The sequence below is a fragment of the Ipomoea nil genome, unplaced genomic scaffold, assembly GCF_001879475.1.
Source record: "Ipomoea nil cultivar Tokyo-kokei standard unplaced genomic scaffold, Asagao_1.1 scaffold1474, whole genome shotgun sequence".
NCBI classification, from domain to species: Eukaryota; Viridiplantae; Streptophyta; class Magnoliopsida; order Solanales; family Convolvulaceae; genus Ipomoea; species Ipomoea nil.
Genome location: NW_017617902.1, coordinates 1,258,899 through 1,310,779, shown reverse-complemented (window position 1 = coordinate 1,310,779; position 51,881 = coordinate 1,258,899). Strand labels below are relative to the sequence as shown.

Here is a 51,881-nt window from a genome sequence, read left to right as displayed (position 1 = left end):
AAATTGTTTGAAAACATCACATGCTTCAGACTTTTGCTTCAGAAAGTAAACCCATGATTTTCTACTGAAATCATCAATGAAAGTAATAAAGTACTTACAACCTCCATGTGAGGGAACCTCCAACGAACACAGGTCTGAGTGAACAATCTCCAACTGTTTTGTAGCTCTCCTTGACTTGCCTACAGGGAAGGGATCTCTATGCTTCTTCCCAATCACACAAATCTCACATATACGATCAGGGACATTCACAACAGGTAAATCAGAAACAAGTTCCTTTCTCGCAAGATAGTTTAGTCCAGAGAAATGAAAATGCCCAAACCGCATATGTCATAACCAATTATCATCACAAACTTCAGAATTAAAGCAATCAAGGAGAGTATGCTTAATTTTCAAAGGAAATAGTCGATTTTGGGACATATTTACCTTTGCAATCAAAACTCCTTTAGCATCTTCAATGGTACAACACCCCTGAGCAATATGTATCTTATATCCTTTTTCTGACAGCTGACCCATACTCAACAAATTTTGGTCTAGTTCAGGAACATAGAACACATCGGATATAAAATTTTGAGTACCATCCTTCAACTGAATAGAGATTTTACCTTTTCCCAAAATTGGCACCTTTGACTTATTGCCAAATGTCACTTCAGACCGGATTGATTCATCCAGTTCAGAAAACAATTCTTTCTTACCACACATATGGTTACTACACCCAGTATCCAAGAACCATAGGTTTTTATCTGCAGAAAAACTATCACTGGCCAAAAGTAAGGTTTCAGAATTCTCACCAGACTTTTTAGCAGTATTTTCAGCAATGTTTGCTTGATTTCCACAATTGTTGTCCTTATTATACCAACAATCTGCAATCTTGTGCCCATACTTGCCACAATTGTAGCAATGAAATGGAAATTTACCTTGTTTGGTATTACCTCCACCTCTTCCTTGGTTGGAGTTACCACGACCTCTTCCACTAGAACCTCCTCTTCCTCTTCCACGACCTCTACCAGATCCTCCACTTCTTTGATTAGTGCCAGTCACATTAAGGGTGACTTGACTCTTCAAAGCTTTTTCTGCTAGTGGTTCCGATTTTGACGCAATCCTGTCAATATGACTTTCTACCATACCTTTCAGCTCTGCAATTGATAAGAGCTCGGTTTTGTGTGACTCTGTTATTGAAGCCACCACATGGTCATACTTCATCGGCATAGTTCGAAGAACTGTTCAACCACTGCACCATCTTCAATCGCATCTCCATATAGCCTCATCTTATTCACCATATCAATAAGACGAGTGAAATACGCATCTACTGTTTCTGTAGAGGTCATCTCACAATTATCGTACAACCTTCTCAACGACTGCAACTTAGACTTCTGTGCCCGATCGACTCCTTTGTCTGACACCTTTAAGATGTCCCAAGCTTGTTTTGATGTTTGAGCACGAGCTAATTGCCCAAAAACGGAATAATGAACACCTTGGTGAATCTGACCCAAGGCCAATTTATCTCGCCGTATAGCGGCTGCATCAGCTCCTTCGGGTAGACCGGGATCAACAAAGCTCCAAAGATTTTGAGCTTGCAAATGTGTGGACATCATAATTTGCCAATAATTGTAATCGAGTTTCCCGTCCAATTTGGGACCCGACCATACAATATTGAAATTTGTTGCCATATTTCACTACGGGAAATATTTCGGGGTTGAAAGGTTGAATTGACTGGCTCTGATACCAAACCCTAATTGCATAATTAAACTTAATATTATGCACTTAATGTGATCGAATGCATAAAACAATTTAAGGAGTATGAACCAACTAAAGAATATGAATTTAAACAAAATATTCATTTATTCATACTTAACCAAATATGGGCAGTCATAATTCAAAGAACTAAATGAATTATGGAATTAATGACAATAGTCAATTGCCTAGCAAATATGTTTTTCCAAAATTACTAAATTGATTCAAAATCACTCTCCATAATACAGATAATAATATTATTATTATGAATGACAAAATTGCAAATAACCAAAATAGCAATAAATAGTCATAATAATATTATCACATTATGTAGGAGACTAAATATGAAAAAACAATGGTTAAAACCGCTATTTATAAACGTTTTCAGATAAAATTTTGAAAACTTAATAAAAATTTGAAGTCCGAAAAACATTAATGTCCAGAAAATTATTTTCTACACTGGAATATTGTTACATAAATTTATTTAGAAACAGTTTAAGATACATATCTGAATACCATAACAATATTAATGTTATCATTAATTAATTATTAATAGCAATAAGTAACATTATAATCACTATTAACATTAATAATAACGACAAACTAAAGTATGGTAGTGCACCTTTAAATGTTTTCATTTTTCTAAAGAATAAAATATATGACTAGTCCAGATTAGCGGTTTAACTGTAATTGTAGCACTAATTATCAATAATAACCGTAAAAGATAATTAATGACTAACCTTAATGATGCAAACCGCATCTCCCCATTGCGCTAACAACGATGATGATCCACAAGAGAAGAAAAAAAACTCCAGAGTTCCCTCATCTTCACTGTCGGTGTCAGTAGCCTTGATGCAGGGTCCAATGGTACATTTAGAAAATTTATTGGTAGGACTTAATTACCAACATTAATAGTCATGTAAAATGAAGTGGTAATCATGCCAATGTACCAAATATAGCAGATTACCATGAAATAATAATTATTATGGAAGGCAATAAACGGGATTAGCCCCTAAACTTAATAACAGTAATTAATAATGCCGAATTTAACTTAATAAATGGCAAAACTGTAATTAAGGGATGCCAAATATTAATCTCAATTTTACCACATAATAATTAACCATGACTATTATGATACTTAGGGAGACTGATGTTAAGGGACAATATACCAACTATATTGTTTTTGCCATAAATTAAAGACTTAATATTATTATTAAGGCCCTAAAAACTATTGATAGATTAAAAATTAATCAACTTAAATAATAGTTTGTAATTCTTAATGGCCAAAATAACAATTAAATCCTTAAATCCTTAATGTCTCAAAACAGACCAAGACAATAATTATAGAACTTAATCACTCAAATTAGGATCATAAACCTCAATAGACCAAGTGAATTATAACATGAATGATAAATGGTCTAGTACTGTAATAGACCCAAAACTTAATATTATTACCAACAATAAATACCAAAATATGGTAGTTAGTAATAATTAGAACTGAATAAACATGTTATAATCAAAAGGAACTATAATTATTATTTAAATATCAATCAAATGGTGGAATCCATACTTTAATGACCCAAGATAGGTCCCAAATAGCTTATTCAAAATAGGTTCTAAAGTCCCAAAGACACATAAAACTAAAATATGTCAAATTAAAGGGAAACCAAACAAGTTGTTTTAGTAGGTCATAAGACCTAAAATTGACCTAAGGATCCAAAATTGAATGATATTTAATAATGAATTTATGAGTTAATAATATGCTAAACCCAACCCTAATACATGCTATTATGAATGTATAATTATAACAATAATTTATGAATATGCGTAACATGCTTGGATTTGCATATTAATATACTATTAACCCATATATCTTAAATAAATTGCAATACTTAAAGACAATTTAATATGCACCTTAACATTAAATTAAAATTCACACTGCAAATTAAAACTTATTTGCCCCAAATTGAATAATAATTTAATAATTACTTAAGAATGAATTAATTGAACAATTGACTAGAAGAAGTCCAAATATGATGAATGAAAGCTAAAGCAAGCCCAAAAATACTAAATAAGCCCAGGATTTCTTTATTATTTCACACTAGACCAGGTCTGCCCAAAGTGGGTCTGACCTGGCCCAATCCATTGCTTGGATTTGCATATTAATATATTATTAACCCATATATCTTAAATAAATTGCAATACTTAAAGACAATTTAATATGCACCTTAACATTAAATTAAAATTCACACTGCAAATTAAAACTTATTTGCCCCAAATTGAATAATAATTTAATAATTACTTAAGAATGAATTAATTGAACAATTGACTAGAAGAAGTCCAAATATGATGAATGAAAGCTAAAGCAAGCCCAAAATACTAAATAAGCCCAGGATTTCTTTATTATTTCACACTAGACCAGGTCTGCCCAAAGTGGGCCTGACCTGGCCCAATCCATAATCATCATCTTCTCCTTCACGTTAATCAGCCCTAGCTGCCATGGTTACGAGCAGCGTCGATTGAAACAGAGAGCTGCAGCAGCTAGATGTCGACTGCTTCTCCTCTGTTCGCGATGCTTCCGACTGACAACCTTAACAGCTGCACGGAGTTGGAGTAGCGGCAGTCAGTCGCCGGCGTCACCTGAAGAAGAGGAACAAGCGGCGATGTCGCCGGAAAAAACCAGTTTCTCCTCCGCCGTCCATCCTCTGCGCAACACCAACAACCACCGCCTGCAAACCAAAGTCGCGCCGCCGTCACCTGCAGAACCAGCGTCGTCGTTTAGCATCGCTTAAAGGAGGAGAGGGAGACGCGATGCCCACCACCGCAGTCCGTTACCCTCCTCGCACCCAGTTGCGCCGCCGGAAAATTAGTAAATCCGGTGAAAAACACTTAGGTAGAAGGTGTTTACCAAATTCAATAATGATTTCCAGATTCCAGATTCAATAATTTCCAGATTTCCAGATTCAATAATTTTGAAAAATAAATCAAAAATATGCTTAAAGCCCGTAAAATTAATTACAGCAAAATCAATTGCAATTAATTTACTGAAAATATACACACTAAATTACTTAATTATATCCTGCCCGAATAGATATATTTTGTATGTATATTTCAAAGAATTAATACATGAAACATATACAAAGACTTGATGTATATGGAACTTAACTTAATATTGTTTTAGGCAAAACAATCAACCAGGCAGAGATTATAAAAGACTCTGATACCAATGTTAGATCTAAATAGTCTAACTATACTGAATATTAGTATACGAGTGATCTGACCTCGTATAAGAGCGGAAGCATAGCCGTGTTGATCTCCAGCCATAGTTGATGTTCCTGTCTCTTAACGGTAGACCGTTAGCCATATTTTGCCTCAGACCTGACTCAGAACCCTAGATGGCGTATTTGGTGTCTACTGAGCAGTCTGAGTACCATAACTTCCCATCAATCCAGGATTATATTAGGCACAGAGTCTGGTTGACTAACAACTTCTAGTTATTCAGTCCAACCAGACCACTTAATAAGCCTAGTCAACTTGCATCACTTAATTAAGGCCTAATATATATATATATATATATATATATATATATATATATATATATATATATATATATATATATATATATATCATATGTCTTCTTAAAAACCAGAGTAATGAAGGATGAACCTAAGACTCAGTTATGAAAATTCTAAAAACTTTTGTAACTTTTAAAAACGATTATTAACTAAACTACTGCATATGAAAAAATTTTACATACTAAAAATCTCAAGTTATTCCATTGGTGAATTTCTCATAAAAGCAACCTGAGAAATTTCACATCATTTTGTATCTCAAATGTTCTGGTTTGATTACCTTTGTTGCTTAGTAAAAAAAATTAAAAATTGATAGGATAGTGCGTTTCACGCGTCTGAAGACAATGATCAAGTGTTTCTTTGTTTGTGCTAAGTCTTAAGTTTGTTATACGAGAGCTCATACTAAAATTATTGAATTCATTGTCATGGTCTCCACGAGCCATGGTGTTTATCTGTTTGACATGATAAAAGTTCCAACAACATTTCCAATCTGTTCGATGATCATATCGCTTCAGTTGTGTAACCATAGGGCAAATCAAAGATTGATATGGAGTCCATTCAAGTTTGCATCCTCCGGTTATTGGGAGCCATCCTCTAATGGCGTACAAACTAAAGAAAATTGTTTTCAAACAGCTAGACTCCATCTTCAAGAACTTTTTAGCGTCCTTTTGGTTGGGGAATTCAAACAAGAATCTGACGGCCCCAGCTTCAGAGATACCAACTCCCATGACAGGTCTCCAGGAATGATCTCAGGCCTATCAGTCAGAAACCGACCTACAAGATCCATATATGAACTTCCAGTCAATCGTTGGGAATCTTGATTTTCCGAATCTTGGTTGGCGAAGGATATGTCTGTATTTTCCTCTTCAAGGGACACCGTAGCACAACGATCAGTTAGAAGGTTAACCTCCATACTGGTTGAACAGGGCACAAGAAAGGGAAAAGACGAAGGGAGATAACCAGTAGAGGAAAAAAAATTCAAGACAAAGCAGTAGAGAACTCTAAAGGAAAATATTTTCCATAAAGTGAGGAAAATGTTGTTTTTTTTTATGTTTGGTTCATGGAATTCATTTTCTAATTCCTCAAATTTGAGGAAAACAAAATTCTTGATTGGATCAAGGATTTTATTTTCCATGGAAGATGGGAAGAAAAATTGATATTGTTTAACTGTTTTACCTTTGTTTTCTTTCTTAATTATATTACTCTTATTAATTTGTTGGGACATATAAGTTTTAATACTCGTTATTCTTTACAATTTCAAATCTAACCAAACAATAGAATTAGCGTTCCCGTAATACATTTTTCACCAACCAAACAATGAAACTCATCTTCCTAGTAATTATTTTTCCATGTAATTTCAATTCCACTTCCTTTCAAATATTTTCTGCGAACCAAACGAGCCCTAAAGAAAATCCTAGAGAGAGAAAGTTCTTTTCATCTTACTACTATGTATTAATTAATTAACTCAGTCTATAATCTGTATACGTTCTTATTACATCCCTTTATGGAGAAAACGATACGCTACACAATGGATTGTGGAGTGGTACTTAAGTTGGGGTTAAACCTCCACTGATGAGTTAACTTTTGTGATGGATTTAGAGTCTTGACTTGAGTACCGTATCACCTTATTGCAATTTTATAAGGGAAAAATAGTGTAGGAATAAAGTAATAATTTAAATTTCAGTGTTTAATTGGCAAGAATAAAATTACTAGAAATTTCAATTTGTATCCATGAGAATTGGAAAGGAATAAGTAATATAAAGACAAAATGCACATGCTTATTATTATTGATCTTAAATAATAAGTAAATTTGTATCAAAACTATAATGCAATGCAGTTGCTATTTGGACACTTTAGATATAAACTTGCACCACTATAACATATTTAATAGGTCCCAAATTTTACCTAACCATGCAACGTTGAGTTTCATATGCTCACATCCAAAAAGTTTCATAAAACTAAAAGTACACAACTCAATTAAACATAATAAAATGTTAAGCATTTTAAATGCTTGCATCCAAAAAAATATCATAGAAGGGTAAATTTGTCTCAATAATATCTATTTTTATGTTAGAAAATGGGAGGGCAATTTTGTCTCAATGATATTTTTTTTTTCCCAACTAATGCATAATTGAAATGCCAAAGGGAGCATGAGATTCTAATTTCATGAAAATGAATGAATTGCAATTCCGCCTAATTGCAATTCTCTCCAATCAAACGAAGAGATTTGTTAGAATCATGTGAGGATTAGGTGAAAGCAGAATTCTAATTCCCTCCAATTAAATCGGTTGTAAGATTTATTAAACATCTACATCTACAAATCTAATAAGAACCAATAAAGTTAGGTCTTTAATGGGAACAAAAAAAATGTTGGTGTATTTATTTGTTAAAATGAATGGTTCATAGTATTTTAATTTTAGTATTTTTTTTTAATGATTTTCCTTATTTAACATCTATTATATTATTTTTCTTTTCTTAAATAACCCTACATTTCGTTAGTAGAAACTTTAGTAACGGAATATTCTGTTAACTATTTATTATTATTCTTAACTTACTCATTAATTGATATAAGAAATGTCTTAGGTTCGAACCCCAGTTGGTATAATTGTTAAATATATACTACGAATATGTTAAAATGTATTAAGAACACAATATAAAATTTAACATAAACTTTGGTCAAATAATTAGCCTGGCTAAATACATACCATTCAAAGTTGAGCATCAAAGATTATAAATCAGGAACATTGAAAATCATTTTCTTGCATTAAAAAAAAAAAAAATTAGGTTAACTTTTTTTTTCCTTTTTTTTTTTTTTGAAAGCCAACAAACTTATATTGCATTAGCCATTCCAGGCTCAAGAAAAGGAGGAACATCCCTCCAAAGAGAACGTGCCAAAGAGACAGTTACATGCTTAGTCATTACATGGGCAACCTGTATAGCATCCCTACGAACATGAATTACTACTGATCTAGTCATAGCAGATAACAAATGATTACAAGAATGCAAAACGTAACCAAAATAAGTACGAAACGAACTAGCATGATTAAGACTAGAAACTAAGACAAGACTATCAGTGTAAACTGAAACCATTGAGAAGCCATTATTCCTTAGCCACGATAAAGCCTCACACAAAGCCATCGCTTCCGCCAAGAGGGGGTCATATGGGCAAATAAGAGGTCCATTCCCTGCCGCCACAAAAGCTCCATCCATCTCCTGTACAACAAAACCAAAAGCTGGTGCATGATTAGGACCATGGAAGCCCGCATCTACTCGACAAATCACTCCATCATCTAGTACCGAAGCCGGTCCCAGGGGTGCATGTGATACTCGTGTGGTGCTACGATGCTGTTCGGTTGCAGTCCAAGAAGCCCAACTAGCCGTGAACCTCCTAACTACCACAAATGGCACCGGCAAACAACCATCCCAAACCGCCTCATTCCTGACAGTCCAAATATCATATAACAAACCACAAATCCTCCCCTGAGCCTCTGAATTATAAGTAGCCGAGATGCCAAGCCATTGCTCCGTCCATTGCCTAAAACTCCTGCCGTCAAAAGAAGAGATAAGCAGTTGAGATAAGTTCCACACTTGTGAAGCAAAAGAACAAGTACATAAAACATGCATAACATCTTCCTCCTCCAAGCCACATGCTGGGCAAATATTAACCAACTCAACCCTTCTATTAATTAAATTATTGAGAGTAGGCAAGATATCAGACGGAGCCAATATTTCAATATGTGTTTTTGCATTATTGGAATGATTTAGGTCATTATAGTATTAATATTTTTTGTATATATTTCAATAATGGTACAATTGTACATTACTTTACAAATATTGTACTATTATTTTTTTTATCTGACAAAATTATTCTTACATCATTGTCAAACATGCGCGACATAACTACAAAGTTGTTTATCAGAACTACACCTGGACTCTGAAACGGTAGGACCATATTACAAAGAATTGACAATGTCGACATTCCATTAGCTCCAATTGAACAAGTTTACACATCATTCTCAGAATTTTATCAATGCATGAAACTTCTAAAGAAATTGTAAGTTAATTTTTACTATGAACTCAAAACAATATCTATTGTAACCATATATTTCGAATTATTTATTATTATCCTGTATTGATAGCAATTGTAGCAATTATCATTGACAAACTCTAAAAATAATTTGTCTCAACAACGAATGAAAATAATAAAAAAAAAAATTCAATTACTTCATTGTTGTGGATGAAAAGTAAGTAACCACTTTATTACTCTTATTAAATTAAATAAATTAGTAGCTACAACCAAAAATAATATATATGCATTTAATTAATTTAGAATTAAATGTCTATAATGCCTTTATTAAAAAAAAAATATTCATTATAAAAAAATTAAAAAAGAAATATAATTTATTAGATTTGTATATTCATTTATTTTGTACAATTTAAAGATTCCTTACCTTCAAATTCTTTAATTATTTATATTCACTACATTGTCCATTGTTTTCTTTTTACACTATCTTATAATTAAATATCAAAGTTATAATACAAAATATGTTATATATTTATTTACCAATGTATTTTATACAAATATATACAAATATAATAAATATTAATATTTTGTTCAATACTTTCACATGATAATCTACGGCACACATCTCACAACACATGAAACATGTAGGGGAAAAAAGTATCCCACTACCAAATATCAACATGCGCACCAAATATCGACATGCGCTTGCAAGATAAAGAATTCCTAGTACAACTAAGATCTCAGTCATATACATAACAAGGAAAATCTAAAACTTCCTACAACATAATCTATTGCATGACGTTGCCCTCTATGCTACCACCAGTATGACAGTAACCCACATAACACACTACCAATAAAAAAGAAGAAGACATGCACTGAAGATGAATACAATGACAATACTACCCAAAAGAGAATTAAGAAGACTTAGAAAAATTTAAATTAAAAATAGTATTTATTTAGGCTATCGTTTTTAGACTAAGTATTTAGACTAGCGTTATTTCAAAACATAGGTAAGGCAATAACATGAGACACTCAGTTAATCAACTAGGCATAAGTAATGTGGCTCTAGTGTCACGTGTTAGATATAAATATAATCTAACATAAACTTAAACATGTAAACATGTAAGACTAATCTAATAACAATGATGTGATTAGGGAAAAAAAAAAAAAAAAATCAAGATTCCAGCCACAAAGGATATTTTAATCATTAGCAGAATTCTCACTATTGCTAGGCATGTAGTACCTTTCCTTAATAATAATCGTGCCTGACAAATGCAATTTATATATGTATGCCAGTATGTGTTGAAAATCAAAATTAATCAAGGAAGCTATGGATATGACATATTCAATTCAATGTCATATTTTCATGCTATCTCAAATTAAATACTTGGATTATGGAAAAAATCATTTATCAGAGATAAGAGGCATATGTCACATGGATGAATAATGTAATAATGACGATAATATTAAAAACGTCATAATAAAATAAAATAAACAGAATGTACATAGTCATCATGAATTAAAATATATTCATGTCCGAAAGGGATTAGAAAACTACTAATAAAATGGATAAATAAATAGATAATTGCCCATCAAACAATCATATAGTGATCACTCACGATCACCATAATGTTCAAGTTCATACCGCAATAGATCATCATTATCATCATTCAGTATCGCCTTTGCTTCAGGCAAATTGAGTTTTTGTACCTTCCGGGCATCAGTACTCTGTGATGGAGATTCACGCCTGGGAAATTATACGCATGCATTCAGATTGCAAATCATACCCATGCATAAGTACTTTGTGTTTGTGCCTTCCGGGCAACCGGGCAAATTATACACATGCATTCAAATTGCAAAATTTTCTGGGAAAAAGATAAGACATTTTAATACAAAATTTTGCAAATATGAAGCTCAGCAAGTCTAGAAAGTACATAAAAGTTTTCATGTCGATCCAAAGTTTGGAAGTATTTTTCCCGAAATTTTTCCCAACACTGCGCCTGACAGAAAAATAACTGACAGCACACTACTAAAACTTTACAAAAAAATTTTGGAACATCCAAAGCATATTTTTAACAATCTTTTTACAGATATTAAATATAACAAGGCTAGGTTCTCCAAAAAAAAAAAAAAAAAAAAAAAAAAAAAAAAAAAAAAAAGTCAGGCCAAAAGGAGTTCAACAGGTATTTTTCTGAATTTAATTTTCAAACTGTATCGATCAAAATTTTTCAATCATGCCTCAAAATTTATGCAAATAAATTTAACACTCAAGAGGTACATTCTAACCAAGTACTTATAAAATCTTTGTGGGCATGTAGCGCAAGACATTAAACATACATGGAGGCCATTGAGAATTTGATCCATCACCACACTTCATATGTAATAGAACATGGATGAAACATCATTCAAAAGCTATCTTTGGAAATAGTGGTGCAGCAAAGAAGAATACAATATACTCGTAGTGTGGTCCATTAGGAACATAATTCATTGCAGGTTCGTAAGCAAAAGAAGCATCACAAATAGGTCAATGCTGAGGCAAATTCTTATCATACCATCATACATTATTTGCCCTTTTTTTCACAAAGAAATGCTTGTTGTTGTTCTGAAAATCAAGTAAGCAATTCATTTGTTCTACCATGCCAGAAAACATAATTGGCTTATTATTTCACCGAAAAAGAATGGATAGAGGTATACAGTAAAAGTAAAAGCAATTAAAAGCTTCAGATACTTAATTAGTATCAATAAGTGATTCTTTTGGTTTAGCTTACTTTGAAGCTGAACTTGTGCCAAAAGGACTTTCAAGGCTACATAAGAGGCAAAAGCCTATTTTTCATAGAGCTCTGGAATTGAAGCATCTTGCTTTAAAAAGCTCAAGTTGTGCCAAGTTACATGGATATTCTCATCCTCAGTGCAAATGTGCAATCATTGAAGTAACATTTTAACTTCTCAAATTCCGCAATCCACATGAACAAGCAAGCAAATAACCACAACAATAAATGTAAATTCACGTCGCAATACAGCAGCAACTAACGCAGCATATAGTAATGTCACGAATGACAAATCTTATGCTTCCACCAACATTTTGTAATCAAAATTTTAAATATTTGGGAAACATACCGTTCACCAATGGTGGCACATACAATTTAAGCTCTATAACGACCAGCAACAATTGACTGCTCTCAGGTTCACCAACAGGTTGGGTTAAAGGAGAAGGGTCGGCAAACGAGCAAGAGGTCACAGCCATACCATGGCCAAGCCACCAGCAACTCCTTGGTCAGAAACGTCCTATTGCCGGAAATTCATCGGGCCCAGGAGGAACCCCGAAATCGCCCCCGGGCAGTCGCGGATCCACAAACTGAGATTGGCCCCAATCATGATTGTCTATGCATTCAACACTGAATGAATTGCGGCTTGCGGCTAGAGAGTTGCAGAAGGTTGGCGATCCACAAATTCATGATAGCGATCAGTATCCCCACCATCGACGAAGAAGTCAAGGATTGAACCATTGACCTTTGGTTAAGGATGCATGAGTCTCTTTCATTCAACCACACCCTCCATTTAATAAAATGTCATGCTCTTTACAAAAAAAATAAAAAAAATTAAAAAAAAAATGTCATGCTCTTGATGAATAGCCATGGATTTCTCACCATAGACTGCATTCATGGTACAATCGAAGTTGTTCTATAGGGTTACTACCAACACTAAAAATAAAACTAATTAAAAACTCTGTAATAATAAAAGCCATAATAAAATCAGGTCCAAGTGGTTACTTCTCATCTAGGTGGTAAACAAATACTCGTAATAATAAAACCTGGAAAAAAAAAAAAAAAACACAGATCCATCACAATACCATCTACAAAAACATCAATCACAAAAAAAAAAAAAATGAAATTAAAAAAGTATACATAATATCAAGTTTTAAGGTAAAGATAAATACCTTCTGTGCTTCAAAACAAATGGATTAACACAATGATTCTCTATAGGACTACACAACCAAAAGAAAAATCATTATATACAGAGATTAATCAAACAATGTACATAATACGACATCAAAGCAAGAGTTTCAACAAAGTAACTTCAAAAGAATTACCATTACCATTTTGGTTCCCTTGATCTCTCTGGTAACCTCCGACAGCATTCACCATGATCTCGGATGCTGAATATTTTGTAGTTGAAATTTTCAGATACATACATTGTTGATATTTATACTGAAGTAGGTGTAAAAAGTGTGTTTCAAAGCTATAAACAATTAATACATTTTGATGCCCAAGATCTCAAATACTGCTACCAACGTTCCAAGTTCTGCATCCACGATATGTTCATTGCAGTAGCCACAAGCAATGTATTGAAAATTGAAAGAAATTAATTCCTTTAAATTTAAAGAAATTAATTCCTTTCACGCCAATCACGCGTCCATTGCATGCATTTGGACAGAAAATTACTTCTTTTTAATATTTTATTTTTATTAAATGCATTCTCAAAAATGAATACAAAATTACCTAATTTTCAATGGGCATGAAAAAATTAAAAATTTTATTTTTCAAAAGTTATGGGTTGTTTATGGTAAGGATTAGGGTGTAGATTATACAATTCTATTTGTAACATATTTTGTATTATTTGAATTAATTTCACTTTTGGTCCCACGACTTATGATGTTCTATCACTTTTGGTGCACAACTTTAAAATTTTTTAATTTTGGTGCCTAACTTTGTTATTTTTATCAATTTTGGTCCTTTCGGCCAAATTGACAGTTAAATGTTGTTGGATTTTATATTGTTAGGGGTAAAATCGTCATCCCAAGGAAACATCTTCAATATCTAAACAAAATCACCGTAAAATCATATCTATAGGTGTTTGATGATGAGAATAATGGGGAAGATGGGCAGAAACCAGACAGATCTATGGGATTTATAGTTTCGACCATTGACAAACTCTTCTTTTCCTCTTAATATGATTTTTCTTTTGTTTAAATATTGAAGATCTTTCCATGGGATGACGATTTTGCCCCTAAAATATAAAATCTAGAAATATTTTACCGTCAATTTGGCTAGAAGGACCTAAACTGATAAAAATAACAAAGTTAGGCACCAAAATTGAAAAAATTTAAAAAATTTTAAAGTTGTGCACCAAAAGTGATAGAACATCATAAGTCGTGGGACCAAAAGTGAAATTAATTCTATTTTGTATACTAAATCATTTATATATTCCAAGTTGACTAAATATGTCACATATAGAAGTAAAATTTTAATATACTCCCTAGTATTTAATACATTATATATATATATATATATATATATATATATATATATATATATATATATATATATATATATATATATATATATAGTAATAATTAACCAGGACTATGTGGTCTAATGGTATCCGGGTTGGACTTCCATTTGGAAGATTATGAGTTCAAGCCTCAGTGGAGGCGTTATTGGTTCTTTGTGTTTCAGTAGGTTGAGAAAGTATATGAACAGATACTACAATGTAATAGAGCCAGTAACTTTATATTAATTATTAGGCTATCATTATTCCTGTAATACTCTCTCACTTTTAAATGCCACTCTTTCACTTTCAAAAGTGGTTTCACTTGCATTTTATATTATAAACATAATAGACATAATAATAAAGTAATAATAAAATAACAAATAAACAAAGAAATAAAAAAAGAAATAAATGTCAATTGCAAACTTGTTATTATAGCAAGCTTGCAAGCCACATAAGCTAACAAAATAAAAAAAAAAAAAAATCACATTACCTTCCCATCATCTTGAAAGGGGTTCACTTGCTGAGATGAGAATAATCTTAGTATAGTAATATACACATTATGTAATTAATACATTGTAAATATACATATATATTTTTTAAAGGTTGTGGATTGCCAATTAAGATTTTCAATATTCAAAAACCTTAACCAAAAACTTTAGAGGTGTTTTGGTTCAATGAATGTTTTAAGATGATGTAATACTCTCAAAAATCTTACATAACTAATAATAATTTACAAAAAAAATTGAATTTTTGTTTATAAAGAATGAACTAAAATAAAGTTTAAGAACTTTATATTTTTTTGCAGTAACTTCACATTCTCTATAACTAAATAGGAACATACGATATATATATATATATATATATATATATATATATATATATATATATATATATATATATATATATATATATATATATATATATATATATATATATATATATATATATATATATAGGCTCCGGATCCCATGAGGTCACTTAGATGGATGAGATCATGGGATCTCATCTCATCCATTAAATCATTACAAATTGAAGGGTGAGATTGAAAGAGATTTGTTATACATTTAAGATAGCAGATTGGGCATAAGGGTGAATAAGTAATTATTATATTGGAGCTATTTTTTGTTACAAATAAATTGGAATATATTCCATGTGAAGGGGTACGTGATTATCTTATTAGCTTATATAATAATGGTAACAAATATTCTTAATAATGGGGTGAGAGCTGTAGCAAAGCATTCGCATAGCAGACACCAAGTGAAGTCGTTGTTTCTCTCGGCCACGTTGATGTCAAATTCGGCCAGAGGTATGTGCAACCGTACTAGTTTTGCATGGTAGAATGTTTTTACGTGTGTGCAGACATTATGACGAGCGTGTGCGGTTGTAAGACATGGCGGGTGTTTAGTAAGTGCATGTGGATGGAGTTTTGTAGAATTAGCATTACGTTAAATATGTGCGACACGGGTTTCAAAAAGTTAAAGATGCAACGAAACATGTGTGTGTATACGAAATGTTAATGGAAATTTTTCTTGGATGTTTGTGCGAAGCTAGTTCATAGATTTTCAATTATGCGGTAATCATAGAGTTTTAAAGCATGAGAGAGTTATTTTCTAAGCCTGTACGAGTTAGTGTTTTAGAATGTGCAAGTTACGTTATAAAGCCTGTGCAAGTTAGTTTGTAAGGATGTGGTAGGTAGTTCCTGAGCCTGTGCAAGTCAATTGTTGATCCTGTGGTAGTTTTTGTTTTTTACGGATGTGCAAGTTCGTTCTGAGCCTGTGCAAGTTATTTTCTTAGCCTGTGCAACTTACGACGTAGTGGGAATAAATGTCCGATGTTTTAATTTCCTGACATTAAGTACGCTTTTAAGCCTTTGCAAGGTATTTTTATGTCTGTGCAATATGCATGAATGATTGAGGTTAGCCTGTGCAAGTGAGGTATTTAGATTGTGCAATTAAGTTTTAAAGCGTGTGGGAGTTATTTTCTAAGCCTGTGCGAGTTAGTTTTTAAGAATGTGCAAGTTACGTTTTTAAGCCTGTGAAAGTTAATTTGTAAGGATGTGATAGGTAGTTCCTGAGCTTGTGCAAGTTAAATGTTGATCCTGTGCTAGTTTCTTTTAAGCAGATGTGCAAGTTTGTTATGAGCCTGTGCAAGTTATTTTCTTAGCGTGTGCAAGTTACGACGTAGTCGTAATAAATGACCGATGTTTTAATTTCCAGACAGTAAGTAAGGAACTTAAATTTAACGAAAGCAAATGCACGTATTTCGACGTTTCGAATGTAACATATTTACATGATTCGGTGTTAGCCGAGACACTATATATAAACAAATTTAATTATTAAATCAGATGAAGATTAATGAGTGTGTTGAATAAATGATTCCATGAGCTGGAAAACCTACATGAAGAATCACAAAGAAAAAAAAAACGAAAATGCAGTTTTATATATATATATATATATATATATATATATATATATATATTTATATTTGGAATTAACAACTCTACCACCAAAAACTTAAAAAAAAAAAAAAACAAAAAACAAAAACAAAAACAAAAACAAAATAAGAGTGACATACTACATAGACAAAACACCACAATAATACAAAATTAAACAACGGATTAAACGCACAAACCATAACAGTGCAATGCACACAAAACTAACAAATTACATGCCAACAATAACCCAGAAACCCCTACACGAAAGAATCCCCAAAGATATACATGTTTTTTTAAAAGCACCCTAATGTCCAAAGGGAAAGTGAAAATCAAAATTGCATTTATAACGAAAAAGAATTAATACCAAACATGATAACATACACATGGCATTTCCGTACCAAGTGCACCAATTAAATCCCACGCCAAACACTTTAACCCACCGTCGCAACGTACCAAAATACACAGAAGATACAAATGAGACAAAAAAAACCAAAATAGATTACGTCGCACGCACCATACAGTGAAATGCACACACCAATAATAAATGGCATGTAACCAAACACCAGAAAAAAATGGAGATTATGAAAATGAATGCGTACTTATAGCTGGTTTTTTAAAAAACAAATCCAATGACCAAAATGAAATTATACATGTCCAATGATGGCAGCCTTTACATTGTCAACAGAAGTAGTATTAAGTGCATTGAAAATCAAATGCTGAGGAGGATATTTCACTCTCCACAAATTTACACAAGTTTTTGGCATACGGCTTTTCAAACTCCCCCGGCAATGCTTGCAACCACGACTCCTCTACCAACAATTCCTTCAACTTCACATACTAAGCCCCCTCACCTACCACACATGTACTCCCTTGAAATCCCTCATCGATTAAAATAATTTTTTTAACTAATTTTTTTAAATTTTGTTACTTACAAATATTTTAATATTGGGCATAAGTTTTCGCGCATCGCCCGAACAAAATGCTAGTGTATATATATATATATATATATATATATATATATATATATATGAATGAATTGGAATATAATTGTACCAAAAGTCCCAAAAAATCAAAATCAAAAGAGATGTTTGGTTCAAATTATCTCACACACACACACACACACACACACACACACACACACACACACACACACACACACACACACACACACACACACACACACACACACACACACACACACACATATATATATATATATATATATATATATATAAGCTTCAAATCTGGTGCAACTCCTATACTAGATGAGATCATGAGATCTCATGATATTCATTGATTCATTTTCCATAAATGGTTGAGATTGTAAGAGATTGTGAAATTAATTAAGGATATATTTAAATAAAAAGGATTAAATAGTAATTGTAGATATATGTTTAATTATGGATATAATTCAATTGGAATCTTAAGCATTATATTAGGGAGATTATGAATGGAAATTGATATTTTCAATTATTAGGAACCATATCAATGGTAATAATTAATTATATTTTGTACATCTGAAATTTTAAATTATGAGAAATTTTACGGCGGTGTGTGTGTGGGTGTGGAATTGTGTGTGCGTTTTATAGTTTGTCATGGTGTACACCTCCTGTTACAGAAAACTGCATACGCCATTCCACACCCGCGCACACACCATCGTAAAATTCCCCACAATTAAAAAAAAAAACAAAAAAACACAACAAGCCCAATACTATATCTACTACGCATTGATTATCTACTCGAAATTCAAACGCCGATACCCAAATTAGATTCGTATATTTTTGTTTTCTTTTGGATACGTTTCGCACACGCCCGAAACTAGTAAAACACAAACAAAAATGTACATGCCCGTATCACGAAACGCACATACCAAAACGCATAATTTTATGAAAAAAAAACCAGCACGCCATGGTGTACGAGCCCTGTTACAATAAAACGCACACACCATTCCACACCCACGCACACACCGTTCCAAAGAAAATCACTAAGAGAGAGAGAAATATTGATTAAGGAGAGCTGAAATAACGCTACAAATCTTTATAAACATGGAAATAAATGAAATGGAAAGTAATAAATATAGTGCTTAAGGACAAAAAGACCATGCTTCATCTAAAATCAGTATAGCATAGGATTCAAGTGGTAATCAATCTGAATCGTCAAAAAATTAAAATCAACGATCAGGGAGTGTGCTCACGGGCTCAGCTGACTAGGGGGTGTGCACCGGATTCAATATATATATATATATATATATATATATATATATATATATATATTGTATCTGGTGAGGTTACTTTTGGCAGGTAAGGTGGTGAGGCTTGATCTTGTGCGTCTATCTGGGGTGTTGGATGGATGAGATGGATGAGACATTATGGGCACGTGCGCCTCATTGTTGGTGTGTGGGGGGGTTTTATTGTCTTTTTAGTTGTGTCTTTATTAGGTTATATTTATTTACATTAATTTAATTGCAGATTTTATGGACTTGTACGTTGATAATTATGGTCGTAATCGGATTTTATTATGTGTGCCGTCTCTTTCCATTCCACCCGTCGCTTCTTCTTCTTTTCTTTTTCTTCTCCCTGACTGCTCATCTTCTTCGTTTCTTCCTTCTTTTCCTAGCATATTCAATAACACAAATATTCAATGATGTTAATGGTTTGTTCCCGCCACAAAAGAGTGACTTTCCCCTTCTAGGCGCCATTTTGCTATCACAATAAACTACCCTACAGCCGTACTACAGAGCAAAGATATGGAATCTTGTGTAAAGGAAATGGCTTCTTCTTCTGGGAAAACCATTTTGGATTTTTTCAAGCAACCGGCAGCGAAGCGCCTCAAACGGATCTCTTCGCCACCGTCGTCTCCCCCCTCCACTGTTCTCGTCGCCAACAGCTTCTCTTCTACTGCCTCGTCGTCGCCGACGGACGGCGATGCCGACCAAAACGACGTCGTGCTGCCAACCACAACGGTGCTCACTCCTGACCAGAAATCGAGAATCGAATTCAACAAATCCCTAGCCAAAGCGAAACGCAATCTCAAGCTCTGTGCTGAGATGTCTCTAGTTCTGTTGTTAAAGGTCAGTCTGCATGATTACACCTGATCTTTTATGTACACTTGGTTTATTTTAATCGATGAGGGATTTCAAGGGAGTACATGTGTGGTAGGTGAGGGGGCTTAGTATGTGAAGTTGAAGGAATTGTTGGTAGAGGAGTCGTGGTTGCAAGCATTGCCGGGGGAGTTTGAAAAGCCGTATGCCAAAAACTTATGTAAATTTGTGGAGAGTGAAATATCCTCCTCAGCATTTGATTTTCAATGCACTTAATACTACTTCTGTTGACAATGTAAAGGCTGCCATCATTGGACATGTATAATTTCATTTTGGTCATTGGATTTGTTTTTTTAAAAAACCAGCTATAAGTACGCATTCATTTTCATAATCTCCATTTTTTTCTGGTGTTTGGTTACATGCCATTTATTATTGGTGTGTGCATTTCACTGTATGGTGCGTGCGACGTAATCTATTTTGGTTTTTTTTGTCTCATTTGTGTCTTCTGTGTATTTTGGTACGTTGCGACGGTGGGTTAAAGTGTTTGGCGTGGGATTTAATTGGTGCACTTGGTACGGAAATGCCATGTGTATGTTATCATGTTTGGTATTAATTCTTTTTCGTTATAAATGCAATTTTGATTTTCACTTTCCCTTTGGACATTAGGGTGCTTTTAAAAAAACATGTATATCTTTGGGGATTCTTTCGTGTAGGGGTTTCTGGGTTATTGTTGGCATGTAATTTGTTAGTTTTGTGTGCATTGCACTGTTATGGTTTGTGCGTTTAATCCGTTGTTTAATTTTGTATTATTGTGGTGTTTTGTCTATGTAGTATGTCACTCTTATTTTGTTTTTGTTTTTGTTTTTGTTTTTTGTTTTTTTTTTTTAAGTTTTTGGTGGTAGAGTTGTTAATTCCAAATATAAATATATATATATATATATATATATATATATATATATATATATATATATATATATAAAACTGCATTTTCGTTTTTTTTTTTCTTTGTGATTCTTCATGTAGGTTTTCCAGCTCATGGAATCATTTATTCAACACACTCATTAATCTTCATCTGATTTAATAATTAAATTTGTTTATATATAGTGTCTCGGCTAACACCGAATCATGTAAATATGTTACATTCGAAACGTTGAAATACGTGCATTTGCTTTCGTTAAATTTAAGTTCCTTACTTACTGTCTGGAAATTAAAACATCGGTCATTTATTACGACTACGTCGTAACTTGCACACGCTAAGAAAATAACTTGCACAGGCTCATAACAAACTTGCACATCTGCTTAAAAGAAACTAGCACAGGATCAACATTTAACTTGCACAAGCTCAGGAACTACCTATCACATCCTTACAAATTAACTTTCACAGGCTTAAAAACGTAACTTGCACATTCTTAAAAACTAACTCGCACAGGCTTAGAAAATAACTCCCACACGCTTTAAAACTTAATTGCACAGTCTAAATACCTCACTTGCACAGGCTAACCTCAATCATTCATGCATATTGCACAGACATAAAAATACCTTGCAAAGGCTTAAAAGCGTACTTAATGTCAGGAAATTAAAACATCGGACATTTATTCCCACTACGTCGTAAGTTGCACAGGCTAAGAAAATAACTTGCACAGGCTCAGAACGAACTTGCACATCCGTAAAAAACAAAAACTACCACAGGATCAACAATTGACTTGCACAGGCTCAGGAACTACCTACCACATCCTTACAAACTAACTTGCACAGGCTTTATAACGTAACTTGCACATTCTAAAACACTAACTCGTACAGGCTTAGAAAATAACTCTCTCATGCTTTAAAACTCTATGATTACCGCATAATTGAAAATCTATGAACTAGCTTCGCACAAACATCCAAGAAAAATTTCCATTAACATTTCGTATACACACACATGTTTCGTTGCATCTTTAACTTTTTGAAACCCGTGTCGCACATATTTAACGTAATGCTAATTCTACAAAACTCCATCCACATGCACTTACTAAACACCCGCCATGTCTTACAACCGCACACGCTCGTCATAATGTCTGCACACACGTAAAAACATTCTACCATGCAAAACTAGTACGGTTGCACATACCTCTGGCCGAATTTGACATCAACGTGGCCGAGAGAAACAACGACTTCACTTGGTGTCTGCTATGCGAATGCTTTGCTACAGCTCTCACCCCATTATTAAGAATATTTGTTACCATTATTATATAAGCTAATAAGATAATCACGTACCCCTTCACATGGAATATATTCCAATTTATTTGTAACCAAAAATAGCTCCAATATAATAATTACTTATTCACCCTTATGCCCAATCTGCTATCTTAAATGTATAACAAATCTCTTTCAATCTCACCCTTCAATTTGTAATGATTTAATGGATGAGATGAGATCCCATGATCTCATCCATCTAAGTGACCTCATGCGATCCGGAGCCTATATATATATTGAATCCGGTGCACACCCCCTAGTCAGCTGAGCCCGTGAGCACACTCCCTGATCGTTGATTTTAATTTTTTGACGATTCAGATTGATTACCACTTGAATCCTATGCTATACTGATTTTAGATGAAGCATGGTCTTTTTGTCCTTAAGCACTATATTTATTACTTTCCATTTCATTTATTTCCATGTTTATAAAGATTTGTAGCGTTATTTCAGCTCTCCTTAATCAATATTTCTCTCTCTCTTAGTGATTTTCTTTGGAACGGTGTGTGCGTGGGTGTGGAATGGTGTGTGCGTTTTATTGTAACAGGGCTCGTACACCATGGCGTGCTGGTTTTTTTTTCATAAAATTATGCGTTTTGGTATGTGCGTTTCGTGATACGGGCATGTACATTTTTGTTTGTGTTTTACTAGTTTCGGGCGTGTGCGAAACGTATCCAAAAGAAAACAAAAATATACGAATCTAATTTGGGTATCGGCGTTTGAATTTCGAGTAGATAATCAATGCGTAGTAGATATAGTATTGGGCTTGTTGTGTTTTTTTGTTTTTTTTTTTTAATTGTGGGGAATTTTACGATGGTGTGTGCGCGGGTGTGGAATGGCGTATGCAGTTTTCTGTAACAGGAGGTGTACACCATGACAAACTATAAAACGCACACACAATTCCACACCCACGCACACACCGCCGTAAAATTTCCCATAATTTAAAATTTTAGATGTACAAAATATAATTAATTATTACCATTGATATGGTTCCTAATAATTGAAAATATCAATTTCCATTCATAATCTCCATAATATAATGCTTAAGATTCCAATTGAATTATATCCATAATTAAACATATATCTACAATTACTATTTAATCCTTTTTTATTTAAATATATCCTTAATTACTTTCACAATCTCTTATAATCTCAACCATTTATGGAAAATGAATCAATGGATATCATGAGATCTCATGATCTCATCTAGTATAGGAGTTGCACCAGATTTGAAGCTTATATATATATATATATATATATATATATATGTGTGTGTGTGTGTGTGTGTGTGTGTGTGTGTGTGTGAGAGAGATAATTTGAACCAAACATCTCTTTTGATTTTGATTTTTTGGGACTTTTGGTACAATTATATTCCAATTCATTCATATATATATATATATATATATATATATATATATATATATATATACACTAGCATTTTGTTCGGGCGATGCGCGAAAACTTATGCCCAATATTAAAATATTTGTAAGTAACAAAATTTAGAAAAATTAGTTAAAATCATGTTTTGCAATTTCTTAAAGTGATGATACTTTTGAATTATCATATATTTGAATAATATAGTGATCAAAACAAAAAAAAAAAAAAATTATATTTTTATATAATAATAATTCACAAATAATACTAAGCTAACACTCACATATATATATATATATATATATATGTGAGTGTTAGCTTAGTATTATTTGTAAATTATTATTATATAAAAATATAATTTAGCATTCATATAAATATTTAATTAAAATATAATTTATAATTAAATTAATTGTTATATGATAATTTTAATAAAATGATAATTAAAAATAAGAAAAAGATATGATAGATGTAGGTGTATGGTAAGATTGGTAAATATATTAAAAACTAACGGTGTAAGGGTGATTTTGTCAAATGCAAATGAATGTACAACAATTAAAGCAAAATGTATATATTTATTAGCATATAAAAAAAGGGACAAAAATCAAGGACATAACTTGTATTGACACTTATTATGTTTTTAGATTTAGATTTTAGATTAGATATGGTTAGGTCGAATTATGATCACATCTATACTAAAAAGGAAAACGAAAAAGATATGATTAATTGTGTTGTGTAATTAAGTAATTAATTAATCAAATCAATTAATTTTATCATATTGTCTTTCTTTTTCTTTTTCTTTTTTATTTTTTCAAGTAAAACTCAAATCCGTGATAAATAAAATAAGGAATATGATATTTGTGATCATTCAATTATACCAGTTGCCACTTTTCACTTATTCCAAAATTAGTTGTTGGTCTTTGAATTCTATTACGGGCGTTTGATTGGTGGGAATTACAATTTCATTTCCACTTAATTTTTACATAATTCTGAAGGCCAATAAATTCCTTCATTTTGTTGAAGGGAATTTAAATTCCGCGAACTGAAATTCCTTCATATCCATGGAATTAGAATCTCATGCCTTTTTGGTATTTCAATTCCATGGATAAAGAAAGAAAAAATATAACTTTGAGACAAAATTACCTATCTCTTTTTTTTTTTTTGAAAACAAATTACCTATCTCTTTTTTTAACCTAGAATTGATGTTTGACATCTCTCTTTCGATTATAGTGAGTCTTTTTCTTCTACTTTCAAGACAAAAAGACAATCAATAGGTCAACCTCAATCAAATATATGTTCTCAAAACTCTCTTATTTATTTAATTGCTTTCGTTATGCAATTTTAGAGTTTATTTATATGCGTTGCATAAATTTTGAAAAACAAAATTTGAATTTAGTCATTTAGGATTAATAATAATAATAATAATAATAATAATAATAATAATAATAATAATAATAATAATAATAATAATAATAATAATAATAATAATAATAATAATAATAATAATAATAATAATAAGTATTGGCATTTTAGACTTTATACTACTTATTTCCTTTCAATTCCCATGTATACCAAATATTAGAATTGGAATTCTCATTAATTGTATTTCTATAAACCAAACACTGGAATTTAAATTTTCAATTTATTCTCATAATTCATCTCGCATGAAATTGCAATTCCTTTCTCACATAATTTCCTCCTGCCAATCAAACGCCCCGTTAGGGTTGAGTTCATATTTAAAAGTCACTTCATAAATAATTGAGAGATTAAAAAAAAAACTTATTTACAGACAATTATTAAGGGGTAAAAAATCACCATCACCATAATATAATTAAATGATATGAATATTATTTATTATAATTCAAAAAATGTTTTTTTTTTCAGTAAAAAATATTTCAAGCTAAAAATAAAATATTTTTAAAAATCAATGCTAAAATAAAACAAATCAGGATCGAGTTAGGAGTCCATTATAATTCAAATACGGAGTACTATTAAACTTTGATACTACACCAAACAAAGCGCAGTATAATGTCGTTTGGCACAGACTCCGACGACCTCCAAGCTCTCGCCGCCGCGCAACGCCGTGAACTCCTGGCGGCGGAAGCCATGGAGTCCGACTTCGAATTCGCATTCCACCTCCAACTCCAGGAAGCCTTAAACGCCTCCCTCTCCCTGCAGCCTTCCACCTCCACTGATCCCCCGGCGACACCGCCCGGCCACAAACCGTCATCATCCGCCGCCGCCGCCGACGGTGAAAGTCTGAGTTACACCGCCGCCCAGTCGCAGGAGCTTCTGAAATTCCAGCAAGAACTCGATGACCAGAAGCTTTCGGTAACGGAGTTCAAGAAAATCCGAGACGATCTTCACCGTCGGATTCACGACCAGAAGTTCGCCGAGGAGATCATGCGGATTCCGGAGGATGAGTGGGAAGATTGGGGCGGCGACTTTGAGCGGCCGTTTGGGGAAGGGAGTTCTAAGAGTGTAAACGCGGAGGTTTTTAGGGTTTATTTTAAAGGTTTGATCGAAAAATGTGGCACTAAACACGTTTTGGGTGGGATTGGCGTTGCAATTTGCAATTCCAGTGATCAGTTGCTATTTGAATTGAGTAAACCGTTGCTTGGAAGTGAATTCAATCGACATTGCGTCGAGTTTAAGGCCTTAATAGAGGGTTTGAACGCTGCAATCTCCTTGGAATTGAAGAGAGTTGTGTTCTATTGTGATTACCGGCCCATATACCGTTTTGTGAGTCTTCTATTCTCTATGCTTCCAATTATTGTATAGTTATCAGTAATATTCCTTATAAATTGTTGATATCCCCATTCATGCATATTTTTTGCAATCATCTTGCATATAATGTGCTTGTATTGTCATGGTAATGGAGTACAAAGTGTCTAAGTCGAAAATGTTTTGCTGCAATTCATCTCAAGTAATGTAGGAAACCTTTTTTCAGTTAAGAGAACAGTTTGCTGAAAAACAGGTATGGAAGTGCAGGTTACAGGCCATTGGTCACCTAAACAGCGAAAGGTTGCAGCTTTAGTGAATCAAGTGAATGCATTACGGGGGAAATTTGTAGTGTGCAACCCATCTTTTGTGGCTCGAAACGAAATTAAGTATGTTTTTAAATCTGCACGGGAAGCGTTGGATTCTCAAGTTAAGAAACAGGCAGAGTCTACTGCTTCTAGGGTCGTGCACGAGACTTGTGTGATTTGCTTAGAGGATGTGGAAGCTGTCGAGATTTTCTCGGTTGATGGTTGCATGCATCGATATTGCATATCTTGCATGAAGCAACATATAGAAGTGAAATTGCTTCATGGGGTGGTGCCTGTGTGTCCTCATGAGGGCTGTAATTCGGAACTGAGGATTGATAGCTGTAAGAAAATTTTGACACCTAAGCTTATTAATATTTTGTACCAACGCATCAAGGAAGCTTCGATTCCCGATGGAGAGAAAGTCTATTGTCCTTATCCCAAGTGCTCAGAACTGATGTCGAAAGATGAGGTTTGGGAATACTCAAGACGGGCCGTTGTAGGCTCCATATTAATAAATGGAGCTAGGATGTGCACAAAATGTAAGAATCAGTTTTGTATTAATTGCAAAGTTCCATGGCATGATAATATGAGTTGCAATGAGTACAAGAGAAGTCATCCAAGCCCCCCAGAAGATGTGAAGCTGAAGAGTTTGGCTGCCAAGAATCTGTGGCGACAATGTGTGAAATGCAACCATATGATTGAACTAGCTGCCGGGTGCTACCACATGACTTGCAGGTAAAAAATTATATCCCCTAGCTCTCTATGTTTGATGCGAGTATATGAAGCTGTTGCTAAATTAAAGTGGTTCAAATTGAAATTTTTTGAATCCCCATTTACTTGATAACTCCTGTACTTCTGGTTAGTTTTCTGTCTAGACCCTGTCTTTTCCTATCAAGATCAGAGTGTTATGCAGTTTCACACGCAAATGAATCACCATTAGCTATTTAGCTAGATAACTCACCCCCTTCTGGTTAGTGTCCTGTCAGTACAAATGTGTTGCAAATCCAGACAAGAATGAGGAAAAACAGAACTGAGACTAGTGAGTTTATATTGACTGGAAAGTGTGGATATTTTGCGTATATTTGTTGGTTGCAAAGCCTCAGTTCCTTAGTTTAATTTTCTGTAGTTACATGATGAAATATTGGTTGGCCGTGTTAGGATTTTTATGTCAATTTTATTTTCTCTCTTTATTAATATTATTTTGGATGACGAAGGAAATTCACAGCCACTACCTAAAGGTGTGTACTAAGTAAATCCCGCCTTATGACTCTAGCCATGGTCAAATCAAGAAGGCCAATAGGGTCTCTCTCGCAGCCACAATCTGAGGGTGTGCACTAGGTAAATCCCGCCTTATGACTCTAGCCAAGGTCAAATCAAGAAGGTCAATAGATCTCTCTAGCAGCCACTATCCAAGGGGGGTGTGTACTAGGTAAACCCGCCTTGTGACTCTAGTCAGGGTCAAATCAAGAAGGCCAATAGGTCTCTCTTGTTGAGAGTCAGTAACCTTGTGATTACTAAGCCAACAACCTGACCCGCCTTGTGACTCTAGTCAGGGTCAAAACAAGAAGGCCAATAGGTCTCTCTCGTTGAGAGTCGAACTTGTAACCTTGTGATTACCAACCCAACAACCTTATCAACTTTGTTGGGGTTGTCTCATGTTTTTTCTCTCATTATGTAACTAGAGATTGTAGCTTTGGAATTCTATTTCTTGTCATTTTTTGGGCACAAATGATGCACTCAATTTTTAACAGATGTGGCTATGAGTTTTGCTACACTTGTGGAGCTGAGTGGAAAGAGAAGAAACCAACTTGCACGTGCCCTCTTTGGGATGAGGATTACATCATAGATTCAAACGAGGATGATGACGACGACGAGGATGACTATTATGATGATGATGATGAGGAAGATTTTGGTTCCGAGTCGGACTATGATGATGTTGATTACTGGTGACTAGTGAAGGTTACAATCGCAGCTTATGATTCTTATTATCTCCCATTGGGGACCTGAATATACTGGTATTTGCCTGGTGACTAGTGAAGGTTACAAACTTATAATTGCATCTTATCTCCCATTGGGGACCTGAATATACTGGTATTTGCCAAAGCTGGTGTATTGACACATCACAATTTAACACACCTTTGGCTTGGTCTGTACATGAACTCCAAGGGATGGTTTTGGCTTTAATTTTTAACCTTTTTTTTGTTGGGTTTCCCAATGTCTAACTTTTATTGCTGCTGTGGCGTGTGATTTTAGAACATTTGATGTGTGCAGTGTCATAACTTCATCGGTCTGTCCGGTTATATTTTCATAAGATCCATACAGGGTGGAATTAATGCACCGCAAATATTGTGGCGGAATTAACACATCTTTCATTGCACGCTGAGCCCAACAGGTGTGGTGTCTATTGGATGTAGTAACACGGTGGAAAGATCACTTTATTATTTTTAAAAAAATAATACGGAGTATATAATATTTCAGGTATGATAAAGTGTATTTTGAATGTTAAGAGATATGATAGAATTAAATGACTCGGATTTAAACGGATCAACTTAACTCGCATAAAATCTTGGAATATTACAAGACAATTGTAGGAATTGAATTTGGATCAACTTAGTTCGCATAGTATTAGGAGTAGAGTTAGAATATTATTACAAGACAATTGTGTTTGTAGGAGAATAAGACATGATGCTATAATGACTACCATACTAATTAATACAATGAAATTCGAACTAATCTAGCTAATTTCGTGGTGGTCACAAGACTAGGTCAAAGCCTGCACTATGTGGACTCGGGTCCACTTTGTAAGGTGGATTCGAGTTTTAAAATACACAATTTACCTACTAATTCAAAATTTATCTTTTTTTTTTTCTTGTTAACTTGGGGTTTTCACCGTCGAATAGAGTGACTAATCCCTTCGCTGGGTTGTAGGAACCTCTTTGGGGCTGCTCCATACCAAAAGCCAAGGATCAAACTCCTGACCTTTGGTTAAGGATGGATGAGTCCCTTCCACTCAACCACACCCCCCAGGTTAACAATTTGTGATGACCATGTATTGTAGTCACAAATTACCAAAACTTAGAAACACAATTTATATTCTAGAAGTTCACAATTTCAATACTAAAATTAGGGCTGTGCAGGACGCGAAAAACCCGACCGAACCGCCGGCCGGTCTACCCAATCTGAACAGAACCGAACCCGAAGAGGAAAAACCGAATCCGCCCGTAAAACGACGTCGTGTAGAGGAAGCTCGGTTTGGGTGATGAAATATGCCACCCGAACCGTTCGAATACCCGATGTAGCGTTAGGGTTACCTAGGATACATATGATACGACGTCGTTTAGGGATAGTATATATAAACGTTTTGTAGGACAAAACTTCAGATCTCTCCTCATTTGCTCTTTGCGCAGTCGAATGCTTAGGGTTTCTTTCTTCGTTTCTCTCATCTCTGTCTCTCACTGTCTCACTTTCTTGAGTTTCTTCTCTAGTTCTCTGACTTTTCTCGTTCTAAACTTCGAATGTTCAATGTTCTATGACTTATCTCTGAGTCTCTTCTAGACTTACAGACTGACAGTGTGAGTCTCCGACTCTCCGGTAGTCCGGTGGAAGCTAATATTGTTCGGTGGAAGCTAATATTGTCCGGTCACTCCGGTGGAAGCTGATTTTGTTATTCGGTGCGGTGGATTGTAGATTGTTGGCTCGGAATCGAAGCCCTTTGTTCTCGGGGGTTTAATTTGGAGAAACGAAGTAATCTCTAAACCCTAATCTTATACATAATTAGATTATAGTCTTATGATTCTGTCATTTCTGTGGACTATGATTAAGTCAATCTGTTGAGAAGTTCCAGATTGTATTTCACTTGTCCCTTGTTTGTGATTTTATGATACTTGATTAGGGTTTCTATGATTCTGTGGACTGTGATTAACTCAATCTGTTGAGAAGTTCCAGATTGTATGTCACTTGTCCCTTGTTTGTGATTTTATGATACTTGATTAGGGTTTCTATGATTCTGTGGACTGTGATTAAGTCAATCTGTTGAGAAGTTCCAGATTGTATGTCACTTGTCCCTTGTTTGTGATGTTATGATACTTTGATTAGGGTTTTTATGATTCTGTGGACTGTGATCAATGTTGCAAAAATCGCGCCTAGGCGCTAGGCGCCATTGCGCCGCCGCGAGGAATGGCCTCCGCGGCCGGCCGGCTAGGCGGTTCGTCGCTATAATTTTTTTTTTTTTTTTTTTTAATGTTGAAAAAGTTTCGGAAGGCATAACTTTTGACTCGGTTGTCCGTTTTGGACAATTTTTTTTCAAATCGCGTATTTTTTCGAGATCTATCCACCGCAAACAGCCGAAGGCGGTTTGGTCCACTAATTTCTCAAAAAAATGTTTCTTTAGCTCTTAATTTTAGTTTTTTATGTATTTAGATGGGTTAAACAATCTTTTGAACACTTTTACAACCACTTTCGTAAATAATTTCTAAGAAATAACTATGGAAACCTTATGTTTTATTACTAAATTTTAAAAATTTTTAATTTTTAATTTTATTTTTAATTAAAAAAATAAAAAAAAAATAAAAAAAAAAATAAAATGTCTCTGTGATTAAGATGGGGGCGCCTAGCGTGTTTTGCAACATTGACTGTGATTAAGTCAATCTGTTGAGAAGTTCCAGATTGTATCTTGATTTCATAATGTGTGATATATTCTGGTGGAAGCACTAACTGTTATCAAACCTAAGAGTCTTATAAATTAGAGTGTTATAATGTCTCTTAAAGGCTTAAATTGGTGGAAGCCCCATAGAAACCCTTATAATGATGTTGATGAGATGAGCTGCTTTTATGTTATAACAGTCTTTGATTCATCTGGATATATAAAATATATCCCTGAATCTGGATTTCTTTGTAAGTTTGTACTTTGTATTGTCTGTTTATGGATGTATGCCCTTAATTTTATTTGTATATTTGTATTGAATAATGCCCTTAATTAATTATGCATTCCTGTAAAACGATGACACAAAATGTGTCTGATTTTGGAATGCTTGAATGCTTTCATGTGCTGCCTCTTCTTGAATATGAATCCTACTTTGTGTACTGATAGTTCACCATTTTTAGATGGAAAATATCAGTATGCCTGGTAGTCAACCTCCCAACTCCTTAATTGATGGACCTTCAGGGGTGGAAACCTAAACTGTTGAGAATCATCAACAGAATGAGCAACCTCCTGCTGCTGTTCCTGCCAAGAAGAGGAAACAGGTTGATTCCAGATCACCAGTGTGGGATCATTTTGAGAAGATAAAGGACAGTAATAATGTGGTTGTAAAAGATAAATGCATTTATTGTGCAAAAATTTATCACTGTGAGACAAAAAAAACATGGGACTTCTTCCTTAAGAAATCACATACATGGTTAGCTGTTTGAAAAATCCTCACTCCAAGGAAACTAGGCAGTCCTTGTTAACATTTCAGGCTGTTACATCACTTACAGATGGTCAGCCCACTGTGGGAGAAATAGGGACCTGGGTATTTAATCAAGAGTCAATTATGAGGACCTTGGTTGAAATGATAATCATTGATGAATTGCCCTTTAGATTTGAGGAGGGAATAGGTTTCAGGAGGTTCATAGCTATTGCTTGCCCTAGGTTTATAGTTTCATCCAGGTGGACTATAAGTAGGGACATCCTAGTTGTCTATGAAGAGGAGAGACTAAAATTGAAGTCATTTTTAAGGGGAAGCAGTCATAGGGTTAGTATCACTACAGATTCTTGGACATCCATGAATTAACTACATGGTAGTAACTACCCATTTCATTGATTCTGACTGAAAGCTTCATAAGAAAATCCTTGCATTTGTCCCTGTTACCTCTCACAAAGGTGAATATCTAGCCAAAGCCCTAGAAAATTGTTTGCTAGAGTGGGGCTTAGAGATGTGTTTTCTGTGACTGTTGATAATGCCTCATCAAATGACACTGCTATGGGGTTTCTGAAGAAAAAATTGGTGTCTTGGGGATCATCTACTGTGAGGGAAAAGTATCTTCACATGAGATGTATTGCCCATATCTTAAACTTAGTAGTTCAAGATGGTCTGAAAGATTGTGATAGTTCTGTTAAGAAGGTTAGGGAGGTGGTTAGATATGTTAGAAACTCTCCTGCTAGACTTAAGAAGTTCAAGGATTTGGCTGATTGGTTGAGTATTGAACAAAGGTCTTCTTTGTGTTTAGATGTTCCAACCAGATGGAACTCTACCTATTTGATGTTGCAGTCTGCATTAACTTACCAAAAAGTGTTTGAATCTTTGGAGTCAGATTGTTCTTTCAAGTCTAATTTGGGTAATTCAATTCCTGATTTTATGGACTGGAAATCTGTTGGCAGTTTGGTTCAGTTACTGAAGTGTTTTTATGACATGACCATTAGAATTTCTGATTCTTTATATGTCACCTCAAACACATTCTTCACTGGGATTTCTGATCTGTACTGCCTAGTGAAAGGCATGGTGGAAGTTGGTGGGGCAGTTGGTGTGATGGGGAAAAATATGAAGACAAAATTTGAGAAGTATTGGGGTGATGTTGAAAAAATGAATCTAATGATATTTTTTGCAAACATTCTAGACCCTAGAGACAAGTTAGAGTATATGCCTACTCAGTTTAATCATATGTATGGTGAGGAAAAGGGTAAACCATTCTATGACAAAGTAGTTGCTGCTCTTGCTGAGTTATTTGATGATTATTCTACATCTGCCTCTTCTACTGTGAGTTCTGTCCCTTCTGTGCCTGTTTCTGTTCAGGCCACATCTGCCTCTTCTGTTTCTGTTGGGAAGCCACAACATTTTCTGAAGTCCCAAATTAAAAAGCAAAGATTGGAGTCTGGGGGTAAGAAACAAACTGAGTTGGATATGTACTTGAGTGAGGGAATAGTTGAAGAGGAAGAATATTTTGATATACTTGGATGGTGGAAGATCAACTCTGCTAGGTTTCCAGTTCTGTCTAAGCTTGCAAGGGATGTCCTAGCCATTCCAATCTCCACTGTTGCCTCATAATCTGCCTTCAGTACTTCTGGGATAGTATTGGATCCTTTTAGGAGTTCTTTAACTCCAAAAATTGTGGAAGCATTGGTGTGTACACAAGATTGGATTAGAATGCAAAATACTCCTTTTTGTATTGAGGAGAATCTGGAAGAGTTGGAGAGGTTTGAAAAAGGTATAACTTTTAACTTTATACTCCTTTATACTTATATTTTAAATTACTTAAATTGTTAATACACTTAACTTTTGTTTATTTTGCAGAGTTAAGTGGTGATGGTGGAAGTGGGAGGTCTCTTGGTTCTACACTTGCTACAATTCATGTAATGTTATTATTTACATTACTTGATTTACTTACTTGATTTTATTGCAATCTTTTACAGTATTTGACTGTTTAACTCAATTGCAATCTAATCTCACTAGGTATTTTTTGAGCCCACTGTGTTTGACTCAATTACATTGGACATCTGTAACTCTATAAGTATGAAGGCCTGGTAACTTTTACTAAGTTGTTGTCTCAAGTACCTTGGGCATTTGGTTGGTAATGTATGAACTATTTTATTATGTTTGTTCCCTTTAAGTTGGCATTTGGCAATGATGAAGCTTCCACCTTTAATTTGAAAAGGAAAGGATTAAGTTGGTCAGTTGCTCTATACTTAAGTTATATTGAAGCAATATGCCCTTAATCCAAATGAAATGGAAAAAATGCTTACTAAGCCAAAATTTATATAATCCCTTCTCTGTTTTTCATTTTCCAATGCTTGCTCAGTTGCTTACTTGCTTGTGTAGTACTAATTATTTACACTAACTTGTCACAATTTACAGGAAGAAGAGTAGGTCTAATTGTCTGAATTCTAAAAGTCTAGGAGTTGAGTAGTTGACACTTGCAGTTGCTGAGTTGCTGATTTTGTATTTTTGGTGCTTCAGTTTAGAGTTTAGACTGTTCAGTAATCACTAATCAGTAGTGTATTTTGTAAATTTGTTACTTAGTTCCTTTACAGTTGTGTATGTAGTTCTGTAGAGTTTTGGTCTGTAACAGTTCTTACTTCTTAGTTATTTACTTTTGTTGGAGTCTTAGACACTTAAGAGTTAAGACTCTTAATGTTAGTTAATAGACTACTTAGTAATACTAATTACTAAGTTAGTAACTTAGTATTACAGGTATTAGTCTATTACACTATCATTCTATCAATTATTTACTTATTTATTCAATATTTCAGACTTTCAGTTAGATATTATTGTGCTTTTGATTTTAGTTTTTGAATTTTTTATTTGATTTGTACGTTTTCTAAAAACCGAAATACTGTCGAATATCCGACCGATCCGATCCAATCCGAACAACATTATAACCGATCGGATAAGTCAACAAATTTAAACGGATAGGGTAGTCAAAATACATATCCGAAATCCGATCGGAGGACCCTAACCACCACCCGATCCTTTCGATCCGTCCGAATGCACAGTCCTAACTAAAATACACAATTTAGGACTAGGGTCCACCTTGCAAGGTAGACCCTGGTCCATGGTATAACAACTGATGGGCTGCGGGGTTGGGCCAAATTCGGCCGCCTTGGCCCAAAGACGGGCTCCAAAGTAGAATAGCGATTGCTCGAGGCTAGTCGCGGAGGCAGGGTTTCTTCACGTGGCTACACTTGAGACTTGGTCCTGGGTCCCAGCACTCGAGTTTAGCCACTTGGTCCGAGTGGCCTTCTTGAACCCTAGGTCGCCTTCTTGAACACTAACTCGATTCAAGAGCGACTCCCAGACAGAGAAGAAGATTGAATCTTTCTATCCGATATGAATACATTGAATTCGTGCTACACTTTAGCTTCGCGATAGTTGTTGAACAGCCAATTGACGCAAAGTCGCTTAATTTTTGGGACCGCTTTGTGTTTTGTTTTGTTTTTATTGTTTTTTTTTCTTTTTTTGAAATGATTAGCTTACTTTGACTAAGTCGTGGGTTTGGCCAAAGGTCAACTCTTCCGTCGGGTAGCTAGCGGATTCGGGTCCTGTGCCGGCTCTTAGGGGATGTTAATGTTTTCGTACCTGAGCCACGGACTCAACCATGAAAATGTTCTTCCGTCGGGTAGCTAGCGGGTTTAGATCCATGTAAGCCCTTAAGGGATGTTAACGTTTCCATACCTGAGCCATAGACTTGACCATGAAAAGGTTCTTCCATCAGTTAGCCAACGGGTTTGGATCCTGTGCCGACCCTTAGGAGATGTTAATGTTTCCATGACCGAGCCGCAAACTTAGCCACGAAAATGTTCTTCCGTCAAATAGTTAGCGGAGCCGGACCTCGTACCAGCCCTTAAGGAATGTATAGAGCGAACGTTTTTTTTTTTTTTTTTTAATTGAATTGAAGCGCGTTTTTTTTAATTGAATTGAAGCTGCAGGTTGGAGTGATGGTGCCACGACTCGGGTGCCATGGCCCAGATGTTCCTGCCAGGTACCCCGATTCCTTCCTAGTATGTTAAATATGATATACTAATTGAAGTCATTAACCGCTAAATATAAAACAATGTTGTTTTGAAATAAAGTTAACTATGTAAGGTAAATATTGATTCACGATATAATTTGTGCTTTTTATAGGAGCATTATGCTGTGCAACCGTGTGCACCATGCTTGGTGCACACGGTTGCAAAAACGGCATCGTTTTGACGTCCGACTTTAAAAAAAAAAAAATCAATTTCGATTGTCGTTAACGGCGTTATGTTGTGCATAATTTGAACTATATAGTTCATTCATTTTGGAAATATAATTCATTCATTCTAGATATATAGTTCATTCATTCTGAATATATATTTCATTCATTCTGGATTTATAGTTCATTCATTCTGGATATATAGTTCATTCATTATGGATATATAGTTCATTAATTCTGGATATACAACATAATCTAACATAATACATAATACACATAAACTCATAACATAATACACATAAACTCATAACATAATACACATAAACTCTTAACATAATACACATAAAATTTGAACATAAAAAACGACGTCGTTTTGGTCAGTACACACAATGCATTGTGCGCCCTGGTGCACGATATAATGATTGCCCAACACCCAATATTCTTTATAATCTAAGCATATTGAGAGTCTTGAGACAAATCTCGTAATTAATCAATCCACCAAATCTCTAAACTAAGAGTAGTGTAACTTTCTTGATATTAAGGTACAATCTTTAATTCTAAGCGTGTGAAAGAAAGTGTATCTCTTGCTAGTTGACTCGGTAAGCATTGTCTGATCAAAATTTTTGTAATTTTTGCATTAAAATAAAAAACCTAGTAACTCTGTTATGTAGTATGGTGAAACCTTATTACAATTTCAAATGGGTTGTCACAAAATCAAATTTGGTAGTGTACAATATCACATCCATTGAGGCTCAAACCCACAACCTCCCATATATGAGTACAACTTAGTGCTACTAGATCATATGATTTTGACGATTGACAAAGTATACTTTCTTATAAAGAATCATAATTGTTTAAAAAAAAAAAAAAACCTATTAACTCGAGTAAATACCACCTATGGTCCCTCGAGTTTGGTGGCATCGCCATCAATGGTCCCTAACTTCCGTAATTACCATCCGTCATCCTCCGAGTTGTCAAAAGTTACCTTCTAGCGTCCTTCCGTTACTTCCTTCCGTCTCAGCCGTCAAAATGGAGGGTAATATTGTCATTTGACTTATACGAAAAGAGTTAATACCAGCCAAGGTCCCTCGAGTTTGGTGGTTTGGCCATCTTTAGTCCCAAGTTTCCATATTCCATTATTTTCCTTCTTTCATATTCTCTTCTTCAAATGTATTATTATTACTATTATTTATAGTTATTATTAAATTCTTATTATTATTACTATTATTTAAAGTTATTATTGTTATTATTAAATTATTATTGTTATTAAATTATTATTATTATTGTTATTGTTATTATTATATTATTATTAGCATTAAATTATTATTATTATTATTATTATTATTATAATAATAATATTCATATTCATATTATTATTATTATTGTTATTGTTATTATTAAATTATTATTATTATTATTATTATTATTATTTATTGTTATTATTATTTGTTTAAATTATTATTACTATTATTATTATTTTTAATTGTTATTGTTGTTGTTGTTGTTGTTTTTGTTGTTGTAGAAATGTACAAATGCTATTATTATTATTATTATTATTATTATTATTATTATTATTATTATTATAATATTCATATTATTATTGTTATTGTTATTGTTATTGTTATTGTTATTATTATTACTATTATTAAATTCTTATTTTATTACTATCATTTTATTGTTATTATTATTATTATTATTAAATTATTAAATTATTATTATTATTGTTGTTGTTGTTGTTGTTGTAGAAATGTGCAAATGCTATATAGGATGAGTGTATTTAATAAAATCAGAAAAATAGAGAAATAAAAATCAGAAAATTAGAGAAATAAAAATCTGGACGAATGGAAAAATGGAAAACTGAAAAAATGAAGAAGGAAAACTGGAAAAATGGAGAAATAAAATTGGAGAAATGGAGACATGAAAAACTGAAAATGGAAAAACAGATAAATGAAGTAAACGACCCCTATACATTTGTAAATTTTCTTTAATATTGTATAGGAGAAGAGGGAGTTCGAGTTGGAAGTTGAGAAACCACCAACTTTCTTTAATATTGTTTAGCCAAGTTTGGGACTAAAGATAACCAAACCACCAATAATAATAATAATAATAATAATAATAATAATAATAATAATAATAATAATAATAATAATAATATGAATATTATAATAATAATAACAACAACAACAATAATAATAATAATAATTTAATGCTAATAATATAATAATAATAATTTAATAATAATAATAATTTAATAATAACAATAATAACTTTAAATAATAGTAATAATAATAAGAATTTAATAATAACTATAAATAATAGTAATAATAATACATTTAAAGAATAGAATATGACAGAAGGAAAATAATGGAATATGGAAATTTGGGACTAAAGATGGCCAAACCACCAAACTCGAGGGACCTTGGCTGGTATTAACTCTTTTCGTATAAGTCAAATGACAATATTACCCTCCATTTTGACGGCTGAGACGGGAGGAAGTAACGGAAGGACGCTAGAAGGTAACTTTTGACAACTCAGAGGATGACGGATGGTAATTACGGAAGTTAGGGACCATTGATGGCGATGCCACCAAACTCGAGGGACCATAGATGGTATTTACTCCTATTAACTCATTTCTACTCCAACATAAAGGATATAAAGGAAAAATAAGAACAAAAGAAAAAAGAAAACAATTTTGATCACGGTTATAGACCTATAGACCTATAGTAGAACTATCAAAATTAGTTATTTATTTTGAAATTATTAAACTGAATTTGTTAAAAGTTTTATAAAATTATAAGAACATTAATATTGGTTCTTCTATTAGTTTTTCAATTAAAATTCAACATTTTTTTTTTTTGAAAATAATCCTTAAATAAAAAGGAATTTAAAAAAAAAAAAAAAAAAGGAAAAAGAAGGGGAAAAAAAAAAAAGGCAGTGCCCTTAAATGGGATCTGAGCTCATATAGTCATCTCGTAATCGTATCATCTGGTATTGCAATATCGGCGAGCCCTTACATTTCAATACAGATTCCGGCGTAGAGACAGAAAGAGAGAATGAGCGGAGCAGGGAAGAAGATTGCCGACGTCGCGTTCAAGGCCGGCAGGACAATCGACTGGGAAGGGATGGCGAAGCTTCTCGTGTCCGATGAGGCTCGCAAGGAGTTCGCTACGCTTCGCCGTGCATTCGATGAGGTCAACTCCCAGCTCCAAACCAAGTTCAGTCAGGTCCTTCGCCTCTCCTCCCTATCTTTTCTAATATTCATGTTTGCTTGAAAGGACATGTGGATCTAGGGTTTGATTTTTGGTTAGCTATTCATGTGGCCGATGGATTTCTCATTTTTGTTTAGGGTTTCTGTCCGATTCATCGTTTTGTTGTTTCCATTCTATGCTTGTGAATTGCATTTGTTCAAATGTTCAGTGAATTTGGTCGACTCTGTCTCGCTGCCGGCCCCAAATGTTTAATCTGTGCTTGAAGTATTGTTGAATCCTTGTATTTATGTAAAGCATTTAACTATCTGCCTTATTATTGAACTACTAGTATTAGTCCTTGTCAAGTTGAATGATTTTGGTATGATTTCATCATTTTTTTTTCTCAATTCTACTTAAATTCTAGAAATGTTTTGGGAGTGAGTCAATTGATGTTGAGGGGAAATGTAAATCTAGGATTCATTTAGTGCACATAATTATTATTTATTAACGGTTTTAGTTATGAATCAAAGTGGAAATGTGTTTGTGTAGTTCAAGTTCTGCAGTTAGATATTGAAATATGAAAACTGGAGATGATAATGAATTGTTGCATTGCACCTTTAGCAGATCCATTAGCTTTAATAAAAAATAAATAAAAAAATAAAAAATAAATAAAAAAATTCTGACATTCTGACTCTGTAGTCTGCATTTAACAATTTATTGGATAATTTGCAATTGCAATCTTTTCTACTCCCCCATGACCCCACTCCCATCCCTCCGCCTGGTATTTACTCTTTGGTTTTCAACTTTTGCTTTCATAGCGAAGTTGGTGCTAAAATGTCCATGACCAGATGTGCTTTTCCCATTTCAGCCTTTATAAATAGTAGCGGCATAAGTTGATTGGTCTAGCATTATTTAAGTTAAATTCATTCCCTTGCTTTTCCATTTTAGTTACTGTTTGTTAGTTTGAAGTGAAGAATTTTTTTCTCTGGAATAAAATACTTTTTACTGATTGATAATGCTTTGTACTTAAAACTATCTCACTTCTTTATTATTATGATGGTTAGTATTTCTTGCAATTCCAAATGTTTAACCAATTGGAAAAGAATTTAGTTATGTGGCACTTCCTTTATTGGCTTTGGAGTTTTTTAAATTTCTAGTCTCCTTGTTAACTCATGCAGGAACCAGAACCCATAGACTGGGAGTATTATAGAAAAGGATTAGGTTCTCGCTTGGTGGATATGTACAAGGAAGCATATGAAAGTAAGTTATCTTCTTATTTATATTTTTACTTTATTATGGAGTATATTGCAACTGACCTGAAACTATGCTATTCAGGGATTAAACATTACACTTTTGTTGCCTATTTATAATGGAATGTGCTTTATTTTTAATGTATTTATGATTTTGTTTATCTTTCTGGGATTCAGTATACAAAAAGGGGTAGCAAGCCCCTCCATATTATGTAACAAAGTGCCAGAGCATTGTCACATTTTTCCTTTATGTCATATTTGTGAAGAAATGAATAAGTACCCTGTATTATTTTTCTACACAGGATTTTCAATACTAAACCCAAACAATGTTATATTGAAGCCCATTCCTGTCTGGATTTGAAAGAATATAACAATAGAATTTCCTTTTTATAGCCAGAGTAAATTTATCCACTGTATATTGTTTTATTTGACAATTGAATTTGTTCTTTTACAGTATTGCAATACTTGTTTCTGACTTTTGAACAATTTATTGTTTTCCAGGCATTGAAATCCCTAAATATGTGGACAAAGTCACACCCCAATATAAACCCAAGTTTGATGCCTTGGTAAGATGAATATTGATGGTTGCTTAACAATAGACGTTCTGATAATTATAGGTGTTGTTCTCCTCTAAAGTGATGATATCATGCATTCTTATTGTCAATTTGGTTTGTTCTGATCTTAATTCATTCTTTAGTGGTTTTCTACTAACCAACTTCTCAACAGCTCCAATTTAGTGGTATTGAGTAAACATGAAGTCATGAATGACATACTGGGGGGCTTGGTAATTTGTTGTCTGTCTTTTGATTGACACGGTTGAGCCTTGAAAGAGTTGCATTACAAGTTCAACTGCATTCATGTGTTGTCAGCATTTGAGCATTTTGTAGAATTTGTATCACTCATCTAGTTTCTTTGTACAATTTGAGAATGTCTGATCCAAGTTAATTAGCTATGAGCAGGTAGTCATTTGTGTGGTTTCCTCAAAACTAGAAATATAAATAGGAAATTTTAGATGAGTATTAAGGGCTTTATGCCATTAATCTGATCAAGTTATCTGTGCATATGTAGTTGGTTGAGCTGAAAGACGCTGAGAAGCAATCACTGAAGGAGTCTGAAAGATTGGAAAAAGAAATTGCAGATGTCCAAGAGCTAAAGAAAAAACTCAGCACGATGACAGCAGAGGAATACTTTGCTAAGCACCCCGAACTAAAGAAGAAGTTCGATGATGAAATTCGAAATGATTACTGGGGTTACTAGTCAAGTCATTGTCACCAAGAAGTCTAGCTTCACTTGTTGGTGAACCATTTTGAGTTCATCCTTGGTTTAGAAATAAAAGAGGATTATATGTGTGCCGTTTCATTTCATCAGTTACTTGGAGAACTTGTTTTTCGGTATGCCCTGCTTTGGAGATAAATCATTCAGGGTCTCTGATCATCCCTAACATTTCTTGATTCTGAGATTCTCTATTTCTTCTGTTTTATGTTCCAACCGGGATGGATGCCTTGTATATCTCTTCTCTTTTGATTTTGAAATTGAAGTATGCAAATAAACAAATCCTTTCGTGATTACATTTTTATACAAACCAAACCATGTTGTCTCACAGGCTCTTCAGTTCCAGGAATTGTCTTCTCTCTCTCTCAACGCTGTTATGTTATGGACTTCTCTTAGACATGCCCAATTGCTTTTTGCCTTTTTCTTTTGTAAATGCTTCAAAGTAATGGATGTTTCAATTACATGATCAGATGAATTGCTCCTAGGGCATTATTTTTGGCAGATAAATAATTCTTCTTATTCCATTCAAATCATCTTGCAATAGAAAAGGCAGGCTCAATTGGTCACAGACTCACATGGGTGAAGTTTTGGAAACAATGAACTGAGATGAGATCTCATCAGACAGTGTAGAAGTAACCTCTCAAAGTGAGAAAAACTCCTTTGTGCCCAGTAAACAAAGATATTACATTTTAGGAAGTTTGGAAACAATGATCCGAGATGAGATCTCATCAGACAGTGTAGAAACAACCTCTCAAAGTGAGAAAAACTCCTTGTGTCCAGTAAACAAAGATATTACATCTTCTCAAATGTTTTGTCAAGCCGTGGCCTATGTGGCTCTTAGAGTTGGGGATTCAATATTGTGGAAACAATAGAAAAAAAAAATGAAAAATTAGAAAAAGTAAAATAGAGAATTTGAAGTAAACACAACCAAAACATTTAGAACTGTGTTTTCATATAATGATTAAAACGTACAATAGAAGAAAGCAGTATCTTAAAATCCATGCAATATCTTAAAATTAAATCATGACATGGTGGGGCTCCAGCTTCTAACCCAATTAGTTAGGTTCTCCACATTCCGATTAATATCTTCAATGCAATCACTTCTTAATGCTGACACAATTCCCTCTGGATAACTCTCTTTTGCCTCCTCCAGCAGCACTTGAAAAATTTCGCATTCCATATTATTCGAGAGCTTTGACCCAGTGTAACCCCTACCACAACGAAGTAGTTGAAAATGTAAAGGAAACAACAAAATAAAAAACAAAACTACAGAGGGAGCTTATAAGATGGTGGTAGTAAATATAGCACCTCTTTGTCAAGCGATCATACAAAGCAGAATTCTCGGTTTGAAGAACTACCACATGATCAAACCATCGCTCCGGAAAGAAGTCACAGCCATGATAATCAACAATGTTCCCACCTTGTTCCATCACATCCTCAAGCTCATCACACACCTACACCAGCCATACAATAAACAAATGGAATTGTAAGAGGAAAACGAATCTATATGACTTAGAAACTGGACAAGACTCACTTTAACTTGACAAGAAATTTCATAAACATCACCAAATGCAAGGACAACCAAATCAAGAACTGGGACAAGAATTGCATCAATAATGGACAACATATTACAGAAATTAGTTAGAGATAGAGTATCCTGGGTGCTATAGGGTGGTGGTGGGCAGATAATTCATTCACCATCTGGCTTTAGCTAAGCACAATTAGAAAATAATTGCAAGTGTTCCTACTTCTCCAAACAGAGAAAAAACTGAAGACCATCCCACTATTACCCATAAGCATTTTGATTAGCTTAAGCCCAAATAATCATTCCATCCAATAATTATAAGGAACCATGAAATTCCAACAAACACTCATCTTAGCCACTTATGCAGCTCAAATTTTGAAAAATTCCATTAGAAAAAGAAAAAAAAAATCTTATCATTGATTCCTTAAGGTTCTATTTGTTCTCAAATCTGGCAAGAAAAATGAAATAGAAAGACAAATACTAACAAATTGATTTTTTTGTCAGTTTACAAAAAGTCTAAAATTCAATGGCACCGAATATAACCCTAATGCAGAACCATATACAAAATTGCATCTTTATTCTTACAAATAAACAAATAAATAAATATGAATCGTTATTGAAAATCATCTTTAGCATATACAGATACAGAAAAGGTGTCGGGAGTGGAATTGAGGTGTAATACTCACAAGGTCTTCGTTGATGACGTAACAGTCGAGTTCATCGTCCCAGCCGTCGTGCAAGTTCTTCACTTTGACGAGGTCGCCGATGTTTATGTGGCGGAGCTGCAACGCCTCCGCCAGGGCAGACGCCGTCGTCGTCTTTCCCGTCCCCGGCGTTCCCGTTATCAGTATGTTCGGCCTCTGTCTCCCGCCGCTATTTTGCGCCATAATTGCAAGAGTACACCGGGTGAAGTGCAAAAACCCCCCACTTCCTCCCACCAGTAGGGTTTTTAATCCGTCAACATTTTTCTAATATTATGTATTCACCCCCTAAGAATGGTAAAATTATAACAATAATCCTTCTCGCCTTCACAAAATAATAGCCCTCGATCAAAATACTTCAGTGTTGCTGCGTAAGAAATTTTTGTAATGATTCCTTGTAGACATCAATATTTTAACATATTTATTGAGCCATTGATTTATTGTAATTTATATCTTGTTAAATGTTTTGTCAAGTCAGAGTGTGAGAGGTTCAGGAGTTAGAAATTCAACTTTTTGAGAGAAAATAAATTTTTATAACTTGTCCAAATATTGATTTAGGGAATGAGAAACCTTATTCATAATTTACTTCTAGTGACATGAATATTGAGTTTAAGTTTAGGTTAAACTTTTTTGTGTGTAAAAATGTTGAGCTTCAAATTTAAATATATTGTTTTAATTTATCCCTGTCAGTTGTAACCTTATTGTTGTCCCTCAGTTCCTGCTTTTAATCAGTTGGATATTGGTAGTCTCGATAGCAGTGGCGGAGGGAGCATGGGGGCAATTGAGGTAGCTAACCCCACTGCTCAAAATTATGCAGCCCCAAAACGACGTCGCTTTGGGTTGTTTATATATATATATATATATATATATATATATATATATATATATATATATATATATATATATATTTCATTTGTTAATTGTTCACAGACCAACACGCAATACCGCCTCGCCAAGCTCTGAATTCCTCTGCTGAGTGTCGGCTCTGCGTTTCTACCGCCTCCTATTGCCTCGTCACCGTACCCTCGTCAAGTCATCAGTCGCCATATATATATATATATATATATATATATATATATATATATATATATATATATATATATATTTCATTTGTTAATTGTTCACAGACCAACACGCAATACCGCCCCACCAAACTCTGAATTCCTCTGCTGAGTACCGGCTCTGCGTTTCTAGAAGTCCACGCCTCATGTCGGTTGTCGATCCACCGCCTCCTATTGCCTCGTCACCGTACCCTCGTCAAGTCATCAGTCGCCACAACCTCTCACAATTTCAGGTTTAGTCTTCTACACTTCTTCAACTTCTCACAATCTCACCTAGTCACCCCTTGAACTAATGAACGATAAATGTTAATTTCAATAATTGATTCAATTATTTGCTTAATTTTTTTTAATTTTTTGTTTGCCCTAATTTCTCTAATTTTATTTTTGTCTTAATCTCCATAATTTCTCTGATTTTGAAGTTACCCTAATTAGCTAATTCAATTGATAGTTTGATACTAGTTGTTGCCGTAATTTTTGCCCTAATTGCACTAATTTGGTGTATGTGTTTTTTTTTTTTTTTTTTTTTTTTTTTTTTTTTTTTTTAATTTTGATATGATTCACTACAATTTCACTCATGCCCTAGTTGCTGCCTAAATGTGTAATTACTATGGAGGGCACGACATTTACTGAAGTCCCAAAAAAAAAAAAAAAGATTGGAAAGTGGGGGTAATAAAAAAAACTGAATTAGATATCTACTTGAGTGAGACAATAGTTGAAAAGAAAAACTCTTTTGATATACTTAAGTGGTGGAAGATAAATTCTGAAAGGTTTCCTATCCTTTCTAAACGTGCTAGGGATGTCCTAGCTAAAGCTTTGGTTTGTACTCAAGATTGGCTTAGACTACCAAATATTCCTTTATGTATTGAGGAAAATCTAGAAGAGTTTGAGAGATTTGAACAAGGTAACAGTGTTAACACTTCTTACACATTACTGTAAAAGTTTTATTTACACTTTCTTTATTTCCTGTAGTTTTTACATTCTTGTATTTCTTATTTTGTAGAGTTAAGTGCTAATGGTAGAAGTGGGAGGACCGGTGGTTCTACACTGCCTATAATTCCTGTAATTTTATTCTTTATATTACATGTGTATCAAATTAATTAATTGTCAATTGCAAACTAATCTTTGTCCCAATTTTTTGAGGCATTGGTAACTTGTTAGTTGCTGGCTTGCTGCCCTTGCACTAGGCTACTAGTAAATAGTAACGTTGCTCATTAGTCCCTATTTTGATTTTTGAGTCTTGGTAACTTTCTAAATTCTAAGTTGTTGCTTTAAGTCCCTTGTGTAGTGTGCACTTTTGTAAATTAAATTTGGTAATATTTTTATTTGGCATATTTTATTATGTTTGTCCTTTTTTTTTTTTGTGGGAATGATGAAGTTTCCACCTATAATTTGAAAGAATGATTAAGTTGATATGTTGCTCAATAATTATTGTAGTAATTTACCTTAAATTCAAAATTGATGTGGACAAAAAGCTTACTGAGCCAATTTTATAATTATTTAATATTCTTGTCAATCTAGTGTTTAATTATTTTCTGTTGCTTGCTTATTTACTATTTTTTTTTTCACTAACTATTCACAATTCACAAGAAGAGTAGGTTACTAGGTTTAGGCTTAAAGGCTTTTGTAGTTTTGGGCTTTTTAGAGTATAATGGATAGCAATCATGCCTTGATATTTTGTCATTTTGTGGATGAATATGTAAATCTTTAATCATTTTGTGGATAAATATGTAATGTGTAAATTATAATATGTAATATGTAAATTATTTTTTTTTTTTAATGTTAATGGCTCTATTACATTGTAGTATCTGTTCATATACTTTCTCAATCTACTGAAACATAAAGAACAAATAACACCTCCACTGAGGCTCAAACTCATAATCTTCCAAATGGAAGTCCAACTCAGGTACCATTAGATTATAGACTTATAGTAATTTGTATTTCAGATTTTCAGTTCTGTATAATAATTAATAAGTTGCTAATATGCTTCTATATTAGTAATTTAGTACATTATTATTGAAGTATAGACTTTACCAGAATTCTGATAATATGGAAACAAAATATTAAATATGATATATATTTTCAATTTTCAATGCTTTTGTTTAAATTTGTTAATTGTTTTTTCAGTTTATAATAACCGAACTCCATTCGAATATTTGACTGAATCGATCCGAAACATCATAAAACTGAATGGTTAATTTACATTTTAAAAAGATGATTGAGTACAAAAAATAACATTCGATATCCAAATGGTTAGCACCTCCGTCCATCCAACGATCCGATCCGTCCGATGCGCTCCCCTAATTATGAGCTTGTTGTTGATTTCATAGGGTTCAAGATATAATCCAATAAAGTCGAAAAATATAGGTTAAAAGTGTTAAATAGCCCACTATATTTATCTCTTTTATGCAATTGAATTTTTAAACTTAAAAGTGTGCAATCTAGTCTATCAAACAAGCAAATTATGTGCAATTGAGGTTTTTTTTTTTTTTTTTTTTTTTTTTTTTAAATGCAATTTGAGTTAAAAATATTTCAACTTTTACCTCATACAAGCAACTCTTAGTACATGCCATACAAGAAATATGATTGGATTTTATTATGAAAAATTGAGAAAATGTCTCAATTACACATATTTTGAATGCTTGATGGTCTAATTACATACTTTTTAAATTCAATGACCTAATTGCAAAAAAAAAAAAAAAAAAAAAAAAAAAAAAAAAAAAACGTTCATTGACGTCTTTGATATTTTTTTTCCTAAAAAAATTGTAACTTCAAAAGTTAACATTGCATTAAATGTCTTTGTAAGTTATTTTTATTATAGTAAACTAGTATTTGCCCCGTGCGATGCACGGAATGAATTTGTTAAAATATTTTAAGAATATTTGAATCGATCTATAATTATATAAATTATTATATCGAATATTATATAATGTAATTGATAAATTGAGTTGGATCGATTGTATTTTCTAATGTTATAATTGCTTGAATTCGATCAAATAATTGGCCAAAATTAATAGTAAATGTGTAGATGTACGCATTAAGTGCTGAAACTTTAGATATTTTAAATATGAGTGTTCAGTGAATTATATATGGGGATCATATTTAATTTTGAGTGAATTATTAATATTCATTACCTTTTCCAATTCGTCTAATTTGTTTTTCATCTTTAAGCAAAATCTTCCTTACACATTCTATACATAATTTTACATCTTTATATATGCGTATTGTAATGAGGTCCTGTAATTTTGAATAATGATTTGCTACAAAATCAGTCATAATTAATTTCTTTTAAATCATTCATACGTATTGCAAGAACATTTCCATCTTTAACTACACAATTTTTCTTATAAATTGTGAATACTAAACGATTCTATTCAATTTTTCATTTGTAAATATATATATATCTTTACACAACTATATTTCCAGTAACATATACACAAACATTTTTTAATATTTCTACTAACTTTACATTTTATAAAATATATAATCGAGATTAATATTTTTTCATCTCGGCTAAACTTTTTGTTTTTTGACATACTCGGCTAAACCTTATAATTGCGCAATCCTTATATTCTTAGTATAAAATAACATTTTGTGTAAAAAATTTTAATTTTCATATCGATTAATATTCTTTCCATCTCGGCTAAACCTTATATTTCCATATCGTATTGCAAAACATTTTCCATCTTTAATTACAAAATTTCCTTACAAATTGTGAATACTGAATGATTCTATTTCATTTTCAATTTTTAAATATATATCTTTACATAACTTTATTTCAGTAACATATATATACAGATTTTTTTTATATATTTCCAGTAACTTTATATTTTATAAAATATATAACCAAGATTAATATTCTTTCTATATACTAAGTCAGTTTGGAAGTATTTTTCATTTCCAGTCAATTATTAATAGTCATTTCCTATTTCAATTCGCATAAATTTTATGTCATTTTTATTCTCAATCAATTATTTTTTTAATACATATTAATTAATTAGTTAATTATTAATAACATTGTTTTTATATTTCCACTAACTTTACATTTTATAAAATATATAACCGATATAAATATTTCTTTCCATCTCGGTTATACGTTGAGATGCAAATTTCATTTTACATTTTTATTAATGCATTTTATATCAGTAATTTTTATATTTTTAGTAATTTATTAATATTCATTTCCTTTTCCAATTGGCCTAGTTTTCATAAAAAAAATTATATTTTCAGTAATTTATTAATATTCATTTCATTTTTATCTTTTAATCAATTATTAATATTCATTTCATTTTGTGCATTTGAGTCAATTTCAAAAAAAATTTACTTTTCAGTTAATTATTAATAGTCATTTTCTATTTCAATTGGCCTAAATTCTGTGCCGTTTTTATTGTCAGCTAATAATTATTTTTGTAATATTATTTTAAATACTATAATTTCACCTATGGACATGCAGGTGTGGGTAAACAAATAAAAAAAAATGAATATTCAAAGGAATGTAAACCCATTAAATCTTTCAATTTAAACAAAAGACATAAATTTAAAATTATAAATATAAAATCAATATGGTTATTCGTGTAGTTTACTGAATATGTTTATTACCAATTAATTATATTACCAATTATATTATAAAATACCATACATATTATTACTAATTATGCTATTTTGTTATTACTTAATTAATATTTTTTTGTACATAGTATTACCAATAGAATATTTAATTAATTAACTACAAAAGTTTGAGTGGAAAAAATAAAATAGGAAGATTTTGTTTATAATTAAGGTATAATATTATTAAATCAAAATTATTTAAAATATATAGATCCACATTAAGAAAAAGGAGATATAATTTAAAAAATAAATTATTAATTAGATTACTTAATATAATTGTCCTACTAATTGATTCTATGCTACTATGTATAATTCATTTATTTGAAGACTTTTTAAATCTAAAGACCTATTAATTGTCTTAATAATAATTAAGATTATTTTTAGTCAATCAATATTCAATAGTACTAAAAATATTACTTTGAATTTTTATAAATAAGATATAATATTATTAAACCAAAATAATTAAAAATAATGTGTCCATAGTACAAAAGATTTTATAATGATAATTTTTATTGTCTAATCGAATTTGTCAATTATTAAACATTATTTATGGTAATTATGCTAAATTTACAACATCAAATAATATCTCAAAATCAACTTAGTACATAAAACTGAAATTACTATACAACATTTTCCTCAAAATAACAAATAATTAAACTTTATTCCTTCTCAACTTGAATTCATCCCGAATTCCTATCCATGTTCACCTGTATAAATAATTTTACACAAAAACAGAATGTAACACAAAAATTAGCATAAGCTAAGTAAGTTCCACTCCACCCCGTAAAATAATGGCTTGGATTTTTTATATTTTCAAAACTCATATAAATTCATACTTTTCCAAAATGCATGTGGAGTTATACATTTTCTTGTATGGAGAATTAATAGTTATTTATGGAGAAGTAACCAAACCTTTTGAAATCCACTTTGAAACTGGACTAAAATCTATGTACACACTCCCTAGAGGATTCCAAGCCAATGGGTAATATATGATCCATAGTCAGGTTATCCTACCTACTACCCTCAAACAATTTGAAAACTGAATCATAACTTATGTGATACATTCAAAGCCTAATGAGTAGTAAATAGTCCAAGTAAACAATACTCACTCTTACTGAACACCACACAATATATTATTTTCTCAAAATTTCATTATTTATCCACAAATAAATATTTTCTCCACAAAAATACAATTTTCTCCAGAACATATAATTTTCTTCAAATACAATTTTCAAAAAAAAAAAATTTACAATTTTAATTTCTCCAAAATACTATTTTCTCCACATGATTTGTCCAAAATATAATTATAATCCATAATCCAGTATTAATACAATTTCACAATACTACTATGTATACAACACCAAAAATTTCAAGCCAAGTATTTACATAACGCATGAGTTCGACAAATCGAAACTCATTCTCAATATTTCAAGAACCACCACTCACAATATTACCATTTATCGATAAATGTACCTGTGTTCACATGAATAACATATAGCATATAATATCACATATAATATCAATACATACAATACTCGGAGAAAATAATAATTTTGGTGAACATAAAATCTTACCCTCGAAGGCAAACTTTCTATCAACCTTAATAGCATCCTAACCACCTTGATAAAAAATCTGTGAATCAAATAAATCCAATAATAATAATAACCGAAGCATATTATTCACCATCAATCTCAACAAACTTAGATTTAAACAAAAGAATTTGGAGAGTAGAAACCATTACCTGAAGTAGAGATTAAGTGAATGAGTTTTGCTAGAATTGTAGAAGACGTAGGAATATATTGAAAATCATGAAGAACCGGTAGTGTGAGGGAAGATGAATGAATGCCAAAGTCTATAAATTTTTATTTATAGGTGGAAAATAGTAATTCAAAAGGAAAGTATAATAATTTATTTGGCTAGGAGGATT

The 51,881-nt window shown here is 32.9% G+C and overlaps 5 protein-coding genes and 1 long non-coding RNA gene across 7 annotated transcripts; 4 read left to right on the top strand and 2 right to left on the bottom strand.

Moving 5' to 3' along the window:
• Positions 1-13,055: 13,055 nt before the first annotated feature.
• On the bottom strand, positions 13,056-13,494 carry LOC109188729. The gene is made up of 3 exons (XR_002055488.1): positions 13,424-13,494; positions 13,265-13,312; positions 13,056-13,138 (listed from the first exon to the last, which is right to left on the bottom strand). It is a non-coding gene; the product is annotated as an uncharacterized LOC109188729 (long non-coding RNA).
• Positions 13,495-19,676: 6,182 nt separating this feature from the next.
• On the top strand, positions 19,677-20,211 carry LOC109188713 (uracil-DNA glycosylase, mitochondrial-like). Its single transcript, XM_019339342.1, has 2 exons — positions 19,677-20,102; positions 20,191-20,211. The coding sequence occupies exons 1-2, from the start codon at positions 19,779-19,781 to the stop codon at positions 20,209-20,211; spliced, it is 345 nt and encodes a 114-aa protein (XP_019194887.1). The 5' UTR covers positions 19,677-19,778.
• Positions 20,212-25,653: 5,442 nt separating this feature from the next.
• On the top strand, positions 25,654-28,983 carry LOC109188733. 2 transcript variants are annotated; one of them, XM_019339353.1, is made up of 4 exons: positions 25,654-26,417; positions 26,667-27,439; positions 28,456-28,668; positions 28,757-28,983. In XM_019339353.1, the coding sequence occupies exons 1-3, from the start codon at positions 25,704-25,706 to the stop codon at positions 28,652-28,654; spliced, it is 1,686 nt and encodes a 561-aa protein (XP_019194898.1). In that variant the 5' UTR covers positions 25,654-25,703; the 3' UTR covers positions 28,655-28,668; positions 28,757-28,983. The 2 variants fall into 2 exon arrangements, with proteins under 2 accessions (XP_019194898.1, XP_019194897.1); XM_019339352.1 differs by having other exon boundaries at positions 28,456-28,983.
• A 3,114-nt stretch (positions 28,984-32,097) lies between these two features.
• Positions 32,098-33,726, top strand: LOC109188712 (zinc finger BED domain-containing protein RICESLEEPER 2-like). Its single transcript, XM_019339341.1, has 2 exons — positions 32,098-32,351; positions 32,577-33,726. The coding sequence occupies exons 1-2, from the start codon at positions 32,098-32,100 to the stop codon at positions 33,724-33,726; spliced, it is 1,404 nt and encodes a 467-aa protein (XP_019194886.1).
• Positions 33,727-39,321: 5,595 nt separating this feature from the next.
• LOC109188735 (ATP synthase subunit d, mitochondrial) lies at positions 39,322-42,390 on the top strand. Its single transcript, XM_019339355.1, has 4 exons — positions 39,322-39,576; positions 40,719-40,800; positions 41,292-41,356; positions 41,859-42,390. The coding sequence occupies exons 1-4, from the start codon at positions 39,406-39,408 to the stop codon at positions 42,045-42,047; spliced, it is 507 nt and encodes a 168-aa protein (XP_019194900.1). The 5' UTR covers positions 39,322-39,405; the 3' UTR covers positions 42,048-42,390.
• A 583-nt stretch (positions 42,391-42,973) lies between these two features.
• Positions 42,974-44,506, bottom strand: LOC109188734 (adenylate kinase isoenzyme 6 homolog). Its single transcript, XM_019339354.1, has 3 exons — positions 44,274-44,506; positions 43,371-43,516; positions 42,974-43,273 (listed from the first exon to the last, which is right to left on the bottom strand). The coding sequence occupies exons 1-3, from the start codon at positions 44,472-44,474 to the stop codon at positions 43,084-43,086; spliced, it is 537 nt and encodes a 178-aa protein (XP_019194899.1). The 5' UTR covers positions 44,475-44,506; the 3' UTR covers positions 42,974-43,083.
• Between the last annotated feature and the right edge of the window lie 7,375 nt (positions 44,507-51,881).

Bases quoted from the DNA above. Each gene is read 5' to 3' on its own strand.
- LOC109188713 (XM_019339342.1), top strand. From the start codon at position 19,779: ATGGAATCTTGTGTAAAGGAAATGGCTTCTTCTTCTGGGAAAACCATT. The intron at 20,103-20,190 runs GTCAGTCTGCAT...CATGTGTGGTAG, and splicing joins CTCTAGTTCTGTTGTTAAAG to GTGAGGGGGCTTAGTATGTG.
- LOC109188733 (XM_019339353.1), top strand. From the start codon at position 25,704: ATGTCGTTTGGCACAGACTCCGACGACCTCCAAGCTCTCGCCGCCGCG. The intron at 26,418-26,666 runs GTGAGTCTTCTA...ATGGAAGTGCAG, and splicing joins ACCGGCCCATATACCGTTTT to GTTACAGGCCATTGGTCACC. The intron at 27,440-28,455 runs GTAAAAAATTAT...AATTTTTAACAG, and splicing joins TGCTACCACATGACTTGCAG to ATGTGGCTATGAGTTTTGCT.
- LOC109188712 (XM_019339341.1), top strand. From the start codon at position 32,098: ATGGTTAGCTGTTTGAAAAATCCTCACTCCAAGGAAACTAGGCAGTCC. The intron at 32,352-32,576 runs GTGGACTATAAG...GTGAATATCTAG, and splicing joins AGGTTTATAGTTTCATCCAG to CCAAAGCCCTAGAAAATTGT.
- LOC109188735 (XM_019339355.1), top strand. From the start codon at position 39,406: ATGAGCGGAGCAGGGAAGAAGATTGCCGACGTCGCGTTCAAGGCCGGC. The intron at 39,577-40,718 runs GTCCTTCGCCTC...TAACTCATGCAG, and splicing joins TCCAAACCAAGTTCAGTCAG to GAACCAGAACCCATAGACTG. The intron at 40,801-41,291 runs GTAAGTTATCTT...ATTGTTTTCCAG, and splicing joins GTACAAGGAAGCATATGAAA to GCATTGAAATCCCTAAATAT.
- LOC109188734 (XM_019339354.1), bottom strand. From the start codon at position 44,474: ATGGCGCAAAATAGCGGCGGGAGACAGAGGCCGAACATACTGATAACG. The intron at 43,517-44,273 runs GTGAGTATTACA...TGGCTGGTGTAG, and splicing joins ACGTCATCAACGAAGACCTT to GTGTGTGATGAGCTTGAGGA. The intron at 43,274-43,370 runs GTGCTATATTTA...TCGTTGTGGTAG, and splicing joins TATGATCGCTTGACAAAGAG to GGGTTACACTGGGTCAAAGC.